A 60167-nucleotide genomic window follows, 5' to 3' on the forward strand; every position below is an offset into this window, starting at 1 on the left:
ATTGCAAGTATCGGCACGATCCGTATAATACGATGAAGATACATAAGCGGCACATTCAGTTTTCCTTTGGTCTGTAAGAAAATTGGCAATAATTCTCGATGGATACAAAATATCTCAAACACTTACTTATCCATTGAGCGAAGAGCAACCGTAGCCACTAGTAGGCCACCAATAAAGAAAAAGGAATCAACCGAAAAAAATCCGTGGATAATAAAGCTGGAAAAGGATTCCGCGACCCACTAGCAAACAAAAAAACAGAGCTGAATGGTTTTTGCACATACAAGCATGAGGCCACTAAAACCGAAATCATATTGAAGGTATTTATATTTGGAGAAATTAGCGAATATATGTATTCATGGTCAAAAACAACACAGAATAGGGACATGCAGCGGATTCCATCAAGACAACTGATCACGTTCGGATTCGATTTGCGGTCGACAATGCGGAAGATGGCACGGGAACTTGACCGTGCCGAGCACATCTTCACAGTCACAGAGATACTACCTGGTAGGCAAAATACGAGTTAAATCATTCTGTAAATCATTCCGTTCTCTCCGGTCCTAACTCTGATCCTGGCTCAGAAAGTAGTCGTAGAGCGTGCATAGACCCACGATAGTACCCATCAAGCCAAGAAGTACACTGCAATCCATAGTATGAGTCACAGAAATTGATTATGATAAGGTCTAACTTACACTGTGAAAATGGTCATTCCATCCCAAGGTTTCGATTCACTTGTCTGATAGCTGGCCTCGCTAATTTTATATTTGTGCTGCTTGAGTTCACAAATTCTGCTTAACTGCTCCAGAAACGTATCCATATGTGCCGCAGAGCAGGAAGCCGGAAAGCAAGATGCGATCTTGATCGAAATGGATACGGCGGGTACAATTAGAAAACAGTACTTTCCATGTATGCTGTGACTACTGGTGATCTCCTCGCTGATCTTGACTCATCGAAGTTACCCAGATGGTAGACATTGCCGGACAGCACTCCTGAGGGAATCGAGCCCAAGCATCGATCACTGCTCACAAAATTCGTCAACTTCAGTTCTCATTGACTTGAATATAATTTTCATTATTTACTTACTCTTAAGTATAATTTTCCCATAATTTTCCAGTAGTGAGCGCCTGCATGAACTGAGCCATGTCCGCGAAACACAACAGATCCTCCTGACTGGGTATTCGGGGGTGGAAAAGATCCAAGTCCGGGAGCAATTCATACGGAAGTTTTCGGCAAACTTCCCAGCGGGCGGAGACTTTTTAAACGCTGGTAATCTTGCAGGACATCTCCGTCTTTCAGTTGTGCGGCACTGACAAGTACCAGTCCGCAGACAGTCCGCTTAAAACGTTCACCATGCTAATACTTTTTCGATTGAAGGCATTGCACCTTTTGACTGTGATTTTATAGGATGTTTCGAGGGAAATCTGGCGATTAAAATTATCAGTGTGTCAGCTCTCGAGTCGAGTATATCAGCCAAAATGCTTAATTCAGTCAACATCACCGATAAGGAGCAATCCGTCTAAATTCTAAGTAGTCACAAGCTCATTTATTTATAATCTTTTCCCAGGTAATCGTTTACTTATTGATGGATTAAATTTGGTTTTAATATGAGTGAGTAAGAAAAAACGGAGAAAACAAAAGTTTAGCTAAACATGGATGTAGACAATTTGTTCTATAATTCTGATCATTGCGTGAAAAGATGATAGCCAAGGTGCAAATTACCATTAGTGGTGGCAGATCCTTTCCTTGTTTCAATGTTTTTTCCAATTCTCATGACAAGTGGCAGCAAAATGGCGAGAGTTCGTGAAGAGATTTGCCTAACCGCAACAACCAAATTTAAAACGAGGGGAACGTTGTGAGTGCTGCGGACACCGCAACTCTACATTTATACCCGATACTTAGTCAGTATGGCTCTCCTCCGGCAGAGGCCGCTAATATTAAACGACACGACAAAGAGTGCGTGCGAGAGAGACAGAAAATCAGTCAGAGCGTGACGTCGGGCGCTGCGTAGCCACTGCAAATTGATTTCTTGCTTTTGGCTACAAAAATGATCCGATCTGATCCAGATTCAGCGATCTGATAGATTATGGTCACTATCTATGATTCTGCGTTTTTAGTTTTCTCGAATGTGCAATATTGTGAATATAACAGATTTTCGTCCTTTGTGGGGCGGAAGGGGGTGGGGAGAAATTCTGAATATAGGTTTTATAGTGAGATCTAACAGAAGTGCGGATACCAAATTTTGTTAATCTAGCGATAATAGTCTCTGAGATTTGTGGATTTTCGTCCTTTGCGGGGGCGGAAGGGGGTGTGCCGAAATTTGGACACGAAACAGTCAAGGTCCGATATCACAGGAGTATGGATACCAAATTTGGTGCTCTGGCTCTTATAGGTTCTGAGATCCTTGAACTCATATTTCGCAATTGGCAAAACCGACCATGAAACCTGTGTGTTTGAGGAAGACAGAGCGAGGAAAAATAAAAATTGTATTCTTGATTCTGGCTATAATAATTATACGATCTGGTTGAGATTTTACATTCTAGAACATATAAACATCCTCTACGATTCTGCCTTTTTGGTTTTATCGTATTTTAAAAAACGTGGATGCCACAGATTTTCGTTCTTGTGGGGCGGAAGTGGGCGGCGCGAAGTTTTGAAATATTTTTGTGGCGTTGGGGGTGGGGTGGGGAGACCTGAAAGAAGGGAGAAATGTTAGGAACACAACATCGAAGTGGGCCCTGAACTATCACTTGGAGCCGTTCAGAGACTGGCTCTGGGGAATCATTCAGTACAAATATCGAAAGTACAGGGAACATAAAGTAAATAAAAATTCAAATACAAAACAAAGCCCATGAACGAATATTTCCTCACAGGTGCTGGAATAAGATGAATCCAACTATTAATAATCCACGTTCCCCATTCACCCTTTCGCGGGGTATTTTCGGATCCATGGGATCCTTCGACTTTACCGACCAGCATCAGCAGCAGCAGCCGGAGCAGCAGCAGCAAAACATTTCCGCTGCAGCAGCGATTGTGGCAGCCGTGGGGCCTTTGTTGCCACCAATTGAGGCCCCCGCATACGCACTTCGGAGCACGGGAATCCACCAGAAGCGCAACAAATGAATCATTAAATATTCACTGTACTCTTATTGATTCAGTGATCAGTGATCAAAACAACACAAACAAAAGCGTCATCATCCACGATCCACGACCCATTATACCTGATCCAGAATCCGTAGAAGCATCCATTTTCAGGGCTCTTTTGGGCGCTGGTTTGGGGTACGCCTCCGATTTCAATCCCTTGCCACACGGGCAACCCGAGCAAGCCCCGATATGTAAACAGGGTCAAGACTACCTGTTGGGCGAAGGGGGCCAAGGGAGGCGGTCGGCATAAGACTCGGCCCGGAAGTGGACATACTCGTGTGCAGCCCTTTCGCCCGGTTATTGATATTCCCATTTGTGATTACAGTCTGTAGCCGCCCCAGCAGCTCTTATAGTCTTTGAGCATTAGGCGCCTGAAGAGGACGGACAGGACGGACGGAAGGACGGATGGGACGGAACGACAGGACGGACAGACAGACAGGGCTCAATATCGACTCGGCTATTGATGCTGATCAAGAATATATATACTTTATGGGGTCGGAAACGATTCCTTCTGGACGTTACAACACATACACTTTTACCAAAATCTAATATACCCCAATAACTCATTTGCAAACAGATGCAAAAAAAACAAAACGGAGAAAATATCCCTACTGCAGTCATCGACTGCGATACAACCTCTGGCTCGTACGTATAATTTCGTATAAAATAGGTTCTATTGTAAATAATCAACCAATTTCTTTTCGGTTGTTAGTTGCCGATCGTGTTCTGACATGATAATTATAGTACGAGAACAAAGAATACAATAAGTATAGACAATGGAAGAGATTACTTGGAAGAGTATAATTTTTATACCCGATACTCAAAATGAAGTATTGGGGTATATTAGATTTGTTGGTAAAAGTGGATGTGTTGTACCGTCCAGAAGGAATCGTTCCGACCCCATAAAAGTATATATATTCTTGATCAGCATCAATATCCGAATCTATTGAGCCCTGTCTGTCTGTCTGTCCGTCCTATATACAGCTAGTTTATAGCAACGATATTTTGAGATCCAGACTTCTGTGATATGTCACTGCTACAAAAAATATTTCAAAACTTTGCCCCGCCCACTTCTGTCCCTCCCAAAGGGCGGAAATCTGTGGTATCCACAAATCCTCAGTGAGAGACCAATTAAGTCTAGAGTACCAAATTTTTCTCACTATAAACCTATATTTCAGAATTTCGCCCCACCCCCTTCCGCCCCCACAAAGGACGAAAATCTGTTGCATTCACAATATTGCACATTCGAGAAAACTAAAAACGCATAATCATAATGACCATATCTATCAGATTGCTGAATCTGGATCAGATCGGATCATTTTTGTAGCCAAAAGCAAGAAATCAATTTGCAGTGGCTACGCAGCGCCGACGTCACGCTCTGGACTGATTTTCTGTCTCTCTCGTCACGCACTCTTTGTCGTGTCGTTTAGTATTAGCGGCCTCTGCCGGAGGAGAGCCATACTGACTAAGTATCGGGAATAAATGTAGAGTTGCGGTGTCCGCAGCAACTCACAAACGTTCCCCACTCGTTTAATTAGTTGAATTTGTGAGTAAAGCGCTTGTCGAATAGTTATTTGTAGATCTAATATCTCAGGGCTTCAAAGTCTTAACTTAATAGCAAACTTAAACATGTCTGGTCGGCGAAAAGTCATTGAATACAAGAAAACCATACTGGATCTAAATATGGGAAAGACAAAACACGACTATTAGCATCTTACATTTAACTATTCTGAAACAGTCGTTGTGGCTTCTTCCTTAGGCTCTTCAGGTTCATCCAGATTCCTTCCGACATTAAACTGATCCTGCTGGACATCTACTGACGACTGCTTTTGTTTCGCTTGGAGATCGTGGCTGCCGGGTTCGTAGAAGACTATCGAGTCCGCCAAAAGGAGCCCCAATGATAACATAAAACACATACGACAATCAAATAGTGATCCCAATGACAGACCAGAAATTAAGCATCTGCAAAGCATAAAATATTATACATTTGTTATAATCCACTAGTTTCCTTCAACTATCCAAAACAAAACTTACAAAGTTGTAGTTCGAAAAATATGTATTGGTCCGTAGAATTCTGCTGTTTACTTCCAGAGTGAACATATTCCAGATGTACACGGAATAGGAGAGTCTCGAGAGTGGCTGCCACAATGGCGAGGATAGGAAACTGTCTGCCAGACCGCCATAGCCCTGCATGCAGGCAAAGATGATCCAACACGTTGGTATTACTTCATAGAAAGTTTCACACCAAAAATCATTTATTAGCCAGGCTCAACTAACGTAGTAGCGGACGCTTTATCTCGGATTAAAATAAATCATATGACAGATAGTCGACCAGACAGAATCAGAATCAGATATAAATACTCAGCATTCAGCAGAGAGTAGTTTGAAAACGTCATTCAAGAGACTAGCAAGCCTCTAAACCAATTTAAACAGCAGCTACTATTAGCGCAAGGGAGATTCACAGTTCATGAGTTAGTAAGAGTTTATGAAAATACCCGACATATTATTGAATTTGATACGGTTGACAATCTGCTAATAATTTTAAAAGAATTTATTCAGCCTCACTTAACCACAGGAATACACTGCACTTTAGAAGATTTATACCTTATCCAAAATAAGCTAAGGAAAACTTCATAAATAAATTCTCTTCACGAGAAAGTTCCTCCAAGATGTAGTAAATTCAGAAGATAAAGCTATAATTATAGAAGAAACACATTGCAGAGCCCATAGAGGACTAGATGAAAATTACAAACAAATAACTAAGCTGTATTATTGGCCAAACCTGCACAAAAAATTAAAAGAATATATAAAAAATTGTGAGATCTGTAACAAAAACAAATATCACAGACACCCTGTAAAAATTCCAATTGGGGAAGCTCCCATTCCAGCAAAAGAAGGAGATCAATTACACTTAGACATATACTATGCCCAAAACCTAACATTCATAACTTGTATAGATTCTTATTCCAAATACTTGGTGGTCAAGGAAATTCAAAGTAAATTAAACATTGAAAATAAGGTAATGGAAATTTTGCAACACTTTCCGTTAGCAACATCATTAATGACTGACAACGAACCAAGCTTTACTTCAGCACAATTTAGATCATTCATACAAAGAAGTAACTTAACTATTTATTATGCTGATCCCAGACACAGCACCTCAAATGGCCAGGTAGAAAGGGTACATTCCACACTAACAGAAATAGCGCGGTGCATCAAGGATGAACTAAATCTAACAGATTATTCAGAAATAATAATAAGGGCGGCACTGAAATATAACCTGACGATACATTCAACGACCAATCAAATGCCATATGACATATTGTATAACAAATAGAACACAAACATAATCCAATATTACTTAAGGAAGCTCAGACCAAAATGCTTAAGCTACATAACAAAGATAGAAGAGAACGAGGGGGAACGTTGTGAGTTGCTGCGGACACCGCAACTCTACAGTTATACCCGATACTAAGTCAGTATGGCTCTCCTCCGGCAGACGCCGCTAATATTAAACGACACGACAAAGAATGCGTGCGAGAGAGACGAAAATCAGTCTGAGCGTGACGTCGGGCGCTGCGTAGCCAATGCAAATTGATTTGTTCCTTTTGGCTACAAAAATTATCTGATCTGATCCAAATTCAGCAACCGGATAGATATAGTTATTCTCTATGATTCTGCGTCTTTAGTTTTCTCTTTCTTGTGGGGGCGGAAGTGGGCGGGGCAAAAGTTTTGAAATATTTTGGAGCAGTGACATATCACAGAAGTCTGGATCCAAACAACATCGTTGGTCTAGCTCTTATAGGAGAAGTAGTTTATGAAAAGAAATTCGGGGAAAGAAATAAACTTCAATCCCGATACAAAAAGCAGGTAGTTAAGGAAAATCGACCGAATAAAATTATAATCAACAATAGAAACAGAATTATACATAAAGATAACATCAAATATTAAATATTTTTCCAGAAAATGTCTGCGAATATACTTATACTGACTTTTGTTATATTGACGACTTCGGAAGTAATACGCATAGTGACTATCTATTGCTCAAAGACGACAGAGACGTTTACACTTATGAAACATACGCTGAACTTTTCCATATTACTAATTTGAGTTTTATAGAGAGATAATTGATAAAGAATCCAAAAATGTCAACAAATCAATTAATTCAGACGATGAGTGGGAAATATCAATGGACTTAAGTCTATTAAAATTAATGATTTCAGAATTAGTTCCAAAACGGAATGAAAGGGGAATTAATGACATTAGGTACCATTGGAAATGGATAGCAGGCAGCCCTGATCATGACGACTTTTTGAAAATACAAAACAAAGTAAATGAATTAACTGAAAATAATAATAAACAATTTGTAATAAATTCCAAATTTTTCAAAAGAAATTGAATTGCTATCAAATTCATTAAAAAATGTCATCTTCAATGAAGAAACGATACTGAGAAAGCATCGTTTAAAATTAATAACTTTTGACCTACTAATTTAGTTGATACCATAACCCTCTTAAAAGTAAACATTTTCAATACAAACATTTTAAATAAAAACGAAATAGAGGACATTTATAAGCATGAAAAACATCCTGTTGAACTGTCTGATCTGCTGGACATTGCAACGGTTAAAATAATTCGAAATGCAGATTTAATAATCATTTACATAAAATATCCTCAAATTAAAGATATTTGCAAGTTTTACCATGCAAGAGCCATCTCACAAAATGATGGAATGTTAGTTAAGTTTGTGAATGTAAGGAGAAATACTATTTAATGAATAATTTTAAAAGTGAAACTTTAACAATTACGCACAAATAAATTTAAAGAATACCTGTTTCACCCATTTACTTAATGGCTTTAAAGCCAACTGCACTAAAAAAAGGGGGAAAAAACAAAGAAATAGACATCATTCAGGATGGTGCCATATTAGTTTCAGGCAAAAATATCGTAGACAATACTACTTTGTTAGGATCGTATCTCCTTATATTCAACAACACAATTGTAATAAATAATATAACCCACATAAATGATAAGGGTAAAATTCTATGATATATATCGCATCATAGATATAGCGATTTTGAATTAGTTGATTATATACAATCGAATGATAAGCAATTTTCTTTTGATAATGTTAATATTTTAAATCCCCTTATAACATTAGGTAATACGGCCTTACCATTAACAACATTATTTTTAAATCATTTTGATATTGATAATGTTATTTTACTTCGGCTATAAATTAACCAAATTTGTACTTATTAAATCAATAAGAATACCGTCAGAAGAAATAGTGGAAAGCAACATTCAAATACTGTCAGAAGAAATTAGAGCTCTATCAGAACTTCAAAATGTATCGGGACGAAACATTTAAGAATGGGGGAGTTACCGTACCCAATTCTATTGAGCTCTTATACGAGTTGTAAACAATCTTTGGCTTTCCAAATCGAAAACAATTTCAATCTTGGGCCTCCGCCTAATTGATTTCTAAGATGTACAATCTCAAGGGCTCCCGCCGCAATCCCAATCTTTGACACTCGCCTAAATGGAAAACCAATGTTTGCCCACACCCGGCTTCTCATAAACAATCTCACTCCCGGCTTTCTGCAGATCCTGCACTTTAGGCCTTTTACAGTTCTCTCTTTGGATGACGAAATCCAATACTCGGGATGGCGAAATCAATTGAAATGTTTATAGAAAAACTATTCCCGAAAGGGATCAACGATGCAAAGATCAGAAAGTTCAAGCCAGTCTTGATCCAAAAGCGACACCGCAAAGTCGAGCTAAAAATTAAGATCGCGCAAAACCCTTTGTCCGGAATCCTTTGTGACCCTCTACTTAAATCTATATCTGTGAAGTTAGAAGTAAAATAAAAACTTTTAAAAACGCAATCCGCTACCGCAGTTATTTAATTTGCATTGCCGTTTTACACAATGTCGTTGTCATTTTATTTGCGGTTGTGTTTGCATGTGTGTTTGCGTTTGTGTTTGCTGCCAGGGCTTTCGTCATGAGAGGGGCGTTCAAGCTCAAACTCGAACCAGGTTCGATTGTAATGTTCGATCCGTTCGCTGCTTTTTTCCGCTCGGGCTGAAGTATCGTCTATATGTAGGTATGAAGGCAGGTATGTTTCGAGGCCTCTTGTTCTGCAGACTCTTCACTGTTAGTCCGTCTCTTTGTCGTTTCCCCCCCCTTTCGACTCTCTCAGTTGGTTTACTTGTTTCGTATGCAGGGTGGGGAGGAGGCAATAAGAATGTGTGGGTATTCGCGAGAGGCGGGAAAAGTGGCCGTGAGAGCGGCGTCTTTTCAGCATTTCCCTTTGTGTTTGGCTCTTGGCTGTGGCCGTGGATACATCAGCGATGGCTCGGTACTCACGCTTGCTGTTATCATTGTATTGGCTGCAGCCGCCGTCGCTGTGGCGTCGGCGCTCTGCATTGGCGTTGACGTTGGTGTTGGCGTCTGCGCAGAGTGCTCTGCTGCTGCTGCTGCTATTGGCGGAGTTGGTGTTGGTGTAGATGGCTCCTGCTGCTGCCGCTAGGGCCCCTCTGCGGGCCGGTCTGCCGCCGTCGCTGTGGCATCTGTTTGACCCCCGTCTGGCCATTCCCTTCGTCATGGTTGTTGTTAGTTTGTGTGTTGGCGATTTGCTGCCTGCTTGTTGTTTTTAATTGAAAAGTCTCTTGTGTGTGTGTGTGTTTGTGTTTAATGTATTTATTGGCACTTTCTAACTCTTTACACAGTTTTCTCTCGTTAGTTTGTGTTTTTTTTTAAATTAATGTTATTTATTGGGGAGCAGAAAGTTTGTCGGTAGTAGTAGTGGCGGTGGGGGGAAGGGACTTTTGTCATGTCAGGGGGGGCACGGCACGGAACGGCACACGACAGACACCACAAAAAGAAAACAGGGCACCGCAGAAAAAAGGAAATGGCGACACGGCAAAGAACAATCAAAAAGAGGCGACACGACACGGTTATAAACGTCCGACGATCGCAACCTCTCGAGCGGGTGGACGAGATGAGAGTAGCCGACGAGGTTCATGATGGAACACTCCATGTCCGCCAACTCTCACAATCTCCCATCCACTCGAAAGACCCGATCGCCGATCGATATTTACCGGTGCTCTCACCCCCGGTTCCACTTTCACTCACCCCAATATTGAGTGAGATGAAAGTGGTCCGAGGGCAGCAGCACCGACAAGTAGGCAATGGAAAATTGCATTGGCTGTTTATTTTAGTGGCTGCCTGTGTTGTTGTTGGTTAATAGCCTGTGTCGTATGTTCACTGCGCCGTGTGTATTGGCTGCTCTGTTGTCGAGGGATGGGATGGGATGTGAAGGGGAAAGTTTGCCTGCTCCCTTATAACCGCACGGATACTGTAAACTTCTGGATCTTTCGATCCGGGCGCGAGACGCTCCGAGGAGACGACCGCATAGCATCTTGTGGGCGGTTGAAATGGCTTTAATAGGGCGTTTGGCAGAGTGGCGAAGGTTGGCAGTGTATGTTTTATTCCTGCACAACCGCATTTAGCATTTAGCGGCATTTGGAGTGGGTTGGGGTTGGGTGAGGAATTGGCTGGGCGTAATTGCCGAAGTCGGCGGCCGATAACACACTGGCATTGATAAATGCAATTTGAATTTGAATTGACTTTTGTAGGTTATCGGCTCGGGTATTTTCCTAATTGGCGTGGTATTTTTTTTTTTTTGGTCATTAATGGCGTTGCCACTTGTCAGGTATTGGGGAATGGGTGATAGTTGGAAAAGAAGAAGAAGAAGGAGAAAACAAGAATGGTAAGTAAAAATATAAATGGACTACAAAAATATACAATTAGACTACAATAAGACTACAATAAATTACAAAAACTTATTCCTAATATCACAGATAATTAACTAATGGTAACACACTACGGAACAATAAAAGTGACATCTACAACAAAGCATTGTTGCGAACATTGCGCTGCATGCCGGTCGGCTCTGCTGTCTCCCTGTGCGTTGTGTTGGCTGGCTGGATTTTTGGTGTAGGCGTGCAGCGTGGGCAAAAATTGGAGATGGCGAGCGGCTCTGGTCCGGCCGCCCACGTTGCATCTGTCTGGATGATTGGCTGCGGCATCCGAATGGCACTGGTCCGACCACCCGATGCAATGTCAATGATGTTGGAGTTGGCGTCGATGCGTGATGCCAATGGTCCGAGTTACCAGGATGCGTTGTCAGTAGAATTGGCCTGGCCTCCTCGGCCACGTTCATCGTCGGGTTGTTGGTGTGATTTTGAGTGGCTGCTGGTCCGGCCACCCAGATGAGGAGGTGTTCGTTTCGGCGTGTTATTTAATTTGTGTTTATTTGCAGGTACTTGTCGGCGTTTGGATGTTATTTGTGGCGACCCTTGTCTGGTTGGTGTTGACGTAAAACAGCAGGTGAGTATTTTGTGTGTTTTGGCAGTCTGCTTCTCCCTCCTGTTTCTTCTTCCTTTGCAGGATTTGCTGGCGTCCGGCGGCTCAACACCGCGCCATCCCGCCCTCACATAATGGCATGAGAGCCGGGTGCGACCCAGTGGAGCGCATCTGCGTCGTCGTTGGAAATGGCAGTTGTCTGTTTGGAGTGGAGTAACGTCACGGCCATGGGCAGTCGGCAGCGTCATCGAAGGAGGCCTACTTTTCCGCCCCTTTGGCAGGAAATTGTTGATGTTGATGGCGAGGCAGCTTCTTGTTGGTCAGCTCTGTCTGTGTATTGGCAGGTACGTGTGATTTTCGTGGGTTTTGGCAGTTTTTCGTTGTTGTCCGATTTACGTCTATTTCTTTGTATTTTAGTGGCTGGCCTCTGGACTTCTGTTGGAATTGACGGTAGTGCTGCTGATGAGGCCTCCAAATTTCGTCCATTATACCTCAAGAGAGTTGCAGGAGTGGCGAGGCAGCTGCTGGAGGGGCAGCTCTGTCGGTTTAATAGCAGGTGAGTATGTTTGTTGGTCATTTGTAGATTTTTGTTAATTGTGTTTAATTTTTGTCTATTTTCAGGTTTTATTGGCACTAAACTTCTGCAATTCGGCGCAATCAGTAGACGTCTTTTAATCCGTCGCTTTCGAAGTCGCCACTGGATTGTCCATTTAGAAACTTACGTAGGTCATCGTAAGGCTCTTCGTCGGTCCATTGGCTGTCGTCGTCCATGTCCATATCCGGCTCAGTGTCCGATATGGCTACTGCTGTTGCTGTATTGGCGGCGGCTGATGATGTTGGCAGAGGGGCAGGGACTGCTGGTGCTGTTGGTTGGAGTTGGGGCACGGCTGTTGTGCCCTTGCCATTTGCTGCAGCCAATTTTGTGAGTAGCTCTGCCATCTGGTCGATCCTCCTTTCAAACTCTATTATACGCTGTACGTATAATTGCAGATTTTGAGCGCAGCTGCCATCGCACTGTGCGTCTGGCCGCTGCTGCTGCTGGTGTTGGCGTGGCGTCGGTCATGGCTGGGGATGATGGTCGCCATACCGATGCTGCTGCCGATGCTGCCGATCCGGTTATGGAGTGGCTGTGGATGTGGCTGCTGCTGGCGACGTTGGATTGGCTGCTGTCGCTGTTGGATTGGCTGTGGTTGCTGTTTGCGACGCTCCTCCTCCCTGGCGACCCTGTAGGCCAGGAGCTGCTGCCTGGCTGCCTTAAAGGATGGGCATCCCTTGTATGAGCTGATGTGCAGGCCCTGGCAGTTGGCGCATTTGGGAGCGGCACTCCTCGGCTTGCTGCAGTCTGTCGTCAGGTGCCCACCCGCGCATTTCGTGCAAACTGCAGCGCGTCTACAATATGCGCGGGTGTGGCCAAACACCTGGCAACGATGGCACTGGGCAGGGTCACGGGAGACTCCAAGTCTCTCAACCGTGACGGGCCTCCCACCCAGGCGTCTCAGCTTCAACAGATCGAATTGGCCACGGTCCGGCTTGGAGGCGATCTGAGCCTCGAAGAGGTTGAATTGGCGGCTGCGATCGAATCGATCGTTGGCGGACACTGGAGGGTCCGTCGAGCCCGCATCCGACGGAACGCGAGCGTAGGAGGGATCGGTCGAAAACTTCCTGCCAAAGGAGTTGGAAGAGTTCCGAGAACTGAAGGGAGTGTCGAACATAGCTACACACACGATCACACAAACAGCGTTACTACCCCAAAAATCCCAAGATGCAAGCCGAAATCAACCAACAGGTTGACGAGCTGCTGGAAAGAGGGTACATTGAGCCATCGAAGAGTCCGTACAGTTCACCCATCGTGATGGTCAAAAAGAAGACGGGAAGGTGGAGATTATGCGTGGACTTCAGACAGATAAACGCAAAGTCCATCAAGAATGCGTACCCCATGCCAAGAATAGACTATATTTTGGACCAGCTCAGGGAGGCACGGTTCATCAGTAGCTTAGACTTAAAGGACGGTTATTGGCAGATACCACTGGAGGAAGGCAGCAGGAAGTTCACCGCGTTCACGGTGCCTGGCAAAGGGATGTTCCAGTGGAAGGTGATGCCATTCGGACTCCACTCAGCCTCGGCTACGTTCCAGAGGGCATTGGACCAGGTGATAGGCCCCGAGATGATGCCACACGCGTTCGCGTACCAAGACGACATCATTGTCATCGGCCGTACCGAGGAGAAGCACAAGCGCAACGTCGAAGAAGTTTTTCGACGGTTGAAAAATGCAAACTTGCGCCTAAACGTGGACAAGTGTCAATTTTTTAAGAAGGAACTACGATACCTGGGGCATTTGGTGACGGGAGACGGCATCTGCCATTAAGGAGTTGTAGCCGGAAGCGAGTGTTAGAGAGCTACGACAATACTTGGGCGTGGCCTCCTGGTACAGGCGTTTCGTAAAGGGATTCGCCACGTTGGTGCAGCCCCTCAGCACTTTGCTGAAGAAGAAGGCGAAGTGGGAATGGTGAACAGAACAGCAACAAGCGTTCGAGGACGTAAAAAGTCGGCTGACAGCAGACCCGGTGTTGGCATGCCCGGATTTCTCAAAGAAATTCGTGCTCCAGACGGACGCCAGCCACTACGGACTGGGGGCGATCCTGACGCAAGAGACGGAGAAGGGCGAGAGGGTCATCTCATACGCCAGTAGGACTCTGAATAGCGCAGAAAATAACTATTCGGCGACTGAAAAGGAGTGTCTGGCCATTGTATGGGCTATAAGAAAGCTAAAGCCCTATCTGGAGGGATACCATTTCAAGGTAGTCACAGATCACATGGCGTTGAAATGGTTGAACAGCATCGAGAGCTCAACGGGGAGGATCGCCAGGTGGGCGCTGGAGCTACAACAATACGACTTCGAAGTGGCATATAGGAAAGGGCAGCTGAACGTAGTGGTGGACGCAATGTCCCGACAGCCATTGGCGGAGCGCTGCCTGAGAACCACCGAGGAGGAAGCAGAGAAGGGACACGAACCTGAGGCAGAGTGCGGATGGATTAAAAAGGTCAAAGAGAGGATGAGGACGGAACCGAGGAAATATCCGGATTACGCGGAGGAAGCAGGTCGCGAATACCCACACATTCTTATTGCCTCCTCCCCACCCTGCATACGAAACAAGAAAACCAACTGAGAGAGTCAAAAGGGGGAAACGACAAAGAGAGCGGACTAACAGTGAAGAATCCGCAGAAGAAGAGGCCTCGAAACATACCTGCCTTCGCGATTACACGCACATACATACAGACGATACTGCAGCCCGAGCGGAAGAAGCAGCGAACGGATCGAACATTACAAACGAACCTGGTTCGAGTTTGAGCTTGAACCAGGCCCCCCCCCCCCCCCCCTCATGACGAAGGCCCTGGCCGCAAACACACATGCATTGTGCAAAACGGCAATGCACACATTAGAATTGCCATCCACCTCAGCTGAGGCAGCCAGACGAAAATTACTCTCCAAAAACAACACTGCGGACACCGCAACTCTACAGTTATACCCGATACTAAGTCAGTATGGCTCTCCTCCAGCAGACGCCGCTAATATTAAACGACACGACAAAGAATGCGTGCGAGAGAGACAGAAAATCAGTCTGAGCGTGACGTCGGGCGCTGCGTAGCCAATGCAAATTGATTTGTTCCTTTTGGCTACAAAAATTATCTGATCTGATCCAAATTCAGCAACCGGATCGATGTAGTCATTCTCTATGATTCTGCGTTTTTAGTTTTCTCGAATCTGCAATATTGTGGATGCAACAGATTTTCGTCCTTTGTGTGGGCGGAAGGGGGTGGTGCGAAATTTTGAGATATACGTTTTATAGTGAGATCTAACAGGAGTGCGGATACTAAATTTGGTTACTCTAGCCTTAATAGTCCCTGAGATTTGTGAATATCCCCAGATTTGCATTCTTTGCGGGGGCGGAAGGGGGTGTAGCGAAATTTTGAAACAAACTCGTCTCGGTCCGATATATTAGGAGTGTGGATACCAAATTTGGTTGCTCTAGCTTTTATAGTCTCTGAGATCTAGGCGCTAATGTTTTACTCTAAGCAAAGCCGCCTATGCTACGTGTGTGCTAGAGAGAGACAGGGCGAGAAAAAATGAAATTGTTTTCTTGATGCTGGCTATAATAATAATACGATCCAATTCAGATTCTGCAGTCTAAAAGATATGGTCATTCTCTACGATTCTGCGTTTTTGGTTTTCTCGTATCTTGTGAGGAAAGGTATTCCCACACGTAGGGGGCAGTATAGGGTTAAGCGCTAACGGCCGTTATCCGGGGATATCCGGAGGCGGCGAGTTCCCGAGGAGAGCTCTCCCGGGGACCCAAGATGAGAGGGGAGGACCCCTGGAGAGAGAGCACCGGGATGACGGGATCGGGCCGGCAGTGGCCCAGCGCATGACAAAATATGGTCATGAGATCACGCCACCAGCCAGGTCCCGTTGGAAAGCGACAAGGGAATGAAGGAACGCCGATGGAAAAATACGGGCACCGCATGGCGGAAAGTGCCGTTAGCGCCAGGCGGCATCGGCGGCGCCGACGCAGAAGCGAGCCTATAAGAGGAGGGCCGCGACCAGGAACAGGGAGAGTCAGCAAACGGAGCTAGCAAGAGTGAAGTGAATAGTGAGCCACAAGAGTGAGACCAAGCGAAGGGAAAAGAACTTTAGAAAGCGAACGCGTTGTGTGAGGATTGAGAGGCGGACTCGAGCGTGCAGCCAAGAGCCAAAGACCCCAATCCCTTGAACCAACGGTGCCACGCTTGAAGCGCATCCCACCAGGAGTGAGGCACCCTCGGGCCGAAAAGCCAAGTGAGTCGAGTGAGATGGAACGCGTCAGGCGCCTGACTGAGAGGCGGATTTGGGCCACGTGCCAAGACTAGCCCCAGTCAGTAGAGCCGGCGGTGCCACGCTTGGCGACGCCGTGGGGGGCCCAGGGAGCGACACGCTCATCGAACCACAGAGGAGAACCAAGAGGAGAACCAGCACCGGAGTCGGAATAGCGTAGGATAGACTTAAGATACCAATAAAGCATATTAGCATACCAGTACAAGACCCAACCCGTGCCTTCTTACTTGTCGTCGCAGCGAGCCTACCGACCGCTGAGCCAGCCCAGCTGCATCAGACGGAAAAGAACGGTTCGTTACAACTGGCGCCCAACGTGGGGCCTCTCGTCAAGTAAAAGACAAAGTGCGTTTGGGAAGGGCGGTACTGAGTTTAGTATCGCGAGGACATAAAAATGAGGAGCCGACGATGGGTTCATTCATTGAGGAAAGAGGACTTGGTCCAGTGCGCGCGGGCGTGCGGTCTTCGATTGGAAGGCACGCTGACCGAGATGCGCCGAATCTTCAAGGAGTGGATAGAGAAGCATGGAGAGAAACCGGAGTATGCGGACGCGCTCGAGGCCTGGGAGATGAAGGCGGGAGGAGCCGCGACCGCGGCCCAGATGGAGGACGGGGCGGATCCATACGAGCGCCTGACGCTGCCGGCGAGTGCGGAGCAAGTAACTCTGTGGAGACGGCCGTCCGAGACCCAAGAGGAGCTCATCGCGAGCCTGGCGGTCCCGGTGAAAAGCCGGTGGCCTAGCCGACCGCGGGCAGAGAGTGGGGAGAGGCCAACCAGGCCAGCACAGCCGGAGCAAGGGAGCGCGAGAAACCCACAGGGATTGGAAGAAGGGAGAGCAGGGGAGGATCGTAGACGGGGACTCGATGAACAAACCACGAGACCGCCCAGTTCGAGTTTTGCCCACGTCGCCAAGCAGGTCAGGGAGTGGTCGTTTCGGTTCGACGGAACGGCGAAACCACTCGAGTTCCTGGAACAGATCGAGTGGTCAGCCGACATGTACGGGTTGGAGTTGAATTTAATTCCGCGAGCCATGCCTGAGCTGCTAAAGGGTCGGGCGCTCATGTGGTTTGTAGCCAACAACAGGCAGTGGCAGACATGGAACGCATTTGCGCGTAGCTTCCAAGCATACTTCCTGCCGAGAGGGTATTTTGAAAAATTACTCCAGGAGGTGAGGTTGAGGAAGCAAAGGTGGGGAGAGCCATTCAAGGACTACATGGTGGAGATGCAGACCCTCATGCGGCTACTAAAATGCACGCCCGAAGAGCAGTTGGAGCTTATTAGAGACAACAGCATGCCCGATTTTAGGGTGTTCATCCGGCCACATAGGTGCAGAGACCTGGATCACATGATGACGCTGGCCGACGAATTTGAGGCTCTGGAGAGGGACCGGCTGGAGTTCCAACGGGAGTGTCCGGCGAGTAAAGCAAAAGCAAACAATCCGTTCGCTCGTCCGGCAGTAACGGAGATATGTCGCCGCTGCCAGGGCGAAACGGCAGCCAGCTCTGATCCGACAGGGGAGAAAAGGCCGGTCCCAACGCGGCGGGACGACCAAGCGAACACGAACATAGAGGCTGGGTTCGTGAAAAACCCAGCCCAGTCGTGTCGACGATGCGGAAGTGACCGCCATTGGGCACAAGCATGCAATGGCCGACCTATAACATTCTGCTGGAGGTGCGGCAAGGTAGGAGCCCCGACATGGCAGTGCTGCCAGAAAGCGGGAAACGCCCCGCAAGACGAAGCCCCCCAAAACTCGTAGGAGAACTCACGGTGGAGGATGTCCAGCTGTCGGCGGTGGTGAGGATCGCGGGCAGCAACTGGTCATACCGGGGCGACAAGCAGTTTTATCAGCGACCTGTCCTGTGCGGGACACAGGGTTGTGATCCCTGCGAGAGGCCACCGCCAGGGGCGGTTGGAGGAGAAGTTGTCAGTGGCGGTGGTAGCGAACACGGGAGGGTCTGTCGAGCCCGCATCCGACGGAACGCGAGCGGAGGAGGGGTCGGTCGAAAACTTCCTGGCAAAGGAGTTGGAAGAGTTCCGAGAACTGAAGGGAGTGTCGAACATAGCTACACACACGATCACTATGAGTGATGCCCAGCCGGTCAAACAGCGTTACTATCCCAAAAATCCCAAGATGCAAGCCGAAATCAAGCAACAGGTTGACGAACTGCTGGAAAGAGGGTGTATTGAGCCATCGAAGAGTCCGTACAGTTCACCCATCGTGATGGTCAAAAAGAAGACGAGAAAGTGGAGATTATGCGTGGACTTCAGACAGATAAACGCGAAGTGCATCAAGGATGCGTACCCCATGCCAAGAATAGACTATATTTTGGACCAGCTCAGGGAGGCACGGTTCATCAGTAGCTTAGACTTAAAGGACGGATATTGGCAGATACCACTGGAGGAAGGCAGTAGAAAGTTCACCGCGTTCACGGTGCCCGGCAAAGGGCTGTTCCAGTGGAAGGTGATGCCATTCGGACTCCACTCAGAACCAGAGGGAACCAGTGGAACTGGGATGAGAAATGGCCAGAGATAATGTTGGCCGTAAATTCAGGGATGTCCGAATCCACCGGGTACTCGCCGGCGTTTGTGGTCCAAGGGAGAGAGCCGAGGCTACCAAAGGCTCTATACGATGACGAAGCGCTTGGCACAGGACAGGGCACGCCCACTCCGGACGAGAACGCGGCCAAGTTGAGAGAAGTATTTCAACTGGTGAGGCGGAATCTCGAAAGAGCGGCGCAGGACCAGGCGAGGTATTATAACCTGAGGAGGAGAGCGTGGAAACCCACGATTGGAGACAAGGTATGGGTCAAGCAACACCATCTATCCAACGCGGCCGAAGGGTTTGCGGTAAAACTGGCCCCGAAATATGACGGTCCCTACACCATAATGGATTTCGTGTCCCCGGTCATTTGTAAATTAAAGAAGGACAGCGAGAAACGGACGCGGACCGCCCATATAGGGGACCTGAAGCCACAACCCGGGGAAGGAAGCCCTAAAACAGGCCCTGGAACCGAAGCGTAGACGACGCACAAGGAGGGGCAACGGGCGAGGCATACGGAGAAGGATGGACGACCACGAAAGACAGAGACTAGCGGCAGGGGCAGAAAGGAGAGTCCCAGCTGGATGCCACGCAGGACAAGGTCGTACAGGATACTCTTACAACTAAGGTTCGGTAAAACTAAGAACCACGCGTGTCACGCAGGACAGGAATCGCCCACAAGGGAGGAGCGGGCGGCCCAACTTGATGCCACGCAGGACAAGGCCGTACAGGATACTCTTACAACTAAGGTTCAGTAAAACTAAGCAGCAGACGGCGGCCGGCGGACCAATAAAGCTGGACCTACAAGAAAAAAAAGGAGGATTAGCTCGTCAGCCAATAGGAACTGATCAAAGGCAAAGAAGGTAGAAGATACCCGGGTTACCACTATCCCAGGGGGGGCGGGTTGCGTGGTGCGTCGACGGACGAGGGGGCACCCGAGAAGGGGGTTCCGAGATGAGCAGAGGTTCGGGTCCGGGTCCAGGGCATCGAAGCCAGCTGCTAACGTCGGGGATGGCGGGACAAAAGCGGATGCCGCCCGTGCGCAGTCTACCGGCTGGGGAATCGGATGATCCCTGGGTCTTAGGCGCTGCACGGGGGTGACATCCGCATCTAAGCCGATCCAGAGACGGGCGGAGCTGGCCACGGGGGGCGGGCCGATGTTTGGCAGCACGGGCGAAAGGTCGGAGGACCTATTGATCACGAGCTGGGAGATCGGTCAGCACCCTGGTATATATTTAACGGAGCAGAGGAAATGGATTCGCCGCGGGTATCAGGCTATGGGTGATACGCAAAGTCGGCGGCAGGCGTACCAGGTCGAACGCGAGGAGCAAAGGGCGAGTAGGCGTAGGTCCCCGGAGCTACAGTTATTGGCCTCACCGCTAGTGTCAACCGCGGGATCCATGGGACCGACGGTATCCCCGGTGGTATCGCCGGGGTACACCGAGGCGGAAAGTGACCTGGAATTGGTGAGCTGGGAGCCGGCGCCACGGAGAAAACGCGCACGCGAGGCGAAGCGCGAGGAGCCCCGGACCAGCAAGCACGAAGAGCCCCGGACCAGCAAGCGCGAGGAGCCCCACACCGGCAAGCGCGAGGAGCCCCGGACCAGCAAGCACGAAGAGCCCCGCACCGGCAAGCGCGAGAAGCCCCACCCCAGCAAGCGCGAGGAGCGGCCTGATGGAGGAAGGAGGGGGCGCACGGAGACGCGGAAGGAGGAGCCCAGTGAGCGGGCATCGAAGCGGGCGTCCACGCGTTCGACGCGTACGGCCAAGGAAGAGGAGTCGTCGGCACGCACAAGGGGGACATCGACGGCGCGGCGAGGGGATCAGCGGCCGACAGACCCACAGGTCGAGGAGCCGCAGCCAACGCCGGCCGAAACCGCGGTCAAAGAGCCGCAGACAACGCCGACAGAAACCGCGGTCAAGGAGCCGCAGGCAACGCAGGCCGACATCGCGGAAAACAACGCGGCCGCTGAGGCACGACGCCTCGCGGAATGGCACGCGGCGACGGAGGAGCGGAGGCAACGGCGTGTATGGGAGGACGCCCTGACGCTGGCAAAGAGGCTGAAGGCCACGCAGGAGGCTGAAAAGGCGGCGCAAGAAGCGGAGGCGGAGCGCCACAAACGGGACGTCGCGCACCAATGGCGGTGTATTAGCCGGATCAAGCCGGCTGACAACGCGCGCGGCCAAGCAGCATCAGCAGCAGCAGCAGCAGCAGCATCAGCATCAGCAGCAGCAGCAGCAGCAGCACTGGCACGGGCCACAGGGAGCCGCCATCGGGCCGTTCGTCTCGCAGGAGGTGCGCTCCGCGGTACGAGACGGCATGATGTGGCACGTGCAAACGCTGCACATATCGTGGGCCTCTGGGCCCACGCCCCAGCAGCCCGGGCAAGAGGCGAGGGAGGCTCGACTGTGGGAGGAGGCACCACGCGCCAGTGACGAGAGGGACCCGAGGCGGCGGGCACGGCCACAGGAGTCGACAGGCCCAGCGGTGGCACCCACAGCCGAAAAGGTGCCCGAGGAGGCGCCCGGGGGGACGGCAGAGGTCGAGACGGAGGGAACGACGAACACGCCAACATCACTGACGGCGGAGGGCCCAGCGGCGGCACCCAAAGTCGAGGTGGCGACCGACGGCGAAGCGGATGACGGCGCGAGAGCAACGGCGGAAGCGAAGAAGGACGAACACTCACCTGAGCCATGGGAGAGAGGTCCTTGGCGATGGCCGGAACCCGGCCAGGGCGAGCGTCCGAAGCTGGGCCGACAGGCGTCGTGCCCAGGGGAGCGGGCGGAGGCGCGCCGGCCCGAGCTCCAGCGCCAGGCATCGTGGCCCCAGACGAGGTCGGCGGACAACTCACGGTGGCGGTCCGTCAAACGCGAGGAGTGGCCGGCCGTCGTCCCGCGATCTCTCGCGCGGATAAAGCCAACCGCAAGGAGGGTGAAGCGTCTGGTCAATGACGGTGGCGTCCGGTACCGCCTATTGGTGTCCATCGATCGGCAGGAGGTATTCCGGGCTAGGTATTGAGGAGAAAAGAAGAGTAGAGAAGAAGAATGAAAGAAAAAGTAACTGAAAACAAGAACAAATAAAAGAAAAACGAGGGGGAACGTCGCTAATATTAAACGACACGACAAAGAGTGCGTGCGAGAGAGACAGAAAATCAGTCTGAGCGTGACGTCACGCGCTGCGTAGCCACTGCATATTGATTTGTTTCCTTTGGCTATAAAAATGATCTGATCTGATCCAGATTCAGCAATCTGATAGATATGGTCGTTATATATGATTCTGCGTTAGTTTTCTCAAATCTGCAATATTGTGGATGCAACAGATTTTCGTCCTTTGTGGGGGCGGAAGGGGGTGGGGCGAAATTTTGAGATAAAGGTTTTATAGTGAGATCTAACAGAAGTGCGGATACCAAATTTGGTTACTCTAGCTTTAATAGTCTCTGAGATTTGTGAATATCCCCAGATTTGCATCCTTTGCGGGGGCGGAAGGGGGTGTGGCGAAATTTTGAAACAAACTCGTCTCGGTCCGATATATTAGAAGTGTGGATACCAAATTTGGTTGCTCTAGCTTTTATAGTCTCTGAGATCTAGGCGCTAATGTTTTACTCTAAGCAAAGCCGCCTATGCTACGTGTGTGTTAGAGAGAGACAGGGCGAGAAAAAATGAAATTGTTTTCTTGATGCTGGCTATAATAATAATACGATCCAATTCAGATTCTGCAGTCTAAAAGATATGGTCATTCTCTACGATTCTGCGTTTTTGGTTTTCTCGTATCTTGTGAGGAAAGGTATTCCCACACGTAGGGGGCAGTATAGGGTTAAGCGCTAACGGCCGTTATCCGGGGATACCCGGAGGCGGCGAATTCCCGAGGAGAGCTCTCCCGGGGAACCAAGATGAGAGGGGAGGACCCCTGGAGAGAGAGCAGCGGGATGACGGGATCGGGCCGGCAGTGGCCCAGCGCATGACCAAATATGGTCATGAGATCACGCCACCAGCCAGGTCCCGTTGGAAAGCGACAAGGGAATGAAGGAACGCCGATGGAAAAATACGGGCACCGCATGGCGGAAAGTGCCGTTAGCGCCAGGCGGCATCGGCGGCGCCGACGCAGAAGCGAGCCTATAAGAGGAGGGCCGCGACCAGGAACGGGGAGAGTCAGCAAACGGAGCTAGCAAGAGTGAAGTGAATAGTGAGCCACAAGAGTGAGACCAAGCGAAGGGAAAAGAACTTTAGAAAGCGAACGCGTTGTGTGAGGATTGAGAGGCGGACTCGAGCGTGCAGCCAAGAGCGAAAGACCCCAATCCCTTGAACCAACGGTGCCACGCTTGAAGCGCATCCCACCAGGAGTGAGGCACCCTCGGGCCGAAAAGCCAAGTGAGTCGAGTGAGAGCGAACGCGTCAGGCGCCTGACTGAGAGGCGGATTTGGGCCACGTGCCAAGAATCGCTAGCCCCAGTCAGTAGAGCCGGCGGTGCCACGCTTGGCGACGCCGTGGGGAGCCCAGGGAGCGACACGCTCATCGAACCACAGAGGAGAACCAAGAGGAGAACCAGCACCGGAGTCGGAATAGCGTAGGATAGACTTAAGATACCAATAAAGCATATTAGCATACCAGTACAAGACCCAACCCGTGCCTTCTTACTTGTTTGTAGCGGCGTCTGCCGGAGGAGAGCCATACTGACTTAGTATCGGGTATAGCTGTAGAGTTGCGGTGTCCGCAGCAACTCACAACGTTCCCCCTCGTTTTATTTTGGAAATATACAAAACAAAACTTTATAATATATCGTCGAATTATTTATGTCGGGTCAAGCAGCTTAAATATTTTAAATTATTGCCAGTGGTGCGGCCCAAAGGAAATGCATTTTGGTTTTGTCGTTTCCAATGCCCCCACTGCAAAGATCATTTGCTACCGCATATGCGCATGCAGCGGAATTCTTTCGTCTCCTTATGTCGCAATCTCTCGGACTCGGCTTAACAGCGTCCCCGAGCAGCTCTAACGCTCTCGGGCTATCATACGCTCTCGCTCGCGTCTAAGCTTGCTGCATAGGGCCCGGCAGATTGGCCCTTCAGCCCTTGCATGGGCAGTTTTGAGCTAATCGTCGCAGCTATTAGATTAACATCCTCGCATCAATCGTTCGCCCAATCATTGCCATATGTACATACGCGATAAGTAGGTTTACATATGCAAATTAATTGTGAATTATAACAGCCTCTCGACTTTCATTAACTTCAAATTGCAACAGTTATTAAAAACGCCTAATAGCTTAACATTTGGTGACCCCGACGTGATTGTGCAATAAATAATCTATCAGTGCAATCACCAACTAATATAGCATTCAAAGATCTAAACTAATTGCCATCTCAACCAGTGTCATCAACCACATAAGTTATCCATAAGTTATCTATTGCTCGTGTTACTCTTTGCGACGATGGCAGCCATGTGACTAAAACTTTAGGACTTGCGTGGGATCCGGTTTCTGATCTACTATTATTTTCGCTCTCGGCCCTTCAATCTTCTTTGAATTCCTGCTAGCGCTCTGTTTTGTCATCCATAGCGCGATTCTACGATCCTCTCGGACTAGCTGGTCCCGTAATTACTAAATCCAAAATCTTTCTCCAGCGTTTGTGCCAAGAGAAGTTGTCCTAGGATGAAAGCCTTCCAGTCGCACTGAACACCGAGTGGCAGGAAATATGCACCAGGTTTGGTCAGATTCGTCGACTTGAATTTCCTCGGCTTGTAGTCCTTCCAGACTCTACGCTGGAAATTCACGGATTTTGCGATGCCAGCAACGAGGCTTATGGTGCATGCATTTTTGTCAATCCTAGGGTCAGCATTCCAGCAGTCACTTACTGTGTGCCAAATCTCGTGTGGCTCCTTTGAAGACACTTACAGTACCAAAGTTGGAGCTTTGTGGAGCGGAGTTGCTGGCTAGGCTCATATCTGAGATAGCTGGAATGAATGTATTCAAGGGAAGGTGTTACTGTTGGTGTGATTCTGCCGTTGCGCTCTCTTGGATTCGGGACGAGCCGTCAAGATTTAATATTTTTGTTGCAAATAGAGTGTCAACGATTCAGGAAATGACCGAAAAAATGGAATGGCGCTATGTTCCCACAGCTTTAAACCCAGCCGACATTCTGTCTCGAGGGGCTCATCCGACTGAGCTGAATGAGTCACCTCTTTGGGCTCATGGTCCTCCATTTCTTTGCGGCTCCTCAGATGACTGGCCACCCACTGTGCTACCTGATAAGCCAGCCCTTGAACTTCGTCGGAAGGCTCTTCTGCTCAAATCGCCCTACATGGACATTATTGCTAATTCCAAGTATGCGAATTCATTTGCTTCTTTGCAACGCGTTTTCGGATACATTCACAAGTTTTGCAACCGAATTCGGCGCCCCGGTCTCACTGTCGCAGACATTGAACATGGAACCCAGGTATTGCTACGACTAGTCCAGCGTACTCATCTATGGGAGGACATGAAGTCTCTGCGGGCAAGGGGAGCAGTCTCCTCATCGAGCTCAATCGCATCGTTATCGCCATTCATGGATCAGTTTGGACTTCTCAGGGTAGATGTTCGACTGAAAAGCTCTTCGTTGGAATTTGATGGCCGTCATCCAATCATCTTGCCCAGCAGCCATCCACTGACTCTTGCAATAATCTCCCATTTTCATGAGCGGAATCTGCACGCTGGTCCTCGAGCTTTGCTTGGACTAATTCGTTCCCAATATTGGCCTATTGGAGGGAGGAAGACGGTAAACAAGGCAGTAAACAAGTGCGTAAGATGCTTTCGACTGAAGCCCAGGGTATTGGAGCATATTATGGCGGATCTTCCAAAGGAGCGGCTCGATGGTTCTCATGCCTTTGAGATCACAGGACTTCTGTGGGCCGTTTTTCTACAAACCGGAGGCACGCAACAAGGCTCCAATCAAGTGCTACATCTGCATCTTCATTTGTTCCGCTACCAAGGCTGTTCATCTGGAGCTTATAAAGGACTTATCCACAGTTGCTTTTCTACATGGACTAAGGCACTTCATATGTACTAGACGAAAGCCGCGGCAAATTTGGTCAGACAACGCAACCAATTTTGTCGGCGCTAAGAATGAGCTGATGGAATTAAAGCGCCTGGTCCTCAGCGATGACCATCAGAAGGCGCTGCTGGATTTTTGCTTGGTCGAGGCTATAGACTGGCATTTCATTCCTCCGCGCTCCCCTCATTTTGGTGGTCTATGGGAGGCTGCAGTGAAGACGGCCAAGTACCTCTTCTACCGTGCGATAGGCAACTCGGTTCTTGGATTTGACGAGCTGCGGACGCGGTTGTGCCACATCACGGCAGTGATTAATTCAAGACCTTTAGTTTCAATTTCAGAGAGCCCTGCCGATCTAGACGTTCTAACTCCAGCGCATTTCTTGAATGGTGGCCCTCCTGCTTCGTTCGCTGAGCCTGACGTCACGCAGCTAAACTTCGATCGCCTGGACGGCTGGCAGCGCGTTTCGTACCTGCAGCAGCTCCTTTGGTCCCGGTGGAAGGAGGAGTACATAACGTCACTGCAGCAGCGCTCAAAGTGGCGCACTGTGAAGCCTAGTTTAGCTGTCGCCGATTTGGTTCTTGTCAAGGATGAGAATCTTCCTCCCATGAAGTGACCACTGGCGAGAGTGGTCGAGCTTTTGCCTGGACGAGATGGCGTTTCCCGAGTTGCTGTGCTGAAGACGTCATCTGGAATCACAAAGCGCGCCGTCAACAAGCTGTGCCTACTGCCAAATGCTGTTGCTGTTGAAAGTCAGGCTTCCAACGGGGGGAGTATGTCAGATCAAGCAGCTTAAATATTTTAAATTATTGCCAGTGGTGCGGTCCAAAGGAAATGCATTTTGGTGTTGTCGTTTGCACTGCAAAGATCATTTGCTACCGCATATGCGCATGCAGTGGAATTATTTCGTCTCCTTATGTCGCTATCTCTCGGACTCGGCTTAACAGCGTCCCCGAGCAGCTCTAACGCTCTCGGGCTATCTCGGACCCACAACGCTTCCTATGCTAATGCTAATTCGATTGGTGGCGTTTCGCCATCTGCCATCTGTTCTATCTAGAACCACCAGCCGATTATAAAAACAATTGTGTTGAGTAAGGTAGTCTTGAGTAGTCTGAGGTACTCAGACTAGCACAGCGTAATACTTGATACAGCCGAACATCATTAATAATTACTCTTATCAGTCTAGTGTGTGGGTAGTCGGAAGCTCACATCTTTTTTATGTGGTTTTGTAATCTACAAAATGTCTACATAAGAGTGAAAAACGAGGGGGAACGTTGTGAGTTGCTGCGGACACCGCAACTCTACAGTTATACCCGATACTAAGTCAGTATGGCTCTCCTCCGGCAGACGCCGCTAATATTAAACGACACGACAAAGAGTGCGTGCGAGAGAGACAGAAAATCAGTCTGAGCGTGACGTCGGGCGCTGCGTAGCCACTAAAAATTCATTTCTTGCTTTTGGCTACAAAAATGATCCGATCTGATCCAGATTCGGCAACCGGATAGATATGGTCATTGTCTATGATTCTGCGTTTTTAGTTTACTCGATTTTGCAATATTGTGGATGCAACAGATTTTCGTCCTTTGTGTGGGCGGAAGGGGGTGGGGCGAAATTTTGAGATATACGTTTTATAGTGAGATCTAACAGGAGTGCGGATACCAAATTTGGTTACTCTAGCCTTAATAGTCTCTGAGATTTATGAATATCCCCAGATCTGCATCCTTTGCGGGGGCGGAAGGGGGTGTGGCGAAATTTTGAAACAAACTCGTCTCGGTCCGATATATTAGGAGTGTGGATACCAAATTTGGTTGCTCTAGCTTTTATAGTCTCTGAGATCTAGGCGCTAATGTTTTACTCTAAGCAAAGCCGCCTATGCTACGTGTGTGTTAGAGAGAGACAGGGCGAGAAAAAATGAAATTGTTTTCTTGATGCTGGCTATAATAATAATAATACGATCCAATTCAGATTCCGCAGTCTAAAAGATATGGTCATTCTCTACGATTCTGCGTTTTTGGTTTTCTCGTATCTTTAAAATTGTGGATGCCACAGATTTTCGCCCTTTGTGGGGGCGGAAGTGGGCGGGGCAAAGTTTTGAAATATTTTTGTAGCAGTGACATATCACAGAAGTCTGGATCCAAAACATCGTTGCTCTAGCTCTTATAGTCTTTGAGCATTAGGCGCTGAAGGGGACGGACAGACGGACAGACGGACAGACGGACGGACGGACAGACGGACAGACGGACATGGCTCAATCGACTCGGCTATTGATGCTGATCAAGAATATATATACTTTATGGGGTCGGAAACGATTCCTTCTGGACGTTACACACATACACTTTTACCACAAATCTAATATACCCCAATACTCATTTTGAGTATCGGGTATAAAAACCCATATTGATATTTACATCTATAACTATTCTGGAGTAGTCTCTGTGGCTTCTTATTTAGGCACGTCGGACTCAACCAGATTACTTCCGGCATTCAACTGGCCCTGCTGGACATCAACTGAGGATTGCTTTTGTTCGCTTGGAGCTTGGGGCTTCAAAACACTTTTCTCCCGGGATCGTAGAAGATTATCGAGTCCGCCAAAAGGAGCCTCAATGACAACGTAAAGCAGATACGAAATGAAAATAGTGATCCCAAAGTCAGACCAAAATTTCTGCATCTGAAAATCATCAATGAGGTTAGTTAAAAATAAGCAACCATCAACTACTAGAAACAAAACCTACTACAATTTGTCCGAGAAATAAGTATTAGTACGAACGCTTCTACTGTTGACTTCCTGTACGAAAAGGTGTCAGATGTACACGGAATAGGAGAGTCTCGAGAGAGGCTGCCACAATGGCGAGGATAGGAAACTGTTGGCCAGACCGCCATGGCCCTGCATGCAGGCAAAGACGATCCAACACAGGGCTAAGGGCCAGCCCACTCTGGTAAGCGTGTAGTACAGAAACTCCTTGAGGGTGGACAGGGGTGGAGCACTCCATTGGGTCGCAGGGTACAGGGCAAACATCGAGGTGAAGATCATGGCCAGACTAAGAACCCATCCAGACCATACCAAAATCCGGCTTATTTGGAACTTCTTCCTACAATTCAGGTGAAGAAAATATCCAAAAAGAAATGCAATCAGCCAAGGTGCCGAATGAGTATGTGTGGCAGAATACAGTTTCCTTCCGGCATCTCCTTCGGTTCCATTCCTGCAATTAAATGGGGTTGAAGAACTCCAACGACAAACAGAAGCATCGTGGACCTACTTGAAGAGCAATGAGTATTTGTTGACTATCATCGTGGCAAAGAGGCAGGACGATAGTAGGAGAACAAGAACCGAGATGCCAGCTGCTGCCTTTTTGCCCCACTTATACAGTGCAATCAGCAGAAGCGGAGAGATTATATAAAGCTGCATATCCACTGCCCAGTACCATGTGTGATCCAGGCACTGAAAACGATTATCGTACAAATGGTAATAAGAGTAGATCTATGACTTACAATATTGCTTGTAGCATAATTCTGCACGAAGAGCAGCGTCCAGAACCAGCCCTTTTCATAGGCGGCTGTACCATGGAATCCACCTTTAAAATAAGGTCCCCCAGAAACAATGGGCGTCAGCTTTATGTAAACTAGGATTGCTATTGCAAGTATCGGCACGATCCGTATAATACGATGAAGATACATAAGCGGCACATTCAGTTTTCCTTTGGATCTGTAAGAAAATTGGCAATAATTCTCGATGGATACAAAATATCTCAAACACTTACTTATCCATTGAGCGAAGAGCAACCGTAGCCACTAGTAGGCCAGCAATAAAGAAAAAGGAATCAACCGAAAAAAATCCGTGGAGAATAAAGCTGGAAAAGGATTCCGCGACCCACTAGCAAACAAAAAAACAGAGCTGAATGGTTTTTGCACATACAAGCATGAGGCCACTAAAACCGAAATCATATTGAAGGTATTTATATTTGGAGAAACAAAACAACACAGAATAGGGACATGCAGCGGATTCCATCAAGACAACTGATCACGTTCGGATTCGATTTGCTGTCGACAATGCGGAAGATGGCACGGGAACTTGACCGTGCCGAGCACATCTTCACAGTCACAGAGATACTACCTGGTAGGCAAAATACGAGTTAAATCATTCTGTAAATCATTCCGTTCTCTCCGGTCCTCACTCTGATCCTGGCACAGAAAGTAGTCGTAGAGCGTGCATAGACCCACGATAGTACCCATCAAGCCAAGAAGTACACTGCAATCCATAGTATGAGTCACAGAAATTGATTATGATAAGGTCTAACTTACACTGTGAAAATGGTCATTCCATCCCAAGGTTTCGATTCACTTGTCTGATAGCTGGCCTCGCTAAATTTTATATTTGTGCTGCTTGAGTTCAACAAATTCTGCATTAACTGCTCCAGAAACATATCCATATGTGCCGCAGAGCAGGAAGCCGGAAAGCAAGATGCGATCTTGATCGAAATGGATACGGCGGGTACAATTAGAAAACAGTACTTTCCATGTATGCTGTGACTACTGGTGATCTCCTCGCTGATCTTGACTCATCGAAGTTACCCAGATGGTAGACATTGCCGGACAGCACTCCTGAGGGAATGGAGCCCCAAGCATCGATCACTGCTCACAAAATTCGTCAACTTCAGTTCTCATTGACTTGAATATAATTTTCATTATTTACTTACTCTTAAGGGCCCATAATTTTCCAGTAGTGAGCGCCTGCATGAACTGAGCCATGTCCGCGAAACACAACAGATCCTCCTGACTGGGTATTCGGGGGTGGAAAAGATCCAAGTCCGGGAGCAATTCATACGGAAGTTTTCGGCAAACTTCCCAGCGGGCGGAGACTTTTTAAACGCTGGTAATCTTGCAGGACATCTCCGTCTTTCAGTTGTGCGGCACTGACAAGTACCAGTCCGCAGACAGTCCGCTTAAAACGTTCACCATGCTAATACTTTTTCGATTGAAGGCATTGCACCTTTTGACTGTGATTTTATAGGAATGTTTCGAGGGAAATCTGGCGATAAAATTATCAGTGTGTCAGCTCTCGACTCGAGTATATCAGCCAAAATGCTTAATTCAGTCAAACATCACCGATAAGGAGCAATCCGTCTAAATTCTATGTAGTCACAAGATCATTTATCTATAATCTTTTCCCAGGTAATCGTTTTACTTATTGACTTTTGATGGATTAAATTTGGTTTTAATATGAGTGAGTAAGAAAAAAACGGAGAAAACTAAAGTTTAGCTAAACATGGATGTAGACAATTTTTTCTATAATTCTGATCATTGCTTAATGATAGCCAATGTGCAATTATTACCATTAGTGGTGGCAGATCCTTTCTTTGTTTCAATGTTTTTTCCAATTCTCATGACAAGTAGCAGCAAAATGGCGAGAGTTCGTGAAGAGATTCCGCCTCCCCGCAACAACCAAATTTAAAACGAGGGGGAACGTTGTGAGTTGCTGCGGACACCGCAACTCTACATTTATACCCGATACTTAGTCAGTATGGCTCTCCTCCGGCAGAGGCCGCTAATATTAAACGACACGACAAAGAGTGCGTGCGAGAGAGACAGAAAATCAGTCAGAGCGTGACGTCGGGCGCTGCGTAGCCACTGCAAATTGATTTCTTGCTTTTGGCTACAAAAATGATCCGATCTGATCCAGATTCAGCGATCTGATAGATATGGTCACTATCTATGATTCTGCGTTTTTAGTTTTCTCGAATGTGCAATATTGTGAATATAACAGATTTTCGTCCTTTGTGGGTGCGGAAGGGGGTGGGGAGAAATTCTGAAATATAGGTTTTATAGTGAGATCTAACAGAAGTGCGGATACCAAATTTTGTTACTCTAGCGATAATAGTCTCTGAGATTTGTGGATTTTCGTCCTTTGCGGGGGCGGAAGGGGGTGTGCCGAAATTTGGACACGAAACAGTCAAGGTCCGATATCACAGGAGTATGGATACCAAATTTGGTTGCTCTGGCTCTTATAGGTTCTGAGATCCTTGAACTCATATTTTGCAACTGGCAAAACCGACCATGAAACCTGTGTTTTTGAGAGAGACAGAGCGAGGAAAAATAAAATTGTATTCTTGATTCTGGCTATAATAATTATACGATCTGGTTGAGATTTTACATTCTAGAACATATAAACATCCTCTACGATTCTGCCTTTTTTGGTTTTATCGTATCTTTAAAAACGTGGATGCCACAGATTTTCGTTCTTTGTGGGGCGGAAGTGGGCGGCGCGAAGTTTTGAAATATTTTTGCGGCGTTGTGGGGTGGGGTGGGGAGACCTGAAAAGAAGGGAGAATCTGTTAGGAACACATCGAAGTGGGCCCTGAACTATCACTTGGAGCCGTTCAGAACTGGCTCTGGGAATCATTCAGTACAAATATCGAAAGTACAGGGAACATAAAGTAAACGAGGGGGAACGTTGTGAGTTGCTGCGGACACCGCAACTCTACAGTTATACCCGATACTAAGTCAGTATGGCTCTCCTCCGGCAGACGCCGCTAATATTAAACGACACGACAAAGAGTGCGTGCGAGAGAGACAGAAAATCAGTCTGAGCGTGACGTCGGGCGCTGCGTAGCCACTAAAAATTCATTTCTTGCTTTTGGCTACAAAAATGATCCGATCTGATCCAGATTCGGCAACCGGATAGATATGGTCATTGTCTATGATTCTGCGTTTTTAGTTTACTCGATTTTGCAATATTGTGGATGCAACAGATTTTCGTCCTTTGTGTGGGCGGAAGGGGGTGGGGCGAAATTTTGAGATATACGTTTTATAGTGAGATCTAACAGGAGTGCGGATACCAAATTTGGTTACTCTAGCCTTAATAGTCTCTGAGATTTATGAATATCCCCAGATCTGCATCCTTTGCGGGGGCGGAAGGGGGTGTGACGAAATTTTGAAACAAACTCGTCTCGGTCCGATATATTAGGAGTGTGGATACCAAATTTGGTTGCTCTAGCTTTTATAGTCTCTGAGATCTAGGCGCTAATGTTTTACTCTAAGCAAAGCCGCCTATGCTACGTGTGTGTTAGAGAGAGACAGGGCGAGAAAAAATGAAATTGTTTTCTTGATGCTGGCTATAATAATAATACGATCCAATTCAGATTCCGCAGTCTAAAAGATATCGTCATTCTCTACGATTCTGCGTTTTTGGTTTTCTCGTATCTTTAAAATTGTGGATGCCACAGATTTTCGCCCTTTGTGGGGGCGGAAGTGGGCGGGGCAAAGTTTTGAAATATTTTTGTAGCAGTGACATATCACAGAAGTCTGGATCCAAAACATCGTTGCTCTAGCTCTTATAGTCTTTGAGCATTAGGCGCTGAAGGGGACGGACAGACGGACAGACGGACGGACGGACAGACGGACAGACGGACATGGCTCAATCGACTCGGCTATTGATGCTGATCAAGAATATATATACTTTATGGGGTCGGAAACGATTCCTTCTGGACGTTACACACATACACTTTTACCACAAATCTAATATACCCCAATACTCATTTTGAGTATCGGGTATAAAAACCCATATTGATATTTACATCTATAACTATTCTGGAGTAGTCTCTGTGGCTTCTTATTTAGGCACGTCGGACTCAACCAGATTACTTCCGGCATTCAACTGGCCCTGCTGGACATCAACTGAGGATTGCTTTTGTTCGCTTGGAGCTTGGGGCTTCAAAACACTTTTCTCCCGGGATCGTAGAAGATTATCGAGTCCGCCAAAAGGAGCCTCAATGACAACGTAAAGCAGATACGAAATGAAAATAGTGATCCCAAAGTCAGACCAAAATTTCTGCATCTGAAAATCATCAATGAGGTTAGTTAAAAATAAGCAACCATCAACTACTAGAAACAAAACCTACTACAATTTGTCCGAGAAATAAGTATTAGTACGAACGCTTCTACTGTTGACTTCCTGTACGAAAAGGTGTCAGATGTACACGGAATAGGAGAGTCTCGAGAGAGGCTGCCACAATGGCGAGGATAGGAAACTGTTGGCCAGACCGCCATGGCCCTGCATGCAGGCAAAGACGATCCAACACAGGGCTAAGGGCCAGCCCACTCTGGTAAGCGTGTAGTACAGAAACTCCTTGAGGGTGGACAGGGGTGGAGCACTCCATTGGGTCGCAGGGTACAGGGCAAACATCGAGGTGAAGATCATGGCCAGACTAAGAACCCATCCAGACCATACCAAAATCCGGCTTATTTGGAACTTCTTCCTACAATTCAGGTGAAGAAAATATCCAAAAAGAAATGCAATCAGCCAAGGTGCCGAATGAGTATGTGTGGCAGAATACAGTTTCCTTCCGGCATCTCCTTCGGTTCCATTCCTGCAATTAAATGGGGTTGAAGAACTCCAACGACAAACAGAAGCATCGTGGACCTACTTGAAGAGCAATGAGTATTTGTTGACTATCATCGTGGCAAAGAGGCAGGACGATAGTAGGAGAACAAGAACCGAGATGCCAGCTGCTGCCTTTTTGCCCCACTTATACAGTGCAATCAGCAGAAGCGGAGAGATTATATAAAGCTGCATATCCACTGCCCAGTACCATGTGTGATCCAGGCACTGAAAACGATTATCGTACAAATGGTAATAAGAGTAGATCTATGACTTACAATATTGCTTGTAGCATAATTCTGCACGAAGAGCAGCGTCCAGAACCAGCCCTTTTCATAGGCGGCTGTACCATGGAATCCACCTTTAAAATAAGGTCCCCCAGAAACAATGGGCGTCAGCTTTATGTAAACTAGGATTGCTATTGCAAGTATCGGCACGATCCGTATAATACGATGAAGATACATAAGCGGCACATTCAGTTTTCCTTTGGATCTGTAAGAAAATTGGCAATAATTCTCGATGGATACAAAATATCTCAAACACTTACTTATCCATTGAGCGAAGAGCAACCGTAGCCACTAGTAGGCCAGCAATAAAGAAAAAGGAATCAACCGAAAAAAATCCGTGGAGAATAAAGCTGGAAAAGGATTCCGCGACCCACTAGCAAACAAAAAAACAGAGCTGAATGGTTTTTGCACATACAAGCATGAGGCCACTAAAACCGAAATCATATTGAAGGTATTTATATTTGGAGAAACAAAACAACACAGAATAGGGACATGCAGCGGATTCCATCAAGACAACTGATCACGTTCGGATTCGATTTGCTGTCGACAATGCGGAAGATGGCACGGGAACTTGACCGTGCCGAGCACATCTTCACAGTCACAGAGATACTACCTGGTAGGCAAAATACGAGTTAAATCATTCTGTAAATCATTCCGTTCTCTCCGGTCCTCACTCTGATCCTGGCACAGAAAGTAGTCGTAGAGCGTGCATAGACCCACGATAGTACCCATCAAGCCAAGAAGTACACTGCAATCCATAGTATGAGTCACAGAAATTGATTATGATAAGGTCTAACTTACACTGTGAAAATGGTCATTCCATCCCAAGGTTTCGATTCACTTGTCTGATAGCTGGCCTCGCTAAATTTTATATTTGTGCTGCTTGAGTTCAACAAATTCAGCATTAACTGCTCCAGAAACATATCCATATGTGCCGCAGAGCAGGAAGACGGAAAGCAAGATGCGATCTTGATCGAAATGGATACGGCGGGTACAATTAGAAAACAGTACTTTCCATGTATGCTGTGACTACTGGTGATCTCCTCGCTGATCTTGACTCATCGAAGTTACCCAGATGGTAGACATTGCCGGACAGCACTCCTGAGGGAATGGAGCCCCAAGCATCGATCACTGCTCACAAAATTCGTCAACTTCAGTTCTCATTGACTTGAATATAATTTTCATTATTTACTTACTCTTAAGGGCCCATAATTTTCCAGTAGTGAGCGCCTGCATGAACTGAGCCATGTCCGCGAAACACAACAGATCCTCCTGACTGGGTATTCGGGGGTGGAAAAGATCCAAGTCCGGGAGCAATTCATACGGAAGTTTTCGGCAAACTTCCCAGCGGGCGGAGACTTTTTAAACGCTGGTAATCTTGCAGGACATCTCCGTCTTTCAGTTGTGCGGCACTGACAAGTACCAGTCCGCAGACAGTCCGCTTAAAACGTTCACCATGCTAATACTTTTTCGATTGAAGGCATTGCACCTTTTGACTGTGATTTTATAGGAATGTTTCGAGGGAAATCTGGCGATAAAATTATCAGTGTGTCAGCTCTCGAGTCGAGTATATCAGCCAAAATGCTTAATTCAGTCAAACATCACCGATAAGGAGCAATCCGTCTAAATTCTATGTAGTCACAAGATCATTTATCTATAATCTTTTCCCAGGTAATCGTTTTACTTATTGACTTTTGATGGATTAAATTTGGTTTTAATATGAGTGAGTAAGAAAAAAACGGAGAAAACTAAAGTTTAGCTAAACATGGATGTAGACAATTTTTTCTATAATTCTGATCATTGCTTAATGATAGCCAATGTGCAATTATTACCATTAGTGGTGGCAGATCCTTTCTTTGTTTCAATGTTTTTTCCAATTCTCATGACAAGTAGCAGCAAAATGGCGAGAGTTGGTGAAGAGATTCCGCCTCCCCGCAACAACCAAATTTAAAACGAGGGGGAACGTTGTGAGTTGCTGCGGACACCGCAACTCTACAGTTATACCCGATACTAAGTCAGTATGGCTCTCCTCCGGCAGACGCCGCTAATATTAAACGACACGACAAAGAGTGCGTGCGAGAGAGACAGAAAATCAGTCTGAGCGTGACGTCGGGCGCTGCGTAGCCACTAAAAATTGATTTCTTGCTTTTGGCTACAAAAATGATCCGATCTGATCCAGATTCAGCGATCTGATAGATATGGTCACTATCTATGATTCTGCGTTTTTAGTTTTCTCGAATGTGCAATATTGTGAATATAACAGATTTTCGTCCTTTGTGGGTGCGGAAGGGGGTGGGGAGAAATTCTGAAATATAGGTTTTATAGTGAGATCTAACAGAAGTGCGGATACCAAATTTTGTTACTCTAGCGATAATAGTCTCTGAGATTTGTGGATTTTCGTCCTTTGCGGGGGCGGAAGGGGGTGTGCCGAAATTTGGACACGAAACAGTCAAGGTCCGATATCACAGGAGTATGGATACCAAATTTGGTTGCTCTGGCTCTTATAGGTTCTGAGATCCTTGAACTCATATTTTGCAACTGGCAAAACCGACCATGAAACCTGTGTTTTTGAGAGAGACAGAGCGAGGAAAAATAAAATTGTATTCTTGATTCTGGCTATAATAATTATACGATCTGGTTGAGATTTTACATTCTAGAACATATAAACATCCTCTACGATTCTGCCTTTTTTGGTTTTATCGTATCTTTAAAAACGTAGATGCCACAGATTTTCGTTCTTTGTGGGGCGGAAGTGGGCGGCGCGAAGTTTTGAAATATTTTTGCGGCGTTGTGGGGTGGGGTGGGGAGACCTGAAAAGAAGGGAGAATCTGTTAGGAACACATCGAAGTGGGCCCTGAACTATCACTTGGAGCCGTTCAGAACTGGCTCTGGGAATCATTCAGTACAAATATCGAAAGTACAGGGAACATAAAGTAAACGAGGGGGAACGTTGTGAGTTGCTGCGGACACCGCAACTCTACAGTTATACCCGATACTAAGTCAGTATGGCTCTCCTCCGGCAGACGCCGCTAATATTAAACGACACGACAAAGAGTGCGTGCGAGAGAGACAGAAAATCAGTCTGAGCGTGACGTCGGGCGCTGCGTAGCCACTAAAAATTGATTTCTTGCTTTTGGCTACAAAAATGATCCGATCTGATCCAGATTCGGCAACCGGATAGATATGGTCATTGTCTATGATTCTGCGTTTTTAGTTTACTCGATTTTGCAATATTGTGGATGCAACAGATTTTCGTCCTTTGTGTGGGCGGAAGGGGGTGGGGCGAAATTTTGAGATATACGTTTTATAGTGAGATCTAACAGGAGTGCGGATACCAAATTTGGTTACTCTAGCCTTAATAGTCTCTGAGATTTATGAATATCCCCAGATCTGCATCCTTTGCGGGGGCGGAAGGGGGTGTGACGAAATTTTGAAACAAACTCGTCTCGGTCCGATATATTAGGAGTGTGGATACCAAATTTGGTTGCTCTAGCTTTTATAGTCTCTGAGATCTAGGCGCTAATGTTTTACTCTAAGCAAAGCCGCCTATGCTACGTGTGTGTTAGAGAGAGACAGGGCGAGAAAAAATGAAATTGTTTTCTTGATGCTGGCTATAATAATAATACGATCCAATTCAGATTCCGCAGTCTAAAAGATATCGTCATTCTCTACGATTCTGCGTTTTTGGTTTTCTCGTATCTTTAAAATTGTGGATGCCACAGATTTTCGCCCTTTGTGGGGGCGGAAGTGGGCGGGGCAAAGTTTTGAAATATTTTTGTAGCAGTGACATATCACAGAAGTCTGGATCCAAAACATCGTTGCTCTAGCTCTTATAGTCTTTGAGCATTAGGCGCTGAAGGGGACGGACAGACGGACAGACGGACGGACGGACAGACGGACAGACGGACAGACAGACATGGCTCAATCGACTCGGCTATTGATGCTGATCAAGAATATATATACTTTATGGGGTCGGAAACGATTCCTTCTGGACGTTACACACATACACTTTTACCACAAATCTAATATACCCCAATACTCATTTTGAGTATCGGGTATAATAAAAATTCAAATACAAAACAAAGCCCATGAACGAATATTTCCTCACAGGTGCTGGAATAAGATGAATCCAACTATTAATAATCCACGTTCCCCATTCACCCTTTCGCGGGGTATTTTCGGATCCATGGGATCCTTCGACTTTACCGACCAGCATCAGCAGCAGCAGCCGGAGCTGCAGGTCCCCCCCGAAGGTTCCGGCGACAAGAATGGACTCAATGCGATGCCCTTCCTAGGCCAAATCCACACTAGTCTTCTGCTTTCGCGCCCAATGGGTCCAATAGGTCGCGCACACCCCCCCACCTTCCCTCCGATGGGTGATTCAGATGGGTGAGCGGCAGCAGCTCAGACTCCCCTTCCCCCTAGGACATAACTTACCCCCGGCTCCCCTGCAGATTCAATGCTGTGCCACAGATGGCATCGATGGGACCACCGCCCGTGTTGAGCTCCCTCTGGACAGCCGGCGCTTCTCCGGACAGCCGCGGAGACTACTACGACGGCCCGCACAAAGAGTACTCCGACGGCCGCTACGACGGCGACTACGAGGGCGACTACTCGATGCCCACCGAGGAGGACCAAGAGGAGGAGTCGTGCTCCTGTCAGGGCCAGAGCGAGTTCAGCTCGATAGAGCGCACCGAGTCGGACTCGGAGTGGGAGGAGCTCTCCGACGGCCCTTCCCCCAGGGTCTCTCCGCTGGAGTCCCTCGGCGCAGTCGTGCTCTCCACAATGCAGCCGGAGCACAGTCAGCGCATGGTGGCCTTGTACCACCTCCTCTTGGAGACCGCTGTGGTCAAGGTCGTGCTGCTGGTGATGCAGATGCTGTGCTGCGCGGTGTTCTGGCTGGTCGAGAAGACTGTGGTCGTCAACGAAACCGTCGGCTCGATGCGCCTCCGATTGTGGAACAGCAAGTTCAAGCTGCGCACCATCCAGCGCCAGTTGCTGTGGCGCATGGCCAATGCCCGGGGCGACGAGACGCTCGTCTTCTTTGCCGTGCTCATGACCACTCCCTGGCTGTTCTCCCTCAGCCTCCTGGGATTCATCCTGTCTTTGGCGGCGCTCCTGAAGAAGACCGTCGAGGAGCTGGTGTTCCAGATACGCCTGCACCTCGTGATCTAGGGGGAAGCCATCGAGCAGAAAGCAGCAAGCAGTATCCAATCACACACTGACAGAAGACAAACGTCCACACGCCCGACACTCCACTCCTCCCCTCAGAGATGTTTGCACTTCCATTTGGGCATCTATTTTCGTTGATGCCAGAATCGTAATGCACGGAATCGTCTCTCCGTTTTTGGCCGCAATGAAAATATATGCCGAAATATTCGAAATTCAAAGTCAAATTCAAACAAGAGTTTCCAGTCGATCAGATATATCGTTTATGCATATTACGATCCGTTCCGTTTGGACGGGAGTCCAATTGCTCATCGTTCATCCCCGTTATTGCATTTATTATTATTTTTATTTCGCTGCATATTTGTTCTGCAATTTATTCAATAATAATCGGAGGAGGAGAGCATGCAGCAGCAGCAAAACATTTCCGCTGCAGCAGCGATTGTGGCAGCCGTGGGGCCTTTGTTGCCACCAATTGCAGGCCCCCGCATACGCACTTCGGAGGCACGGAATCCACCAGAAGCGGCAACAAATGAATCATTAAATATTCACTGTACTCTTATTGATTCAGTGATCAAAACAACACAACAAAAGCGTCATCATCCACGATCCACGACCCATTATACCTGATCCAGAATCCGTAGAAGCATCCATTCTCAGGGCTCTTTTGGGCGCTGGTTGGGGTACGCCTCCGATTTCAATCCCTTGCCACACGGGCAACCCGAGCAAGCCCCGATATGTAAACAGGGTCAAGACTACCTGTGCGAAGGGGGCCAAGGGAGGCGTCGGCATAAGACTCGGCCCGGAAGTGGACATACTCGTGTGCAGCCCTTTCGCCCGGCTATTGATATTCCCATTTGTGATTACAGTCTGTAGCGCCACAGCAGCTCTTATAGTCTTTGAGCACTAGGCGCTGAAGAGGACGGACAGACGGACGGACGGATGGACGGACGGACAGACAGACAGGGCTCAATCGACTCGGCTATTGATGCTGATCAAGAATATATATACTTTATGGCGTCGGAAACGATTCCTTCTGGACGTTACACACATCCACTTTTACCAAAAATCTAATATACCCCAATACTCATTTTGCAAACAGATGCAAAAAAAAACAAAACGGAGAAAATCCCTACTGCAGTCATCGACTGCGATACAACCTCTGGCGCTTACGTATAATTTCGTATAAAATATGTTCTATGTAAATAATCAACCAATTTATTTTCGGTTTTAGTTGCCGATCGTGTTCTGACATGATAATTATAGTACGAGAACAAAGAATACAATAAGTATAGACAATGGAAGAGATTACTTGGAAGAGTATAATTTTTATAACCGCTACTCAAAATGAGTATTGGGGTATATTAGATTTGTGGTAAAAGTGGATGTGTGTAACGTCCAGAAGGAATCGTTTCCGACCCCATAAAGTATATATATTCTTGATCAGCATCAATATCCGAATCTATTGAGCCCTGTCTGTCTGTCCGTCCTATATACAGCTAGTTATAGCAACGATATTTTGGATCCAGACTTCTGTGATATGTCACTGCTACAAAAATATTTCAAAACTTTGCCCCGCCCACTTCTGCCCTCCCAAAGGGCGAAAATCTGTGGTATCCACAAATCTCAGAGACAATTAAGTCTAGAGTAACCAAATTTTTCTCACTATAAAACCTATATTTCAGAATTTCGCCCCACCTCCTTCCGCCCCCACAAAGGACGAAAATCTGTTGCATTCACAATATTGCACATTCGAGAAAACTAAAAACGCAGAATCATGGATAGTGACCATATCTATCAGATCGCTGAATCTGGATCAGATCGGATCATTTTTGTAGCCAAAAGCAAGAAATCAATTTGCAGTGGCTACGCAGCGCCCGACGTCACGCTCTGACTGATTTTCTGTCTCTCTCGCACGCACTCTTTGTCGTGTCGTTTAGTATTAGCGGCCTCTGCCGGAGGAGAGCCATACTGACTAAGTATCGGGAATAAATGTAGAGTTGCGGTGTCCGCAGCAACTCACAACGTTCCCCCTCGTTTATTAGTTGAATTTGTGAGTAAAGCGCTTGTCGAATAGTTATTTGTTAGATCTAATATCTCAAGTGGCTTCAAAGTCTTAACTTAATAGCAAACTTAAACATGTCTGGTCGGCGAAAAGTCATTGAATACAAGAAAACCATACTGGATCTAAATATGGGAAAGACAAAACACGACTATTAGCATCTTACATTTAACTATTCTGAAACAGTCGTTGTGGCTTCTTCCTTAGGCTTTTCAGGTTCATCCAGATTCCTTCCGACATTAAACTGATCCTGCTGGACATCTACTGACGACTGCTTTTGTTCGCTTGGAGATCGTGGCTGCCGGGTTCGTAGAAGACTATCGAGTCCGCCAAAAGGAGCCTCAATGATAACATAAAACACATACGACATCAAAATAGTGATCCCAATGACAGACCAGAAATTAAGCATCTGCAAAGCATAAAATATTATACATTTGTTATAATCCACTAGTTTCCTTCAACTATCCAAAACAAAACTTACAAAGTTGTAGTTCGAAAAATATGTATTGGTCCGTAGAATTCTGCTGTTTACTTCCAGAGTGAACATATTCCAGATGTACACGGAATAGGAGAGTCTCGAGAGTGGCTGCCACAATGGCGAGGATAGGAAACTGTCTGCCAGACCGCCATAGCCCTGCATGCAGGCAAAGATGATCCAACACAGCGCTAGGGGCCAGCCCACCCGGGTAAGCGTGTAGTAGAGAGACTCCTCGAGTATGGTTAGAGGAGGAGCCCTAAACTTGGATGCGGCTTAGCTGGAGCTTCCTTCCACGATTCAGGTGCAAGAAGTACCCGAAGAGAAATCCAGTCAGCCATTGACCCGCATGCGTGTGTGTGGATCCATAGACATCCAAACCATCACCTCCTTTACTTCCATTCCTGAATTAAATGAGGCTTAATAACTTCAAATGCAAATAGAAAGATCGTGGACTTACTTCGTGAGCATTGATTCATTGTTGACCATCATCGTGACAAAGAGGCAGGTCGTGACTAGAAGCAACAGCACTACAATGCCAGCAGCCGCCTTTTTGCCCCATTTATACAGAGCAATCAGCAGAAGCAGAGAGATTATGTATAGTTGCATATCCACTGCCAAGTACCAGGCATGACCTAAGCCCTTAAAAAAGGTGTTGGAATACGCCTATTCCCACATTCAAATAATAACATTAAATAATATTATCGATATGTTAGGTATTATTATTATAAGTTAGTCTGGTCACACTTGAAGTGTCGACCCTCTCTCTTCTTTTGTGATCTCAAGTGTGTGGACCGGTGTTGCAGCAAAAAGTAATCGAGAAATACATAAATAATCTTTAAAGAAAAACATAACTTGGTACTGTCTTCCGTTTACTAATTGTCATAGCTAGTCTACCAATAGGTTATGGGCCCAGTCCACGCCAATTTAAATAAATTAAATTAATAACAAATAGTTGTGAAATTAGTTCCGCGTGCGTTCTTGTGTAGTTTTTTTTTATAGTGTGTGTGTGTATAATATATACATACATAGAAAATGGAAAGAAATAAGCAACATATTAAGCCTTTTTGTGGCGAGAAATATTCTATATGGAAATTTAGAATCAGAGCTTTGTTTGCTGAATTAGAGGTGCTCCAAGTAGTCGATAACATAATGCCTAACGAAGTAGATGATAATTGGAAAAAGGCAGAGCGATGTGCAAAGAGCATTTTAATTCAATATTTAGGCGACGCATTTCTAAACTTCGCGGCAGGCGACATTTCGGCACGTGATATTCTGAAGAAGCCTTGCGTCGCAATTAGCTGCACGTAAACGTTTAATAACACTCAAACTCTCAAGTGAAATGACACTTTCGAGTCATTTTGTTACTTTTGATGAAACAGTGAGTGAGTTGTTAGGGGCGGGCGCAAAAATGGATGAGATGGACAAAGTGGCACATTTGCTGCAGACTCTACCTTCAACCTATAATGGTGTCATCACGGCAATCGAAACTTTGTCAGATGAAACTCTATCATTAGCGTTTGTAAAAAATAAATTGTTCGACTACGAGACCAAATTAAGAAATGAAAGTACTGATACAAGTAGTAAAGTCATGAAGGCAGTTGTATGAAATAATAACAATTTTAATAATCGTAAAACGTTTGGATCTAGAAACACACGGCAAAAGATATTATTTAAGGGAAAAGCTAGAAGTAATATTAAATGCCATCACTGTGGCAAAGAAGGGCACATGAAAAAAGACTGTTACCAGTTTATAAGGTTAAATCAAAACAAAGAAAATTATAAACATAATAAACAAGCTCAGCTTGCAGCATCGGGCCACGGGTTCGCATTTATGATGCGGAAAATGAAAAAGAGTGATCAGATAAATAATGAACTCGGTTTTATACTCGATTCTGGTGCAACGGATCATTTGATCAATGATGACTCGCTGTACGCCGATTGCATCGAACTGGAGCAGCCAATTAAAATCGCTGTGGCAAAAGAAGGCGAGTTTTTATATGCCACTAAGCGTGGAATTGTGCGGCTGCACAATGGACACAATATCACACTGGAGGATGTGCTCTACTGCAAGGAGGCAGCAGGAAACCTCATGTCTGTCAAGAGTCTGCAACAGGCAGGGATGTCAATTAAGTTTGACTGTGGTGGTGTCTCCATATCAAAAAATGGAGTAAGTGTTGTTAAACATACAGGTATGTTGGATATACCTGTAGTCAAATTCCAAGCATACAGTGTAGATGCTAGGAACAAAAATAATTATCGATTATGGCATGAGAGGTTGGGGCATATAAGCAATGCAAAATTGCTTGAAATAAATAATAATAATTTATTTAATGACAGTAATCTTCTTGTTAATTTAAAAATATCAGATGAAGTTTGTGAGTCATGTTTAAATGGGAAACAGGCTAGGTTGCCATTTAAGCAATCTAAAGATAAAAGTTATATAAAACGACCCTTGTTTGTAATACATTCAGATGTATGTGGCCCCATTAAACCAGTTACACTAGACGATAAAAATTATTTTGTGATCTTCGTAGATCAATTTACACATTATTGTGTAACCTATTTGTTAAAATATAAATCAGATGTATTTAATGTATTTAAAGATTTTGTAGCAAAGAGCGAGGCTCATTTTAATTTCAAGATTGTCAATTTGTATATTGACAACGGTAGAGAATACTTGTCGAATGAAATGCGTGAGTTCTGCGTTAATAAAGGAATAAGTTATCATTTGACAGTGCCACATACACCTCAGTTGAATGGTGTTTCGGAGCGAATGATAAGAACCATTACAGAGAAAGCTCGTGCTATGGTAAATGGTGCAAAATTAGACAAAAGTTTTTGGGGTGAAGCTGTGCTAACTGCAACATATCTAATCAACAGAATTCCAAGCAAAGCACTTGGTGATTGTAAAATGACCCCATATGAGCTGTGGCACAATAGAAAGCCCAATTTAAAATTTTTAAGAGTGTTCGGTTCAACCGTGTATGTGCACAACAAAATTAAAAAAGGTAAATTTGATGAAAAATCATTCAAAGCTATCTTGATAGGGTATGAACAAAATGGACTCAAATTGTGGGATGTCATTAAAGGAAAAGTTATTGTTGCAAGAGATGTTGTCGTAGACGAGACTAATATGCTTTATTCTAGAGAAGTAAAATTTGAAACAGATTTCCCGAAAGAGAGTAAGGAAAGAAGTCAACAAGAATTCCTGAATGAGAGTAAGGATTCTGATCACCTTAATTTCCCGAATGATAGTACGGAATGTGGAATCCTGAATGAGAGTAAGGAATGTGATCAGTTTTATCTCCCGAATGATAGTACGGAATGTGGAATCCTGAATGAGAGTAAGGAATGTGATCAGTTTTATCTCCCGAATGATAGTACGGAATGTGGAATCCTGAATGAGAGTAAGGAATGTGATCAGTTTAATTTCCCGAATGAAAGTACGGAATGTGAAATCCTGAATGAGAGTAAGGAATGCGAAAAGCAGAATTTTCCGAATGAAAGTAGGAAAAGAAAAACTGATTTCCTGAATGATAGTAAGGAATTATATATCCCGAATGAGAGTAAGGATTGTGAAAAAGCTGATCAGCCAGATAATTGTCGTGAAGAAAATAAGGATACTAATATAATTAGTAGAAAAAGTGAGAGGTTAAAGTCTAAGCCGAAGGTTTCTTATAAAGAACATGATAAAAGCTTTAACAAATTTATATTAAATGCCCATATAATGTTTGATGAAGTTCCAAATTCCTTTGATGAAATAAATTTTAGGAATGATAAATCTGATTGGGAGGAGGCAATAAATACAGAGTTAAATGCCCATGAAATTAATAACACCTGGACAATTATAAAGAAGCCAGAAAACAAAAATATTGTAGACAGTAGATGGGTATTTTCCATTAAATATAATGAACTAGGAGTCCCAATAAAATACAAAGCTAGACTGGTTGCAAGAGGATTTACTCAAAAGTACCAAGTAGACTATGAAGAAACATTTGCTCCCGTTGCTAGAATTGCCAGTTTTAGGTTCGTACTATCATTGGCAGTCCAATTTAATTTGAAAGTCCATCAGATGGATGTTAAAACAGCTTTCCTCAATGGTACATTAAGTGAGGAGATATATATGCGGCCTCCTCAGGGCGTATTATGCGGTGCTGGGCATGTATGCAAACTGAACAAAGCCATTTATGGGCTCAAACAAGCAGCTAGATGCTGGTTTCAAGTATTTGAGCAAGCATTGAAAGGATTCGATTTTGTAAACTCTCCCGTGGATCGTTGCATATATATTCTTGATAGAGGTGACATAAAGAAAAACATATATGTATTATTATATGTTGATGATGTAGTAATAGCGACAAGGGTTATGGATAGAATGAATAATTTCAAAAATTATTTAAGCGAAAGATTTAGAATGACTGACTTAAATGAGATAAAACATTTTATCGGTATCAGAGTAGAAATGTTTGAAGACAAAATATATTTGAGTCAAGCTGAATATGTAAAAAGAATTTTAAATAAATTTAACATGGATAGTTGCAATTCAGTCAGTACTCCATTACTAAATAAACTAAATTATGAGTTACTTAACTCAGGTGAAGACTGCAATGCTCCATGTCGTAACCTTATTGGCTGTTTAATGTACATAATGCTGTGTACACGACCAGATTTAGCTACCGCTGTAAATATCTTGAGTAGATATAGTAGCAAGAACAATGCTGAGTTATGGCAATGTTTAAAAAGGGTTATTAGATATTTAAAGGGAACTATTGATATGAAGCTTATATTTAAAAAGAATACATCATTTGAAAATACATTAGTTGGCTATGTAGACTCCGATTGGGGTAGTAATGAGATTGATAGAAAAAGTACAACGGGTTATTTGTTTAAAATGTTCGATTCCAATTTAATTTGTTGGAATACAAAAAGACAGAATTCAGTGGCAGCTTCATCAACTGAAGCTGAATATATGGCCCTATTTGAAGCTGTAAGAGAAGCTTTATGGCTAAAGTCTCTTCTAAATAGTATTAATCTTAAACTCGACAGACCCATTAAAATTTATGAAGACAACCAAGGCTGTATTAGCATTGCAAATAATCCCTCATGTCATAAAAGAGCAAAGCATATTGATATAAAATATCATTTTTCAAGAGAACAGATAGAAACTAATGAGATTTCTCTTGAGTATATTAATACAGACAACCAACTTGCTGACATATTCACGAAGCCACTACCTGCTGGAAGATTTGCGGAACTGCGGAACAAATTAGGACTACTACAAGAAGAATGATTCCAATTTAATGAAAACATGAACATGAAGCTTTATTAACGAATTTATTACATTAATTCATATTTAATTTTTTTTTTTATTTTTTTTTTTATTTGAACCAAAAGAACCAATGAATTGTTAAAGTAATTTAATTTTATGTTAATTTAATTTTAAAGTGATCTGATCGGGTTTTTCTGGGTTTTCCCCGTATCCTTAGAGCAAATGCTAGATCACATAACACTTCCCAGAATGCACACCAACCACATTAGAATAACAATTGAATGTTACCTTTTTGATTTAATGATGAAAACTTTTTTTATATTTTTTATTTTTATGATTTTGATAATTAATGTTATTTTTGAGGGGGGCGTGTTGGAATACGCCTATTCCCACATTCAAATAATAACATTAAATAATATTATCGATATGTTAGGTATTATTATTATAAGTTAGTCTGGTCACACTTGAAGTGTCGACCCTCTCTCTTCTTTTGTGATCTCAAGTGTGTGGACCGGTGTTGCAGAAAAAGTAATCAAGAAATACATAAATAATCTTTAAAGAAAAACATAACTTGGTACTGTCTTCCGTTTACTAATTGTCATAGCTAGTCAACCAATAAAAGGTAATCGTATCAATTGGTAGGAGCTAAGATCTATGACTTACAGCATTGCTTGTTGCATACTTTTGCACGAACAGCAGCGTCCAGAACCAGCCCATTTCACAGGCTTGTGAAGGCACAAGCCTCCACAAAACCTGACCACAGAACCATCCCCTGAAGAGACAGCCCCGGGGGGCTTATTATCTCATTTTATTACTACTACTATTACTATTATAACAAAGACAACCATGAATCCTTAGTTTCCCCAATTAAAATAAGAAATAGGCTAAGAAAACCCCTAAAATAGTGAGGCCTCTTACTTATTAGCAGCGAAGAGACAACACGAAAGAGAGACGTCTACTACGGCCACGCAGCAAAGAGAACCGACATGGAAGAGAAGGAAACGGAGAGAGTCGCCGATTGCTCTTACGCCCACGCAGCCAAAGCAAGAGAGAGAACGGCCAAACGCAAAGGAACAGCATGCAAGAGCGCGAAGCGGCAGAGAAGCCGCCGATCGCCCACGCAGCCGAGGGAGAGAGCCGACGGCGAATAGATCGGTGCAGTAGGCAGGGTGTACGCACAGAACCAGAAGTTACCCAAAATGTTGGTAAATTTTTGTCGTTTATTCCCCCACAATAAAGACACCCACCTCAACCCACCGGTTTCAGAACTTTCGTGAGTCGTGGATCATGCGGCATCCACCAAGCTGGGCGTGCCTTTCCGATACCTTTCTCCCCTGGGGACCCGGCGATGCTGGATGTGAGTCGTGGATTCACGCGGCAGAAAAACTTCAAATCAGGTATTAGCAGCCCAAAATCAGAGCCCCGGCGAATAGCCAGCACCAATATTTGATCCCTCGACTTGTGTACAGCTAAGGCTGGTTTACCTAATACCCCCCAAGCAACAGCCACGTGTCCCAGACGCGCCGGCGAAAACCACGCGGAAAACCACGCAGCCAGCCACCTACGCAGTAGAAAAGAGACGGGGAGAGACGCCGAAGACACCGCGTGCCGGGAGAAAATGGGCGCGGACGGCGCCTAGAACTTTGGCACGCGACGGCGACAAAGCGGCACCAGCGACAGAGCAGCAGTGACGGAACAGCGACACAGCGGCAGAGCGGAAAAGAGCAGAAAAGCAGCAGCGACAGAGCAGCGAGCCAGCGGCAGAGCGGCGGCAGAGCAGCAAAGCAGCAACGGCGGAACAGCGAGACAGCGGCAGAGCGGAGAAGAGCAGCAAAGCAGCAGCGACAGAGCAGCGAGACAGCGGCAGAGCGGAGAAGAGCAGCAAAGCATCAGGGACAGAGCAGCGAGCCAGCGGCAGAGCGGAGAAGAGCAGCAAAGCAGCAGCGAGCCAGCGGCAGAGCAGAGAAGAGCAGCAAAGCAGCAGCGACAGAGCAGCGTGACAGCGGCGGAGCGGAGAAGTGCAGGAAAGCAGCTGCAGCGGCGCAGCGGCAGAGCAGCAAAGCAGCAGCGGTGTCCCAGCGACAGAGCAGCGAGGCAGCGGCAGAGCGGAGAAGGCGCCGCGACAGAGCAGCGGGACAGTGACAGAGAAGCCAAGCAGCGAAGCAGCGGTAGAACAACGGAGCAGCGGGGGACAGAGGGCGAAGGCAGAGGACCAGCTAGATGGCAGAGGAGCCCTCGGTCACAAAGGAATGGCCACGGCCAATATAAGGCGGAGCAGGAACACGAGTCAGGGAGTTACCACCGAGGAGTCAGGGAGTCACGACCGAGCAGTGAAGGAGTTACCACAGTCAGACAATTAATACCGAGCAGTCAGAGAGAGTTATTACCGAGTTTTCCCAGGGGACCGTTCCCTGTACCGTCTGATGATGCAGCGAGCCCAGTACACTCGGGAACAGGAACTCGAGCGGATCTACGAAAATCTCCGCCCGGAGTATCAAATGTACACGCGCAGACAGGATTTCCGCTCCCTCACAGAATTGACCCAGTTCGTCTCTTCTTATACTCCCCATGGTATTAGACGACTTCATCTTGGGACTCGACTTCCTCTGTGGCATCCGCGCAAGAATCCACTGTGGACGGGCATATCTACAGCTGAAGTTGCAGCAGAAACCCGCCGGGACGATACCATCATGCACCGCCCAGCCACGCCCACGGGCCGTCACGTTTGCGGACTCCACTGCCATCCGAGACCAGCCCCAGACCAACACCCCATAGCCAACCACGAACCATCCAACCGCCGCGACAACAAGACCTTACTCGACAAGATCATGCAACAACCCCAGGACTACGCCGCCACAACAGGACACGAAGAAAGCTACGACGGAAAGAACTGCGACACCGATGGATCCAACCATGGCCAGTTCCCCGGCACGAATCCCGACACCATCAGGACAACGCAACACAACAAGGACTTTGGCAGAGACAGTTACGGCTCCACTGGATCAATCCAGGGCCAGCTCGTCGAACCAGGAGTCAACAACAGGACACAGCAGGAAGCAAGGGACTTTGGCAGAGACAGCTACTGCTCCACTGGATCAATCCAGTTCCAGCTCGACGAACCAGGACTCAACAACAGGACACAGCAGGAAGCAAGGGACTTTGGCAGAGACAACTACGGCTCCGCTGGATCAATCCAAGGCCAGCTCGTCGAACCAGGAGTCACCAACAGGACACAGCAGGAAGCAAGGGACTTTGGCAGAGACAACTACGGCTCCGCTGGATCAATCCAGAGACAGCTACGGATCCACTGGATCAATCCAGGGCCAGCTCGTCGAACCAGGAGTCAGCAACAGGACCCAGGAATCACCAGGATACTCCAGCAAAGATAGCTGCGGATCGCGGGATCAATCCAGGGCCAGCTCATCGAACCGGAAGTCACCACGTAGTCTCCCAACACGACAGACATCACGCAAGCCACGAACCCCGATACCACAGGACGAGATCACAGAAACCCCGACGATGGACTACCAACTGGAGCCATTAGCCGACGCCGAGATAGCTCGGGAACGCAACCCGTTTCGCCCAGCCGACTCGGACGACTACGAGAACGCGATCTTGGCCACAATTACCGCCCTGGAACTGGAGGACCTATCGCCGTGGCAGCAAGACCCAGACCCCGAACCACCCCCCACGCCGTGGGCAGGCAAGTTTCTGGAAGAAGAATTGGCGAAATTCGACGGACTAACTGGAGTCTCCCCCATCGCCGAACACACGATCACAATGCGAGACAACAGGCCCGTGAAGCAGCGCTACTTCCCGAAGAACCCGGCCAATCGGAAGATCATCAACGAACAGGTGGACGAGCTGCTCCGGGACGGAAGGATCGAACCATCCCGAAGTCCCCACAGTGCCCCAATCGTTTTAATAGGAAAGAAGACCGGAGAAATGCGAATGTGCGTGGATTACGATATATTGGACGTTGACATGGAATGACTGCATCTTTCAAGAGGCGATGCAATTACTGCACCGTCAAGTGGCCCGTGTGACACCAGCAGCAGGCTGTTACGCGCGGATCCCAGGCAAAACGCAGCCCTCCTCCCGCCCAACCGACCTAGGGGCGCTGCCGCATGACGCGCGTAGCCGAACCAAACGCGAACATGTAAGAAAGATAGATATTAGACTAACATTCGAGGAAAATTAGCACTAAACTTACCAAGAAACTAAGCATGCAATCAAAATACAAATACCACTACAGTTACTAATTAATAGAAAGGTGTGTAAGGATTAATAATTTAATAAGAGGAAGAGAATTATTGTTGGATATAATATGGTAGAGGGAATTATAATCCGAGCATAAGACCTAAACGGTTCATGCAAGGAATAATTCGATCTACAAGGTGGAAGGAACAACGGTATAAAATTTCTAGTCAGTCTAATGGGAATCGTGAAGTTTATGCGGCTCAACAGATCAGGGCTATCTATGTCACCCCTGATCAAGTTGTGCATAAATATCACACCAAGCATTTTTCTACGGTTAACTAAGGATGGGAGGTTTACTAATAATAGTCTACTAGAGTAAGATGGGAGTCTTACACCCGCATCCCAGTTAAGGCCCCGCAGAGCAAAGAGTAAAAAGTTTTTCTGTACTGATTCTATACGGTCCTGGTGTACTTTGTACTGAGGGCACCATACACAGGAGCCGTATTCTAAGATCGGACGAACAAGCGAGGTATAGAGAGTCTTTGTTATATAGGGGTCGTAAAATTCATTTGACCTCCTCTTTATAAACCCAAGCACGCCCATGGCCTTATTTACCATGGTAGAAATGTGTTCGGAAAACTTTAACTTGGGGTCTAACATAACACCCAGATCATCCACCAGGGTAATTCTCTCAAGAGAACCCCCAAATAGGGTGTAGGGAGCCAACAAAGGGCTAGAACGATGAAATGTCATAACTTTGCATTTCGAGGCATTAAGGTGTAACAAGTTTGCACAACACCATGATTGAAAGCTATTGAGATCGGATTGCAAGCGAGAATGAAATGAAATGTCCTTGTACTGGACACAGAGCTTAACATCATCCGCATACATAAGTACTCGAGAGTATGTTAATACTGAAGGCAAGTCATTAATAAAGAGTGTGAAGAGTTAGGGGCCTAGATGGCTGCCCTGTGGTACTCCCGAAGAAACCTTTACTGGTAAAGAGAGGGAGTTTTTGAAGAGGACTCTTTGAGACCTAGAACAAAGATAGCTAGAAATCCATCTCAGGAGGTTGGGCGGAAACCCTAAAAGGTCAAGTTTATGTGCTAAAAGGGAATGGTTTACAGAGTCGAATGCTTTACTAAAGTCGGTGTAAATAACATCCGTCTGTAAGTTTGCCTGCCTTTAATAATGAAAGAGGTAAACTCTAACAAGTTCGTGGTGGTTGATCGCCGCCTTATAAATCCCTGCTGAGTTGGAGATATAAGTGACTTGCAGAGATGTTGCAAGTGCGGAGTTAAAACCTTCTCAAACAATTTGGGAATAGCGGATAACTTTGCTATACCTCTATAATTTTTTGCATCAGACTTGCTACCTTTTTTATGGGAGGAATTATAAACGATTCCTTCCAGATTGGGGGGAAGCAAGAGGAATCAATGGACAGGGTGAATAGTTTAAGCAATGGTCCACACAGAGCCTCGGCGCAGTACCTGAGTACACAACCTGGAACCCCGTCTGGACCCGGTGAAAACACCGGCTTAACTTGTCGAAGATCTTGAAGTAGGGAATATTCATTTAATAAGGGACTGAAAATGCCGTTCGACCTCGGTAATCCGTATGGGTACGGTTGATCAGAGTAGCGTTCCTCAGAATAGGTGGTTTGGAAAAACGGGGCAAAAAGATCGGCAATTGCCTGATTATTATTTGCCGACATATTACAAAATGATAGCGAGGATGGGTGTGCGGACGTTCTACGCTTACTGCTTACGAAGCAGTAAAACTGCTTAGGGTCCTGAGAAAAACGTATCCTGCAACGAGATAGGTAGTTCTTATAGCATTGAGCATTAAGAACTGAAAAGTTTGACCGAGCTATTACATAACGAGAGTGAGAAGTAGGAGAACCCACTTCTTGAAATTTTTTATAAAGTCTTGATTTTAAGTTTTTTAGACTGGATAACTCTTGGGTAAACCAAGGGGGTTTTCCAGATCTAATCGGACAAGAAAGCGGGACACAAGAATAAAAAAATGTGCCAAGAGCATTGTAAAAAATGTTTGTGCCTTTTGTGACATCAGTGCACAAGTACAAAGCGGACCAATCAAAATCCCTAATTAGGTTATTAAGCTTCGCAAACTCGGCTTTACGAAAGCAGCGGACACGTTCAGGTAGTCTACTCGACCGATCCAATACAGTTGGTCCTATATCTAGCGACACCTCGAAAGTTGGGTGGTAGGCGTCTTCAGGTATAGTGAGTGGAAGGGTTCGGGTTAACAACACTATGGTCGGATCCGATACAAAGCATAGATCAAGCAATCGACCCAAGGAATTTTTCACATGATTGACTTGAGACAGGGACAGGTCAAGCAAGCCGTCAACAAAGTCATGTCGTGACATGGGCACTAGGATACTAGACTCGTTTACCGAAGACCAAACAGTTCCTGGCAAGTTGAAGTCACCAAGAACTATCATACGATCTTTATCAGATAGCGAGGAAGAAACAGCGGTTAAAGCGGACAAGTGCTGCTCATAAATTGAAATATCCGAAGAAGGTGGGATATACGAGCAGGTAATGAATATAGCGAAAGCGGGAAGAATCAGTTTTACACACAGGAATTCCAGTTCCTGTTGAACTTGGACTGTGAAGTGTTCTGACGTCCACTGCAATTAGAACCCCTCCTGCACGTCGAGACGAACGGTCTTTCTAAAAGTTGTGTACCGACCTGCCAAAACCTCGGAACTAAGAATGTCCGGCTTTAACCAGGTTTCAGTAAACACAATAACGTGGGAAGCAAATGCAACACTATCCCGGAAAAGAATGCTGAGCTTACTACGCAAGCCTCTTACATTCTGATAGGATACTAAAAGAGAAGTTAGTTTTTTGGAAAGGTTGAAGCAAGACGGGAAGTTGAGGAAGAGGAAGTTGAGGTTGAGGGTGGCACACTGGAAAGATTTGGAAGGGATATGGGGGGCCTATTCTTCTTCTTAGCCTTAAACTCCTTCACCACCAAATGCTCCGGCCAAAATTTGGCGGAGCAAATGGTGTCAAATTGAGTTGGGGAGATGCTTATCTTAAACGAGGCTATCTCCCTTCACCACAGGTCTAGTACTTGTGGTGGCAATATCCGGAGGTCCGGAACGTCTATTTACTGGTGGGATCGGGATAGACGGGACAACTAGTGAACTTGCGGACACCACGGACACGGACGCTGTAGACGTACTTGGCTGCACATTCTCCGAGGCGATGAATTCGGCTACCGAATCTGCATCGTCAGCAGCTGTCGTTGCCTTTGGAGTGGCAAACGAGATCAACTGCTGCACACTTGGAGTGGTCGGAGTCAGTTTTTCGGCGGCGCACGGCTGAGTGACGGTTGGCACTTGCAGGTCCCGCGGAGTGACCTTTTTGCGCCTCGGAGACTCATTCAGCAGTTTTAAACCGCTAAACTGAGCCTCCATGGCTAGGAGCCGATCGTATTGGTTTTTGAAACCAACGGTCAGCTCCTTAAAGCCACTCCGCGTCTGCCTCATGAAAGATACCATGTCCTTCTCCACCGCACGGCATGCCTCGCCACTGTAATGCAAGCCATTACGTTTGGCTATAGCATCACTCACGAGGCCAGAAAATCCAGCGCATTTTGCGTGGACTACGCTGTCGCAGAGCCAGCAGGGGACATTCGGCTGATCGTGAGTGATCTGCTTCTTACAGGTTTTTTTGGCGCAGACCACAGCGTATTCCATTTTATATATGTATTTGCTCAAAAAAATTTACGAAAAAAAATTAAAATTTCCAAAACAAATTGGTATCAGATTAATGTGCCAGACAGACAGACAATGTGCAGAGTGGAGAGCGGTTATAGCGAGAGCTACTAAACAGAGAGCACTATTGCTCAGAAAGTTTAAAGAGCGAGAGAGAAAGAACAGTTATTGAAGTTGAGGTGATAGCGAGAGAGTGATAAAACAACAAAAGCTACCAGACGAGAGCGGACTGCAATGCAATACTTACTCACTGCAACAACACAAACACAAGCCGACGCCGAAAAATAAAAAGTTAAATAATATTTCAACACAAATCAAAAGGCATGCAAGTTAACGTACCCAATTCTATTGAGCTCTTATACGAGTTGTAAACAATCTTTGGCTTTCCAAAACGAAAACAATTTCAATCTTGGGCCTCCGCCTAATTGATTTCTAAGATGTACAATCTCAAGGGCTCCCGCCGCAATCCCAATCTTTGACACTCGCCTAAATGGAAAACCAATGTTTGCCCACACCCGGCTTCTCATAAACAATCTCACTCCCGGCTTCTGCAGATCCTGCACTTTAGGCCTTTTACAGTTCTCTCTTTGATGACGAAATCCAATACTCGGGATGGCGAAATCAATTGAAATGCTTATAGAAAAACTATTCCCGAAAGGGATCAACGATGCAAAGATCAGAAAGTTCAAGTCAGTCTTGATCCAGCAGAGACACCGCAAAGTCTAGCTAAAAATTAAGATCGCGCAATCCCTTTGCCCGGAATTCCTTTGTGACCCTCTACTTAAATCTATATCAGTGAAGTTCGAAGTAAAATAAAAACTTTTTAAAAACACAATCCGCTACCACAGTTATTTAATTGGCGCCCACGTGGGGCGACGTTGTATAAAAAGCACCGAATAATAAAAGTGTTGCGTCGTGCCGAAACCCGAAGGACAATTAATTAATGGAATAAATCCTTCAATTATTAAAAACGCGGAGTGACTGTGAGATATAAGATAAGAAAAAGTGAGATAAAAAGGAAAACAAACCGGAGCTTAGAGTGTGCAAAAATAAATACAATATACAATACAAATACAAATACAATACAAAATACAAATAAATACAAAAGCTAATCAAGATAATTCAAAAATACAAAAAACCCAAAAAAACCAAAGTTTTTAAACAAAACCAACCAAAACAAAACACAAAGAAAGTGAAACTATCAGCTAAACCAAAGAAGGAAGACCCCCAGAAGACCCAGTTAAACAAAGAAATTTAAGAAGGAATACCCGTTCGAAGACCTATCAGCCAAATCAAGAAGGAAGACCCGTTCGAAGATCTGTCAGCCAAACTAAGAAGGACGACCCCTACCGGATAGTTCGCGAGCAAAAGTTGTATTAATAAATATATAAGTTCAATTAGGTTATATTAGATTATAAAACAAACATATAAGAAAAATTAAAGGTGGATCAACTAACTTTAGATTTTGAAAAACTAAAAATGATTAACTCTCAAACAAGGACCGATCTCACAGCAGATCTGGTCAAACAATTGATAGCACTTCAAATTTCACAAGTACAAGAGCAAATTGTAAATTTAAAACAACAAATAGAAACTAAATCCGATCAGGTATCAGATTATCAGGCAGAAACAATAGACGAGACAATAAAGATGACACCACATTAAAGGTAATAGAATCCCTACCAATTTTCAATGGTGGATTAAACCAATACGTAGGATGGAGGGAAGCTGCAGAAACTGCAGTGAAGTTATATAAGAAAGGAAGTAAGCAATATTATATTGCATTAACAATTTTGAGAAACAAAATAAAAGGACCAGCACATGACGCACTGACCAACCACGGGGCAGTTTTAAATTTTGATGCCATACTTTCACGACTTGACTTTGTTTACAGTGACAAGAGACCAATTTACATAATAGAACAGGAGTTAAGCGTTCTCCGACAAGGGAACCTTTCAATTATAGATTTCTATAACGAGGTTAACAAGAAAATGACCTTGCTAATAAATAAGACAATAATGACTCACGGAAAGGACAGTGAAATCACCAAAGAATCAAATAAAAAAATTAGAGACAATGCCTTACGCATTTTTGTCACTGGCCTAAACGGCGGCATTGCAGAAATCCTATTTTCATTGAATCCCCCAGATTTACCGAATGCCTTGGCAAAGGTACAGGAATTGCAATCTAATAACATTCGGCCCCAATTTGCCTACCAATGCAGCGGCCCCAGAAATTCAGGGAATAATAATTACAATACCTTAAGATTCAACCAACGACAACCTAGGACTAATAGTTCACCATTCGACCAAAAAAAGGATTTTCAGAGGAATAACATGTCATGGGGACAACCCTATTTCTTGGGTAGTAGACAACAAAATCAGGCCCCGGAACCAATGGATGTAGACGAATCGATACAAATCCAGAACCGACAGAACAGCAATCAATTCAGGGGAAATAATAATAATAATAATATTAGAAATTATCGGGAGAATACTAATGGTTATTATAGGAGAAATAATAAAAATTATAACCAAGCTCAGCATTTTAGGGCAAACGTAGTACCGAATAATCAGTCTAACGCAAATCAAGCGCAGAGAAACGAAAGCCAAATGAAACGTCGGAACAACCGGCTACTAAAGCAATGCGGATAAATAACATTGAGGAGGACCATTTTTAGATCAGCCCCCGAAGTAGGACTGGCCTACTTAAAAAGAGTAGATAAAAAAATAAACAGAGAATTAAAAGTTTTGATAGATACGGGAGCAACTTCCTGTTATATAAAAAAAGGAGTTTACGAAAATAAAAAAGAATTATCAATTTATAAGAAAGTTGCTACAGTGAATGGGTTTTCAATAATTAAATATTTCCATAACATAACTATTTTCAACACAAAACAAGTGTTTTACGAAATAGATGGAATGGAGGCAGATTTACTAATAGGATTTAACCTATTAAAGAAAATCGGAGCTGTTATTGATACAGGAAAGGGGACTTTAAGTTATAAGACAATGAGGAGAAACTTCTATATGACGAGGTCCTTTCTTTAAACAAATTAACCTTTATAGAAGGAAAAACCATCCTTCCGTTGAAGGAATATATAATAAAAAATATTTTGAAGAAGAAAAGAAATGAAAAGTGATTCGTTAAAGGTAGAAAGGAAGTTTATATAGCTTGGGATCAAAAAATCCTGAGCACGCCGACGAAGAATTATCCGTCAATAGTTTGGGATTCAAATATCCTGAACCCGCCGTCGTTGAATTATCCGACATCCAAAGTTTTAATAGTTTGGGATTAAAATATCCTGAGCACGCCGTCGTTGAATTATCCGACACTAAAAGTTCGAATAGTTTGGGATTAACGAATCCTGAACACGCCGTCGTTGATTTATCCGACAATGAACAATTTAAAAAGTTTGGGAAATATCCGACATTCAAAGTTATGCAAATTCTGAATTGAAAAAAATGAAATTGTATAACACAATAACCTACAAAAGAGGACAATTTAGAAAATCTCAGAGAGAAAATGGTATCTATCATCGAAGAAGACCATGCCAATATAAATTTACAGTTACCGTTCAGAACGGATATAAAAGGAGAGATTAACACTGAACATGATAGACCGGTATATGGCAAGCAGTATCCATACGCTTATTCGGTTAACGATTTCGTTAATAACGAAATAAGTAAAATGTTAGAAGAAGGCATAATCAGACCTAGTAAAAGCCCATATAATTCACCGGTAATAGTAGTACCAAGAAGGGAGTAAATGAGGACGGAACTCCTAAACATAGATTAGTAATAGAATTTAAGAAACTTAATGAAAACACCATACCGGATAGATACCCTATGCAAGATCCTTCAGTAATCCTTGCCCAATTTAGGTAAGGCAAAGTATTTCTCGGCCATTGATTTAGAGTCAGGTTTCATTCAGATTTTAATGAGGGAATCAGATATTGAAAAAACATCTTTTTCCATAAATAACGGCAAATATGAATTTCTAAGAATGCCTATGGGATTGACGAACGCTCCCAGAATTTCCAAAGGGCAATGGACGATATACTTAGAGAACAAGTTGGGAAAACTTGTCACGTCTATATGGACGATATAATAATATTTTCAAAAACTATAGAACAACATTATAAAGATCTAATTATATATAATACAGATATTGCAAAACGCTAACATGAAAATTTCCCTAGAAAAGTCTAAATTCTTTCAATTGGAAACCAAATTTCTGGGATACATTGTTTCCCAAAATATCATTAAAACAGATCCAGACAAAATCTCCGCAATACAAAAACTATCCAATTCCTAAAAATATCAGAGAGCTACGTAGCTTCTTAGGACTAACAGGGTATTACAGAAAATTTGGCCGAAATTATGCCACAATTGCCAAACCATTAACAAAATATCTGAGTGGAGTAAATGGGAAAGTTTCACGAAGGGCATCCAAGAAAACATTAATACAACTGGATGAAGCAGCAATTGGAGCATTTAATAATTAAAGGACAGTTTAATAGCACATATTGAATTAGTACAACCAGATTACAAAAAAATTCACATTAACCACAGATGCATCGGACATAGCAATAGGTGCAGTTTTGTCGCAAGATGGGAATCCCATAACATTTATTTCTAAAACTTTAAGT

At 45.4% G+C, this 60167-nt stretch overlaps 1 long non-coding RNA gene and 2 pseudogenes across 1 annotated transcript; all 3 read right to left on the reverse strand.

Annotated features, from left to right (window-relative positions):
* Positions 1 to 28329: 28329 nt before the first annotated feature.
* Positions 28330 to 31231, reverse strand: LOC113566986 (annotated as a pseudogene).
* Positions 31232 to 33492: 2261 nt separating this feature from the next.
* LOC113566987 lies at positions 33493 to 36394 on the reverse strand (annotated as a pseudogene).
* Positions 36395 to 42060: 5666 nt separating this feature from the next.
* Positions 42061 to 42859, reverse strand: LOC113566985. The gene is made up of 3 exons (XR_003409288.1): positions 42757 to 42859; positions 42303 to 42700; positions 42061 to 42230 (listed from the first exon to the last, which is right to left on the reverse strand). It is a non-coding gene; the product is annotated as an uncharacterized LOC113566985 (long non-coding RNA).
* Positions 42860 to 60167: the final 17308 nt, after the last annotated feature.

This window comes from Drosophila persimilis, unplaced genomic scaffold (genome assembly GCF_003286085.1).
Source record: "Drosophila persimilis strain 14011-0111.01,24,50 unplaced genomic scaffold, DperRS2 tig00001464-arrow-arrow-pilon, whole genome shotgun sequence".
Classification (NCBI taxonomy): Eukaryota; Metazoa; Arthropoda; class Insecta; order Diptera; family Drosophilidae; genus Drosophila; species Drosophila persimilis.